The sequence below is a fragment of the Lepisosteus platostomus genome, chromosome 9 (genome assembly GCF_059453375.1).
Source record: "Lepisosteus platostomus isolate fLepPlt1 chromosome 9, fLepPlt1.hap1, whole genome shotgun sequence".
Classification (NCBI taxonomy): domain Eukaryota; kingdom Metazoa; phylum Chordata; class Actinopteri; order Semionotiformes; family Lepisosteidae; genus Lepisosteus; species Lepisosteus platostomus.
Window position 1 is genome coordinate 33739498 of NC_142619.1, and position 72089 is coordinate 33811586.

General features: G+C 34.5%; 1 protein-coding gene across 3 annotated transcripts; it reads left to right on the forward strand.

Annotated features, from left to right (window-relative positions):
- Window positions 1–15750: 15750 nt before the first annotated feature.
- Window positions 15751–59936, forward strand: LOC148654880 (sodium-coupled neutral amino acid transporter 4-like). 3 transcript variants are annotated; one of them, XM_088644779.1, is made up of 16 exons: window positions 15751–15890; window positions 35707–35936; window positions 36522–36612; window positions 36721–36836; window positions 41307–41380; window positions 41507–41599; window positions 42444–42525; window positions 45180–45262; window positions 45356–45414; window positions 45681–45953; window positions 46050–46129; window positions 46726–46826; window positions 47080–47204; window positions 54606–54750; window positions 55808–55905; window positions 56410–59936. In XM_088644779.1, exons 2-16 carry the CDS (start codon window positions 35824–35826, stop codon window positions 56509–56511), a joined length of 1635 nt encoding a protein of 544 aa, XP_088500905.1. In that variant the 5' UTR covers window positions 15751–15890; window positions 35707–35823; the 3' UTR covers window positions 56512–59936. The 3 variants fall into 3 exon arrangements, with proteins under 3 accessions (XP_088500905.1, XP_088500907.1, XP_088500904.1); XM_088644781.1 differs by lacking the exon at window positions 15751–15890 and adding an exon at window positions 30969–30988; XM_088644778.1 differs by lacking the exon at window positions 15751–15890 and adding an exon at window positions 31878–32025.
- The last annotated feature ends 12153 nt before the right edge of the window (window positions 59937–72089 follow it).

Here is a 72089-nt window from a genome sequence, read left to right on the forward strand (position 1 = left end):
TCTTTGCCTTGTTTATTACAAAAGTGTGCTATTCACCAGGGAGAACAAAGGGAGAGAGAGAGACTGGAACAACATGTGTAGGGGCATAATTAAACTGATTTCCACTGCTAATCAACATACTGAAAAGAGCAATAAAGTATTGGCTACATCTAAAGAGCAGTGACCCAGACTCCTACCACTACAAGGCTCTGCTAATTCAAGAGCTGAGCCCAAAGATGAGGCCCCTGAGCCAGCAGGCCCTGAAGCTCACTGCCCCAAGCCACACCGACACCAGCTAGCCTCAGGACAGTACTGCCAGAGCACCCCAAATCAGAGTCAACATAATCACAGCACAGATCAAACAACAATATCCCACACACTGGGACATACACACATCCAAACACAACATGAACTTGTCACGAAGTGTAGATCGGGACCCTATGCAGACGGCAGAATCAGGAAGGGAGTGAAACAGACATGGGGAGGAGACGACTAGGAACTGGGCAGGTTGATGAACAGGGGGGCATGATGATTGTGCACTTGTGCTCAGGGGGGGTCCAGGCGTACAAAGAAGTCCAAAGGAGTTTGAAGGGTAAGAGTCCAGAGCCGGGTGATCCATCCAGGACAGACAAGACAAGGTTTAAAAACCAGAGCGGGATCCTGTGCAGGGACGGGGAATAAAAGTGGGTTAACGGGGCCGGGCACTCCCAGCCCTGGACCCAGATGGTCAGGACGCCATGGTGAAGCCTATGCCGTTGGGTCTCTCCTGGACCCGCAGGTAGGCGGGCTTCCGGGCGTCCATCTTCCAAAGCTGAGCCCAGAATGGTAGGAGCATCTGGCTTATATAGGGAGAGGCTGGATAGGAGGCAGATGCACAAAATCAACTAAAACAGAAAAAGCCAGAGCACCCTTAAGAGGAGGGACTTACAATCGTGACAGAACTGGAATGTTACAGAACCCTAAATGAACAATGCACACTAGCTAAATATTTGACCAGCATAAGAAACAGCAAAGAGAAATAGACTTACAGGCTTAGTGACCACAATAATATGTATATGTAATAATGTGTTGTATATTCTATGTAAAGAGGAAGAGAGCTATTAGTGCCCCCCTTTTCTAGGGTGCAGTGGGGGAGAAGGAACTGCTGAAGAGAAGGTTTGAGGGGAATGGCACAGTCCAAGAGCCCAAGGGATAACTGAATGTTACAGTGCATTACTATAATATGGCCAATTTTATAAAACATACACAATAACTGTTAGATTAGCATATACTGATTAGCATACACACCCACCTGAATGGTTTGAGAGAATCTAGAACCATGTAAGGAGGGTTCTTTAATGTAGAGGACTGAGAGGAGCTGGATAGGAATAGAGAACATTGTGCTGAAGGAGAGTTGGGGAAGCTACAACATAGAAAGTTGTGTTATATCTAGTTTATGGTCATGTTTATATTTTTCTTTCTTTTCTTTATTGTCAAAACATTTTTATAAGATCTGGTTCATTACATATATACTGTACATTGCACCTGGAGTTTTGGAAATGAGCTGTTTGCCATCATTAGATTGAGTTTTTGTTTCTGTGCCTCTTGAGCAGTGATACTCTCACTGAAGAAGGCAATGAGACAAGTGTTTACATCAAACATGCTGTATACTGTGCCTAACCATCAAAGACAGTTGTCAGTCAACCAATCCAATCGTTTTGTTCCTCCAAATTAAAGAGCTTCAATAATGTCATTTTGTTTAAATTAACCAAGAGGGTTGAACTGAATGGACATTTTAAAATGTTATTTTATTCTTGAGAAATAATGAATTATATTTTTTTCAATTGATTGAATGCAGTTCTTGAAGCATTTTTTACATTTTGGAAAGACTTAAATCAATGCATCAAACTCTGTCATTTAATCATTTATGTGTGTTTTCAAACATAAATACAAAAAAATCACATTTTTGGAAGGAAATGAATACAATTTGCTACATTTTCAGCATGAAGAAAGTGTTAATTTATACCACACAAAACAGTAAATAATGATAAGATTACTAGATTGATCAGCAATCAGTCCTAAATTAGACATAAAGGTGGTGCCCAGTGATTTGGTGTTGGTTAGAAATGGTGCACAAGGGAGTGAAAGGACAGAGCCACTGCCAATGTGCTGGATCAATGTGAGGGAAACATCACAATGACATCTTTGAGAACAGTGTTATTGCCCTCAGCCTCATAGTATTTTTGAGGCAAAGTATGGCAGGGTATTGCCCCAAGAAGAGGCATAAGTAAGACTTAACCTACATGAATGAATACAAGTGCAAAGTTACATTGTGATTTTGCTGTTCATTTTGGGTTTCTTTGCATTTCTAGAGGAATTTGTCCATTTTGTATCTTTTGTTAACTTTATTCAATATGTTTACCCAATTTACATTATGAGTGAGTTATTTTGTATCTGTACTGTAAATATTAAAGTCTAATAATTAAATTTAATGTTAATTTGTTTTAATAAAATTAATTTGGTTGAAGTCAACTAAGTAAAACTTAATATGGTATCAGTCTCAATGTGACACATCATATATACAGGTGGATTTTAACATGCATGCCTTTCACCTGCTGCACCTCCTACAGTGCCAGGAGACCAGCTACAGGGTCTTCAGCCAGGGGACCACCATTCATCGATGTTTTGCTGCCTGCCAATGTACATTTCTATCTTCCACTCCACTCCTGGTGTGAGGATCTTGGATGTTACCCTCCGTATGCATTCTCCCACCTCCTGACCTTGCCTGACAAACACAACCTTCTGTGCAGTTGATGGAAGACTATTTCCCTTCACCTTGGTCTCCGGCACTTCTGTCAACATCCTGAGGACCTGGTTGTGTCACCACCTATATCAGTCCTGTGAGAGAGCCATCTTGCAGCCTGTCAATATCTGCTGGAGGCTTGTATTGAAGGTGCCGCAAAGACAGCAGGCCTCCACCATCCCTCCATTTTCCATATGTCCCTCCAGCTGATTTTCCTGTTTACCACACTCTCCCACTTAGTCCAGCTCCCCTGTTGTCCTTGTGACACTGCTTTCACCCTTCATCTGTGCTCTTCTATCTTTGTCACCTCAATGACCACCATCTTGTTCTGTTCCTTCTTGTTGGCTTTGGACCACAGGCAAAGTGCCTGTCCCCATCCTAGTCCTGTTTGACGTGTTTGGATTGAGCCACTCACCTCCAGGTGTTGCAGTCTGTTCATCGCCTTCTACACTTCATCCTGTGCCCTCTAACTTCTTCCAGTTCCTGAGTATTAGCACCTCTGATTGTCTGGTCGCTGGACTCTCTCAGTTACACAATTAGCCACAATTACAATTTGCTTTGCTCCTGCTCATAGCCTAGGGCTATAGGGTTATGGATTTTATAGGAAGCTGGAAAGTGTTCTTCTTGAAGAGTCCTGTCTCTGAGAGACATTGTGGGCGGTCTAGGCAGTTTCCAATGTAAGTGTTGGCGTTTAGTCCATCTTTTTGACTGTTATTGAAGTGATTTCACGCATCTTCGGTAGCCATCTTTCTGTCTGACATCTCTGCTGTATAATATATGTCAAGACTCCAGATGGGTAGCTCTGTAATCAGGAGGATGCTCTCTCCACCTTTGGAAAAGGAGATGCAATACTCCTGAATTGGCTGATCTCCTTGAAGTTTTGTTCCTTTTGAATGTAAACTGCCGTGGAATGCATTATTTTACTGTACTGTTGTACTGTAAATACTAAAGATAACTTCAAAACTAACAAATTTGTTTTAGCGAAACATTTTCTATTGAAGTCAACTGAACAAAAAAGAATAAGGTCATAATACAGTAGTTACAGTGATTACACCATCAAGTGGATGGTAGAAAAGGGGAGACCTTGATGGAGATGACCATGTCATATCGAAGGTAATAGCTAGTTCAGAGAGCCATTGTATTAGCAGTGAAAAATAACTTATTATATTATAACACCTGACATTTATTATAACACCTAAAATCTTTTTTGATTTTGCTACACAGAATGTGTTTTGAGAAACAGAACATTTTACTAATGATATGTGTTATAGCTGTCATAAAAAAGTAGCTTGTGGTACAGGCATAATAATATTATTTCAGCAGAATAAAAGAGTACATTTTATATTCGTTTATTATTTCTTTGTGTGTTACTATAGCTAATAGTCCATAAAAAGTCATATAATAATCCATTGGATACAGATACAATTTTAATGGTGTTTGTTTTTATATCCCGTGCCTATAAAATAATATAATTATATATATATAAAATATATAATTATATAACCATATATAATAATATTATTATATTATATCAAAATAATACAATAATGTCTCCTCTGACATATAGTCACTGAGTGACTGCTAGATTGGAATTTCCAGACCTTTAATTGAGACGATGCAAACTTGCTAGAGGTTTGTGATATTAAAACATGCCGATTTATTGAATTGAAGATTTATGCTAGAGGTGCAATCTTATTTCTTTCTTGTGTTTAAAGTACCATCTACATTGTACTTCAATGAATATTAGATTCCTGTCTATGTGAGCTCACACTTCATATAATACAGATTGGTTCTTTTGAATGTGATTACCAGGAGATTGCAAGAAGCAAGTTAAAATTATGAACAAACTATGAACTCTGAAGCAGTTTATGATTTATTTCTCTTTCCCTTGGAAATATTTTGTCAAAACCAGGCAGATATCCAACAGCAACTACTCAAGGACTTTCACAAAGATTTCACCTGACCCCTGACTATCAACAATGGCCTTTTATATATCCTATAAAACATGCTAGATTCTTTATAATTTAAAAGGAATACAAACATTATTTGATATCATACTTTTCTTATACTGTACAAATACAAAGGAAATTCTGAATATGTTTTATTTTTAAAAGATTGATTATAAAGCAATAAAACAAATATTTTGTTCTGAATGTTATGTTCAGGAAAGTCAACTTCTAATGCCAAGAGAACTAAATAGGAGGTGTTTGATATATTGTTGCAACCAGGAGGTTATGGAGCTATAGAATAACAAAAATACTAGGCGGAATAATCAATAACTAAAACAAATAATTATAACCCCCAAATTGTAAAGGTATGCCAAGAATGGAATTGTCAAGATTTGCCAAGAATTGAACTGTAAAGACGTGTACAAGAATGTTTGGATCAGTTTGGTGTAATTATAAGCACTTGAGATCTTTGTTCTCTGGGACAGCTTTGGCAAAAAGTGTAATATTTTGCTCATTGGGTTAAACACTTATCAACATTGACAATGACACACACTAAACGACACACAGCATAAACACACAACACACAAGTTTGTCTTTTTTACGAACAAGACATCTTAAGAGAGCTAAACCGGCTTTCTAAACCAAACAGAATATGACCCTCACTTATACTTATACTTATATCTCCCTATTTTAAAAATGCATCCACTTACAAAGAGAGGCCATTTTTAACCTAAGGATTCTCTATACAGGAAATCAGAGTGTCATAAAAACAAGAGAATGGCAAGCTCTCTTAACATGGTTCAAATACTGAACTTGAAATCTGGTCTTAAAGGATGACCGGAACAATAGCCTCCTGTCTGGCATTGTCTCTTCTCTCTCCTTGTGTTTTTCTGACCGTCTGTTCTCTGTCAAATTAATTCAAGAAGCTTTATTGGCATGACCAATGAATTTCAGTGTTGCAAATACAATTAACACAACATCTACAGATATGTATAGACATTTACAATACAGATACATCATAATACATTTATATACAAACTTATGGAGCATTATTGAGAGTCAGGCTGTGACAGGAGTTTCCTCCCCCCTCTCCCAGTAGGATTGAGAGATGTTCTGATTCTGGCTGGTGTGGGAATTCTGGGATACGATTTGTTAGTTTGGGGAAGAATGTTTGTCTAATCCTGGAAAATTTGTCACAGTGCAGTAGGATCTCTGTCTCTGTTTATGCCCGCTGGTAGTGGGAGCACAGCCTGTCCTCTCTGGGCAGCCAGGTCTGTCTGTGTTGCCTAGTTTCTACAGCCAGGCTGTGGTCACTGAGCCTGTACTGAGCTTGTCTTCCTCTTTTTCTCCCCTCTCTTTTTCTCTTCAGTTCCTGGACTGTTGATAACTCCTAATGATTTACCAAGAACGTAATTAAGGTAAACCAGACGATTCCTTTGATCAGTGATTCTCAGACCCAAAACAACTCAGAAAGCACCTTAGTTGATTTCTTGCTTTGAATCTTCTGAGAACTGGAAGTGTTGACCCTAGCTAGATGTTGTCCACTCCTATCTAGCTGTAAAAATATACAGTATCTAACCATTAATTATCTAATCACTCCTTCCAGTTCAGGGTTGCTCAGGAGCTGGAGCCTATCCCAGAAAGCAACAAGCACAACACAGGGTACACACTGGACAGAACTCAGGTCACACACAGACACATTCATACTGGGCCAATTTTGCCAGAAGCCAATTAACCTACCAGTGTTCTTTGAGCTGTGGGAGGAAACTGGAGCACCTAAAAGAAAGCCAAAGAACATGGAGAGGACATATAAACTCCATGAAAACTCCACGAAAATAACACCCCAGGTCCAGAGCTGATATCAGTGTTTTCAGAGCACATGACCAAAAAACAAAACAAAAATATCTCTCTTTAAAACAACAATGGACAAAATACAAAACACATAGCATATTTTTCCTACATATTTTGCAATGAGGGTGAGTATCTGTACCCACCCTCCCTACAGAACAAAAATTCAGCCACCAGAGTTTCTCAGTGATTGACACAATTTAATTGAGATATATTTTCAGTAAAAGAAAGGTAAAATAAGGTAAAATATTATAAATTAAACATCCATATCCTTGACAAAACTGTTCTTTATGCTGCTGTTAGACAGGAGTGAACCTTTCTTCCTATACCAAATACAGCAACAAAATCCCACAAAAGTTTTCTCTTGACTGGTGGATACCACACAAATAAAAAAATTCAATATAGGAACATAGTCATCTTCTTCAAATTTTGAGTCAGTCAATTTTGATCTTGTCTTCTAATGCTGCTATGTCATCTTTTTATCTTAGATGATCCTATTAATTTGAATGGCATGCAGTTAAAACATAAACATGATTATTTTTAATCATCATTCAGCATCTGACAATATAAAATAAACAGTAAGAGATCTGACTGTGTTGTTTAATTAAAGTTTCCCAAAAGAGATTTTTATCATTATATTTCTCAATCAAAAAAGATTTTACTGTCTGTATTCCCCATAGGAGTTGAACCTACGACATATGTTTTCATATTGAGCAGCAGATGTCACTACTGACTACAACTCATCCTTTTTTAAAAAAAAAAGCAAAAATGCACAGCTATATTGTACTGAATCTGAAAAAAAGCATTTTAATTCCAATACAGGATCTTGTAAATTTCTGTCTTGTAAAGAAAGATTAAATATACACATTTATTTTATTCTGTCTTGGATACATATATCTATAAATAATTGGATACACAGAGTTTTGTAATTTCTCTTCGTTTTCTTTAGATTTTCATATATGTAATATCCTATTACTAGGTCCTATTCATTAAGACTTTCTAAATGACGATTTTATATACAATGCATATGAGGTGGCTCATAACTGGCTGTTAAAACTGTTCCCACTTCAGACCTGGAGTGAGGTGCCTTGTACTCTATGTCAGTTACCCCAGTCCACCCTGCTATATATGTGGGGACCTGGGGGGTATTTCTTGCATTGTCTATTGTCTTATCCTGGGGAAGTCACATGCTCTATGAAACCAGGAGCGGCTCTGGTCTCATGAACCAAAGTGGTTGTAGTATAAACTTTAGATTTACATAGACTGTAAATGTACATTTATAGTGTATATACTATACATACAGTATTATGTATGCTTAATATTTTACTGGTATTTAAAGCTAAAGTATATGGCAGAGCAAACACGATATAGTGATTGTATATTATAATGAATTTCTTTTGTGTTTATTGAGTTTGTCATAATTGAAATCACATTAACAGTGTTTGACACACACAATGAACTCTTTACGTTCCATATTGAGTATAACCTCAAACTTGATTTACAATATGAAAAAAAATCCAAATTAATCCCTTCTCATGAATTGTGTCTACACCATCTTGGAATGTTTTTCTAGTCTCCTACAATGATTTGAAGAAAGACTTTGTTCAAAAGTCATGTAGCTATATTATTCATCCGCAATAGGATAAATGAAACTATGTATATGTGCAATTGTTGATTGATACAAACATTGGCCATAGCTTAAGGTCAGATTATCTGTGTGACATATTTTCAAATGAAAATATCAAATGCATTTTTTTATTTCTACATTTTCTTCCATTGTCTATCATTCTAATGAACAGCTTTCAAATAAAATTATGATTGTTTTTATAAGCATTTGGGAAACGTATTATGTTTTTAGAAAAGATATTGAAAAAATATCAGAAGTAAGAAGAAATGTACTTATGTTTCTTGATGGTCAAATATGTGTCTTATTCAGCATGAACCAGTTCCCCATTCTCAGTCTTAAATTTTAAAGTTGTTTTTATTTTATAAATGCACTGAACATCCAATGTTCAATGTTGAAATTCCCCAAGGGAACATTGTATTTTTGTGGACAAAATATAATAATTCATACAGTACTTTAATTTTTTAAATGGATGTACAATGCTGACACCGTTTACACTGCAGTATTCTCTGAAAGGCAGAACACAATTTCCCCATGGGAGAAAACTGGTGTATTGCCAGTCTAATTCAATAAAATAGTAACTATGTGGTATAATATAAGAAGAACATACACAAGGTACAAAGTGATAAAGGTATTATTTCAGTTATAATACTAATTTATTTCAAATTCAGTTAAATTCCATTATTAACATCTATATTATAAATTCATTCGTAATAGCTCATTTAGAGCACTTTAATTTTGATCGCCATGTTTATATACAGTATTGCTGCCTTGTAAAAAGTTCAAATACAAGTGACAAGAATAATTTAAACATGTTTCAAACTCAGGCTGCTCAGAATAATTGAGTAGCTTTAAAACTAAACAGCAGAGACTGATGTGGGGGTAGGGTTTGATTCAAGTATTCAAAATCCCAAGAATAAGTAATGAAATCAACATGATTTGGGGTTCGTAGTCAACATGGAAGTGAGGAGCTGGCAGTCACGTGCATAAATGAATTTTGAGACCCATTCAGGACTGAAAATATTTTTAATTTTCTTATTAGATATTGTAAATTACACATTTGTTTCTACATTATATTTTAGTTGAGACTCATTTGCATTACCTTTTTAAAAGTAAACTTTTAAATTCCCTGGTGAAAATCTAATTTAGATGTTTTATCGTCTGTTCTTGACTTCCATTTTTGCATATTCAACATTTCAGAATACACCATGCTGACTGTAGAACAAGACTGAGGGTCACTTTCATTCCAGTGAAACTAAACACCTTCTTAGTATGACAGGGAGCTGCTGGGGTCAAGGGAAAGGCATTGATTCCATCAAGATATTTGATCTGCTCTAAAAGGGAATGCTCTGATTGGGGACGTTTTGGATTGGGGACAGGAAGTTGAAAAGGGTCTCTACTGTAAGAAGAAATCAAGACCAACACTTAACTGAGCACAATAGCACAATTGATCAAATGGATACACACTGTTATTACATAAACTAAAATACTACCTACAGTCAGTGTTGAAAGTTTATCAGCCCCAGGATTTTGTAATGCAACTTTCTGCCCATTAGTCAAGGTCAATACAAGACTATCTTACATTCTGAGAATACTGCTGATAATCTACTATTGAATTTTCAGACTTTCAAGTCTATTAAAAACACAAATGAGGGGACATAAATAATTAAACAATTAATCACGTAACATTATAATACCTTTTCAAGTAAGGTAAACGGGAAAAATAATGTAAATTGTATAAACATTTTAAGTTCATTACCCATTTTTATATGAAATGCATGGTTCATCCTTGGTCCACAGGCGCTATACTAATAATTTCAAGTTTGCAGCGAGCCACCCGGCCTCCTCTAAATTCTGAACTTTATATGTTCTTATGGTATCCATGTAACAAACAAATAATCAGCAAAATGTCCAAGCCACCTTCTGTGCTATCAGCTACATTCTGAGGATGTTATGCTAAGATAAGTACATTCAGACAAACCCATTTATGTAACACATGTGGAGTGCGTCAGCAATGAACTGTGCCTACTGACCCTTACAATGACCATGACTTACTGTTCTGTCTCTTCTGGCTTCTACTGACACTATATTTATATAAGCTAAGTAGGTCACCAGCTCCTATGTCCCCCATCAGTGTTTCGGATATTATAAAAATAAAGATGTTATTAAAAAAAACTGTATCAATTTACTTAGACTTCTCCAATACTCAGGAAAAAATGCTAGCAAAACTTTTATTATTGCACTTTTCTTGAAATGTTCTTAGAAACTTAAAATAATTATTGAATGGACAAAAAGCAAAACTTTTATGAGTAGGAATCATATGACTGCATTTAAAACCTTTTATCATGAAGTAAAATTTAACACATGAAGTTTTAAATTATTTGGTTTAATCTTTGTCAGTTTTAGGTTTTAGAGTTTGTATTCATGCAAATTTAATCCACACCACCATCCCTGAAAATGTTAGTGCCATAGTTTTTCTAATGAGCAAATCAAGTCAAAAATTTATTGATAACTAATCCATCACTTAACTACAATTTTCTTCTTGTTATAATTGTATTTTTTAACCAACGTAAAGCCACAATTAGTCAATGATATATAATTTGACTTTTATGGTATATGAACAAATAAAGTAAATGGTACTGTATGTTCTTCTGGATTGGTGGAAGACATTATATCTTCAATATCTTATTTAATTTGGTAAACAATTAGATATGTAATTTAGATTTTTTTGAAGATTACAATTAGAGGAATGAAACATTTTTTTTCGTGCACCCTTTCTTTTAATTAAAGTTAAAAAACACAATTTTGAATTACAAATTGTCAACTATGTTCCTTTGGATTAAAGGCAGTCAGAATTGTTGATCACATATTTGAACTAATTGACATCAGCAAACCAGCTTACTTCCATTTCTTTGTTTTCTTTTATTTAACTTTCCCTTGAAAATGGCAAATCTTAAATTAAACACTACTCTGTCAAGAATAATTGAGAATCATCATTTTCATGTTTCCCTATGTGAAATATATTTTAGTTGTAGAAATATGTTGTACTAGTTATAGCAATATATCCAGAAATAGGTATTTCTATCTAAAGTAATTCAAGTCAAACAGATGAAAAGTTTTATGAAGGGATCAGTACAAATCCCCTCATAATGTGTGCAGCTTTATGACTAATGCCACTATGGCTCTATTTGGGATCTAGATTCCTTGTCAAACACTTCATGAATGTTCTGATAAAATCATCTAAAAAAAGAAAGATTACTTCACTATCTTTCTCTTTTCTAGACATGAAGTAAACATCTAACCTTAAAATTAAATCAATTATAGAATTTATGGAGGCAGACATTACATGCAGAACGTATTTTGCAAGATTATGGTATAAAAATAAATAATAAACTAACATTAAGAATTGTGTCTAAATTTCAACTGGGCAAGCCATTGTAGTGCACAGATACTGTAAAGGTTCACCGATAAAAGAAAATTAATCTGTGAAAAAATGTTATGTAGCCATGCATGGTTTTAACTGGAAATCTGATTATCAATTTCACTTGCTAATATAGAACATAATAAAGATTAACTCTACAGCTTGAACCCCAGGTACAGTATAAGAAAAAAAATCTGTTTTGTTTGGTCCAAATTCCTTTTCTTTTGTCAAACTCTTCCTTTATGGTTCATTTAGTATACAATACATACTAATTAAGAACCTTTTTTGTAATTAACTTCCCCTTTATTTGATACCTGGATGAAACAATATGCTGACTCTCATACATACTGTACAACATTTATTAAGAGCACATTAAATACAAGAACAAAATACAGGTATGCTTGCAGCAGTGGAAATGTAGCTTGGGAGTCTCTATTATTGGACCTTGGGCCTTACAGGCTTTGCAACAAGCACCTGGAGACACAGACACGCCAAAGGCATAGCTGGTCATTAGCTGACTCCTTTAAGGAAAGTGGTTGAAGTGACAACATGGGCTTGTGTTGTCCCAAAATCCTGTTCTGGTAACCTATGTCAGTTGTGGGACCTGGAGGACAGCACAAATGGGAAAGTATGATGTAGTGATGTTGGGTGGAGTGACAGGGGTCTCAAAGAATACACTACATCTTGACCTTGCAGAAAACAAGTCTCCAGGCTGAAGCGGTGGAGATAAAAATAAAAAAGCAGTTCCCATTACCAAGCAGTATTCTGAGGTGAGGGCTGCTAAACATGTATGTAACTGGTTGCATCAGAGTTGGGCCTTGAGCTTTATTTCATGCTTGCTATCTAATGTACCACAAGATAATTATACAGGGAAGTTAAACACTTTGCCATCTCCAAGGACAAGAAATGACATACCTGGGTAAGAGACTAAAATAGTTTAGTTTATTGCCACCAGTTTTGTGTTTTCATGATGAGGTTTTGCACATAGGCTACTGGACAGGAAGAAGAGATAGTGTTTGTCTTTAAACTGTGTGGATGTACAATATATAGGACTGTTTGAAATGAAATAATATATTGCTTTATTTTCATCTTTCTTAATCTCTGAACACTTTTAATTGGAGTTCTCCTTCCGTTTTTTAAAAGAGGGTAATTCATCAGTCAGCGAAGAATGATTTAAAACCTTTTTGTTACCAGTTTAGTGGTGGTCACATCCAGGTTAGTCTATGTAAGAAGAAAGTTGAGTTGAGTTAGGTAGAGAAGAAACAAAATGAAAGAAAGGTCTGTATTGTATCTGCAATAAAAGTAAAAGCTCTCTCATGCTTCCTCCTTCTTGCAATGATCGCTGGTCTGTTTTATGTTTTATTTTTTAACTTAATTTTAGACAACAGTCTAATGTTTTTATGCACATGTTTTTATTAATTTAATATACAATTGTGGTAATGGTTTGATACAGTTCCTTTTTTAAAAAGCTTTTGTTTTTAAGTAATTATTGTATTATACATACAGTTGCTTACACTGATCATTGCTCCTCTAGATGTATATATAAGATTGCTCCTCTAATGTATGGAGAAAAAAAAACACTACACAGAAAACGTTTCACAGCACTCCTCAAGAGTCCTGAGGAATTGTATTTTGAAATGATAACAAAAGCTATTGAATTTAAGTAAACACTATCTTATAGTTACAGTACCTTGCAATTTGGTCTCGTTCTTAAAGGTCAATTAAGGCTTGAGGTGTGAGTATCCTTGCACAAATGTACATATAAAATTGATTGCTGTCTTACTGAAAACTGTTTTGCTGCAATTATCATAGCAATAACCTTTGTAAAAACATCTGTAATCTTTAATCGGTAACATCTGATCTGTAATGTTTCAATAAAATTAATTGATTTGACTTGACAGGACAAAATAAAAATGATTTTATACAGTATATAACAGGGTCACTTGAGTAGTATGTCCTCTCAAAGGCTCTATCCAAATACCTGGTGATTTCTAGCTTGTACCCGAGCTATGCCATTGTGCTAGTAAGGAATTGTGGATGTCTAAAGGTTCTGCTTATGTCCAGAGTACTTTCTTTAGAAACTCTTTCTTATCTTCCACCGACATGTAAACTGAACCTTTTCCAATGTTCCAAAGCTTTTCACAACGTGAAAAATAAACAGTCAGATTGATGACAGATCTAAAAGGATGAATGCATTTCTCTTCTGAGTTTACAACATCAAAAGACAGTTGACTAGAAAATTATTCATTAAAAGATATTTGCTATTAAGTCAGAACATTTTGAAGGTAGAAATCAGAGACTTACCTTCTGAAATTTTTTTGAGAGTGCACTCGGTACTGCTGCTGCATGCAGAACCATCTTTAAATAAAATGAATAGTCTGTTTAGTAATAGGAGTGTATTTAAATGTGTGTATCAAAAATATGAGTGTATCAAAAACAGTGTAAACTTAGGCGGCACAGTGGTGCAGTGCAGTGGTTAGCATTGCTGCTTTGCCATTGCTGCATTACATCTGTGTGGAGTTTGTATGTTCTCCTTGTGCTTGTGTGGGTTTCCTCTGGGTGCTCTGGTTTTCTCCAACAGCTGAAAAACATACTGTATTGGCACGTTACTTGGCTTCTGGGAAAATTGGTCCTGTGTCTGTGTGTTTCCTGCAGTGGAATGGTGACCCGTCCAGGAAGTACCCTGCCTACCCGGCCACTGGGTTAATCTCCAGTTCCTCTGCGATCCTGAATTGGGTGAAGTGGTTAGAAAATGGATGGATTCACGAATGGATGGTTTAAACTCTTTGTTAGTAAGATATTTCGGGAAACACACTGAAACATCTTACATACTGGATCAGTTAGGTGCAAAGAGATAAGCAAGCTGCACTGACCTAACAATCCCGTTGATTAAGCTCTCGATCATCCTGAAAATGACAGGCATGCCATTGTCTGATTTTCAATCTAACATCAAACTACCTAGGATAAATGCACATAAGAAAAGGATGGGAAAGTGGTTCAGACAGAGGAAGAGAAATTTTGTTTTAGGAATTTTTGTGCATTTTTCCTCATTTAAGTCTATAATTTTATCATGCTTATCTGGTATTTTCTACCTAGGTTTGTCATTTACCCATGTTCTTTTATACAAAAACTCTATTTTAATACTTTTCTTAGGTTTTTGAATAAAATTACTACTCCATTACACCATTTTAAAGCAGATATTTCAAAACCAAAATAATACTTGAGATCTGGGGAATCTTTGGGAACTTGGAAGTTTTAAAACTTCAAGTAAGCAGAACCTTTCAAACTCCACAGTTTCAAATTTCAGTTTTTCAAAGGTATGTACTGATAAAATAATTTAGTATATTTTTAAATGTAGTAATTTCACATTGAAAAATTCGTTTTCATTTGTTATTGTTTTTTGCAATTTGGTGTCCTGACTGTGGGTTATTTTTGTAGAAGTATGATTCTTTAAATGTTATAATAACACTTTCAAAAATATTCAAATCTGCTCTATTTTATTTGGTTTGTTAAAGGAAACGGTTCAGAGGTATTTTATGTTTTTAACAAAACGAAATATTATTCTGCTACAGTATGACCATTCTCATTTTCAGTTTTCTGCAGAAATCAAGCGAATGGAGCTAGTTAACTCCAAACTGTACGCTAAAATTAAAAAAAGGGATCTATTAAAATTTGTGTTAAATAATTGTGCGATTATGTGTGAACGCTGTGTCCCGTTTCATCTTTAAGCATTAGAAATATGCTCAAATTGTTTATTTTGCGTTTCTGTTTAGAAATCAGTCCGTGTGTGTCGTGAAACTGTCTACTTCGTTTATACAGTACATAACACGAAATGTACTAGAGTTGGTCACGCACGGAGAACCAGAGCTGTCAGGTAAACAAAACAGCAAGGTAAAAATTAAATAATAAATTATGACACTAATTGTAAAATTCGTAATATCATCATATCTGAACACAGGTACAACTTAATTTTGAGTTCACCTCAGACTTCTCTTTCCCAGGGAACCGTATTTAGAAACTGTATACACTATTTCAGACAGATTTTTGTGGTACATCCGTGAATGAAGAATGCAGTTGCAGCTTTGGGGTTCCTAAGTTATTTCTCCAATTCCGATTGGTTGCCCATCTGAGGGATGAAACTCGATGCTCTTAGGAGGGTAGTCGTCACATGGTGGAAATTTCCACTGTATCTCCATGCTGTTAAATGGGAAGGGTCTTGTTCAGCTATTCACAAATCTTATTCGCCCTTGCTTCAGCTGTGAATCAACAGAACTGTAAAGCAATAAGGTGCGTTTACACATTATCTTCTTTACTGGAGTTAATCAATGTGCTTAATAATTGTAGGAACGTGGGCTAGTATTTACCCCTGTAATCAAAGGGGAACGTTTACATTTGATACATGGTCAAAAAAAACTTGACAAAATGACAAGCTTAGTAGATAGAATGGGGAACAGTGGTCAGTGCTCTGGCGGTTTTTATGAAAATGGTTTAAAAAAAGTATTTTTGATATAATCGAGAAAATGTGGGTGTCTTAAAACTTGTTGAAAAGGCGTTTAAACATACCACCGGTGGCTACAGTAATGTTAAGTGTGCATGTGGTTGGCGTTTGTTTTGAACAGACTTGCTTACTGTGCGGCTTAGTAACATAGCTTGAGCTAGTGTAAAAATAGTTAAATTAAGAAAAAAGAACGTGAGAGGGTTTTAAATGGTCTTGAACTGCGCGTTGTTATGTGTTAATTGAATTTGACAGTGGAAAATGCAGATGTATTTAAAGGTCTGTTCAATTATGCATTTTCCCTGAAACTGAGATAACTTGTAGCAAGTAAATGTTTTTTGTGTTTGAAAGATTTTAATGACTGCAGGAAAGTTATTTTTTGACATAACGCAGCAGTACAATTGAAGGTATAGTTTTAATTAATGACAAGCATTTATTGTCCAATTATCTAAAGTTGATAATTTTCTTATGATATATTTGGATATAGTGAGGACTATGAATTGGAAGGATCTTTAATCCAACGGGGGAAAAAACATGTTGAAGGGGCAGTATCTGAAGAGCTCCAGTAGATAAATTGCTGTGTATATAGTTTTGTCCTGTTTATAAACAGCTTAGCGTTAGCGTGAATTGTTAAAGCATTGAATCCACGTAACGTTTAGCTTATGTTTTAACTGTCAGCTTTGTGCACATTTTAAAACTAAATAATTTTAAATGCAGACGGGTAGGACAAGTTTTATTGGGCCCTTTCTCTGCCTTTGATTGTTGTATTTATCAATATTATTTGTCAATATTGCAGGAACGTTTGTCATTATTGCAAAATTGCAATATATGCCTGTAGTTTTCAGGTTGGGCTACCAGCTCAAGCTCCGCCTAGCCTTGTGCTTTGGTTAGGGGGGTTATTCTGGAAGATTCTTTCGGGGTTAAGTCATTGTATTTCGGGCTAGGTCTTACTAGTCTTTGGTAAAGGTATTTTGGATTAATAGCTTCAGGAATACTATAAACTTTCTGTACTTAAAATTCATTACATGCAGTTTCATGCAAGGTTTTGCGATTTCAAGTACTTGTAATTCAAAAGTGTGCCTTTTTTTGTATTTATATATTCTATATATTTGTACAAATGTATAGATGTTCAAGCTCAGATTTGCGATAAATAAGTAGCACTGAACGACGCATAGTGAAGAAGTGTGTAGTAATCAGAGTTTTGTGATTCAAATAATGGCAAGAAACATATTCTTGAATGTTTGTGCTAATCATTATTAAAAAGTGTATATTTTAATGGTATAGATAATGCTGCTAATATCGGAGTATCAGAACGCATGCGCACTTTGGTGTTTTAATGTTGCTGTGGCACTAGGCAGAAATGTAGAGAGGAAGCCACACGTTGAAACCATGAACCAGGTGTTTCACAGACTCTGATTGGCACTTATTTTGGACTACTGGATGTTGGTTTAGGTAAACAAATACAGGGCTATTTCTGACCATGGAGTGTGAAATTAGCCTCAATGTTAAGGCTACACAAATCCAAATGGGGCTACACAGTGTAAAGTGGATCGGATCACAATGGGTGTTGAAACTCATGTATTTTCACAAGGTTTGTGTTCACAACAAAGGGTTGTGGGTGTCTCAAGTTGGCTAACCAACAAAGTTGTTGAAGCCGATACCATCGCTGTTTTTTAATAAAGGGCTGGCTGAAATCATCGGATCAATAAGCTTCTAGTAACCAAGCAAGCTAGATGAGCTGAATGGATTCAGATTTTCTTCACAAACCGTTTTAGGATTATTTATCGAGATGTCAGTTTATGATAACAACAATTGATATTTGATTAGCTTATGGTTAATGCTTTCAAACGTGCATTATTGCTTCATAACTAACAGATTTGCTGAATGAAGCATGAACACAACTGCACCAAAAAATGACTGTTTACACGTGATAATGTAAAAATATTTTACTTCTTCTTTAAAAGAAAAGTTGAAAGTTGAATGTATCAGCATCTATTGCCTTTGTTTTATACTGTTAGAAGCAGGATAAAAAAAAAAGTTTTCAAAGCTACCCAGTGGTGCTTTTAATAAGGTTGGCTCCCATACGTCCTGTGAAATAATGGGCATCTGCCAAGAACAGTGTCATTAAAGAACACCCATTGTGTTCTCATTTCCTCTCATTTGAAACTCATTAGTTGTTGCATTCCAAATTTATTAACTGGAATGGTGCTGAAAGTGTAATGTTATTATTGGTTAATAAGATGTAAAATATTCTGTTTTGCAATAGGAAGAAATAAGAAGAGAATAAGGGGTTTGATTAGATTAAGCAATGCAAATTAAACAGAGAAATGTGATATTACAACAGTATGTATAACATTATACTTTTATATTGTAGTGTTAGAAGTTTCAGTCAAAATTCTTTAAGAAATATTTAAAAAATAAGTGATCCTTTGTTAACTATCCAGAGAACTTTCTAAAAACTATATTAAATCAAAACTGTGACCTAAATGCCAAGCACGAATTCTGTCTCAGCCAACTTGTTGGCAGCATTTCTTTAGATGGACACAAAAAGCCTCTGGCAGACAGAAAGCTGCCATCATCTGATGCATTTGGAATGCACTTGTAGCTTGTAGTTGAAGGATTTTTTAAGTCCATGTCTTGGTGGTATAATTGTGTTTATTATTGGTCTTAAGCAGCAAAGTACTTGAAGACACCAAAACTTAGATTTTCTTTCTTATTTACTGTTTTAACTTGGGGTATATAGCAGGCACTTTTAAATGCATGTACTGTTTGAAGATTAGGATCATTGTGTTATAGACCAGAAAATTAACAAATTAACTCTCTGTTCCCCATCATTCCTGCTTTTTAATCCTATATTCAATTATAAATATGCTGGATTTTAAATTCTCCAATAAAATGTTATGATACTCTTTTTTTCTAAGACATTTTGATAATTTATAACAAAGTCCTTGCATATCATTTGAGATTTATGTAGATGTCTGAGTAGTATTAATATAATTGAGTTTTATTCAAGATTTTAAAGATTAACTCATACTTACAGTAATATCCGGAATTTTGATCTGTTTACAATTGTGCCCCACTTTTATGAAAGTTAAACAAAATGTGGAAAAGAAGTCATTAAAGTTTGCTTTTTCATCTTATTAACTTTACAATTATGTATTTTATTTGTAGAAACTTGTGTTTAACGCCCAAGAACCTTTTCTAATATTCTAAATAGTCAAAAACCCCGCATAATTTATAAAAAGTTTAAACTAGGTAATGCTAAAACTAAGAAAACTCCAAAGATTCTACTATTTTGTATACATTTATAAACCTTGGCTTCATTAATAGAAACTTTCTTTAGCCAATGTTTTTATCGGTAGTCCTCTAATTCACACTTAAAGTGTCTTTCATTTATTTAGAATGTGGCCAGTATAGTGAAGTAATATGAAATTTCCTTTGTAATTGTGATTTATAGCCATTTTTGGTTGATTTGAATAGAATAGCACTGATATGTGCTACATATTGTTTAAATTCACAAACCACTCTCTTGTGACAACTTTTTTTAGGATTTTAGTTCAGGATTCATAATTCTTGAAAAAGTGGTCTTGCATGTGGAATATGGAAGCCTACTGTTGTCTCATCTTTAACAAATCATGAGTTCTTTGTCAGATACTGCAGTTTTCTTTTAAATGCATGATGTCTGTGATCAACCAATGTACCTTGTATTTTACTTAAGGTGAAAGAATACTGAAAGAATACAATTCTAGAGCAATCTGGGTAATCTATGATGTGTCATAAGAAGATGTATACACAAATCAGTGTTTTCTAGTTCAATTCTAAGCTTTACTTAACCAGATCAGATCAACCAGAACAACATGTTTACGTTCATTCTGTTCTCTCAGTGTTAAGATGGCACAAGAAGGGGAGGTTTTTGTTTTATGCAGTCTACAGTTCTTCCATGTCAATGAACAGCTTAAATGCCTATCCCACTACTGCTGGATTCACATGTTGTTCTGAGGATGGTACAGTATACATACAGGACTTGCGACATTCATCTTGGGTTTTGTCTACTGTTGGAGAAGCCAGTAGTAGCACTTCCGGTTCTGATCTTACTGTGGAGTGTAAATTCATGTGTTAAACCCGAGAGTTACACTGCCCTAAACCTACTGTATTTTTATTTAATAATACCTACTGTATTATATCTACAGATAGAATAATCACCTACTGTGTGTTTTTTGAATCATACCCTAACATTTGTCAAATTAAATTTTTTAGACTTCATCAATTTCACCACTTGGTGAATGTCATCTACTGCTAGTTGGTTTCTGTACTATTCATTAAGATAACTGTCTTTTTGTGGTAATTCTGTGCTTCATCGGTGAATAATTTTCTGGCTATCCAGTTAAGATTGGCAGGAGTGATTGGTAGCAGCAGGAGTCCTAAGTGAAAATGGTGAATATGCCAGAACCTTATTTATTTTCATCAAGTAATACTTTCAAGTGTTTGGCGGTTTCATTCTGGAAACACCCTGTAGAACATAGCATCTGTAAAATCTTTAACTGTCAAGATAACACACATTTATTTACCACAGTTCTGGAGACAAAGTTACTTATTTGGTTTTGCGATATAGATAATATTCTAAACAAAAGCTGACCTTGTCTCATCTCTACAAATTCCATGGGTTTTTGCTTGGTGCTTGGTTTCCTCCTACTTTCTAATGACATGCTGGCTAGGTTAATTGGTGTCTCTAAATTGTCTCTGTGTGTGTGCTCATTCACTCTGCATTGAATTAGCATTATGTCCAGGGGGTAATCCCACCACGTGCCTTATTTGTCTGGGACAGGTTCTGGGTTGGCACAACACTTGCCATGAAGAAGTGGCTTTCTGAGAATCAATAATGACTGCTAGTACAACACAGATACCAATCACTATTCTTCACAGAACCTCTGTTGCCACAGTAGAGATTTGTGAGATGTCCCTGGTACTTATGAGCTCTGGCTTCTTCCTGTTTGGTCAGTGAAGCTGAGATAATGGGAATATGTTCTCTGCAAACATTGCACAGTTCCTTTGACTGTGCTAGAAGGTGGATTGCCATGTTTTTAATTTACTTTATTCCATTGTCACCTCATTTGTATTGTACATGTAGAAATGCTTTAATGTTCTAAAGCATAACACCCCAGAATATTTTAGAATTTCATAATATTTATAATATTTCAGAACATTAAAAGTTGAGTAATGAAAAACTAGTTTCATGGAGTTTTATGGCAACATCCATGAATGATATCATTTAGATTAAAGTTTTTTTCTTATTGATATGTTGTAAGAGCAAACAAAAGTTTCTGCAAAAAAAACTTTCAAAGGTGTAAATATCCCAAAAGAGGAACGACTCTCAAGTGAATTTCTGGATATGGGCACTCTTTGACACTAAATAGAGAGAAAAGCACCTAAATTAGCCAAAACATTGATAAATTTTAATACATTATTTACAGGCATAAAAGAGGATCAGCAGCTATCATAAGGTGTATGTAGATGAGGGGAAAACAGCCATGGCAAGCATTAAGTACATACAGGGGTCACACAGATTAACTCATTATACAATTAGTTAGTCTCAAGTGGCTGCAGAATGCACATTCAGACCAAAAAGAAATGACAGTAGGAAAACTGAAACTAAACATACTACATTTAAAACTGAAAAATGTATTGTAAATAATATACTGAGTACACACCTATTATTTAATTAATCGGATGAATAAATTGACATTAACAATTGTCCTTCCAATATCTTTTAGCATTTATAAACAAGAGTATTAACTTATGGTTGCTAAATAGTTTCCACATTTCCAAGTAATAAATCAATTTACATTGCCTTTGAATGTGATCTAGACTGCCCCTTTATGTATTGAATATATTTAATCCCACAATACCACAAAAAGTAAGATCCAAAATTCAGTGATTTGCAGTCTTGAATACCGGTCTGTTGAGGAGCTTTCATTGTTTCTCTGTATAGAGCTTTTGAGTTAATTAAGTCAGATATGACTTTCTTTGGTCTACTGTACATACTGTAACCCACAGCTTCTTTATTCAAAAATCTGACCTCCTCTAGATAAGCATGTTGTTGAGAATCTAGTATTCATTGCTTAGTTCATCCTCTGATAAAGAAAAAATGAGAAAAGACTTCTACTCACAATAAATATGCAATTTTGCTATAAATGCTGACCATATTGAGAATAGCCAGAATAATGCTAGGGATACCATCTTAGGTAACAGTGATGAAATCTCTTCTCTCTCAAATGTATTACAAGTGATCTCAAGTGAAAGTAATTAGACATTGTCTCACTTACAGAGTCTATACAAGATACAGTTTGTTTTCCCAGAGGGGAAAACTTTCAGAAGAATATAAAGTACTAGTTTCCAAGACAACTTGTTATTCAAACAGTTATGTTCATGCTTTGGGATGTCCTCAGACAGAAATGTAGTGTCCAAAAAAGTATTCGTGGAATCATGTTGTAACTTGCAAAAAATAGTTACAGAAGCAAATTACTTTTTATTTCTAGATCATATATTAGTATTGGCATTATAAGACTATCATGCTTTTTGTTAGCCAGTTTGATTATTGTTAACTAGTACTTATGCTGTGCATAATGGAACATTAAATTACAGAGACATATTTCCACCTATACAGTTAATGTACAAGGTACAAATGAAAGTTCTTTGTTCAAAATCCAATATTCCATGTCATTTTACAGTCTATTAGTTAAACTTAATAGAAGATAACAATTTATAGTGTTTTTGTGATGTTTTACAGTGTTTTCTTTCTCTGCTTGGTTATCATTTACTGTACATCATTTAAAGTTGATGAAGCTATACTCCATTCTTGATCCAAATGTCCGCATCTTAGTACTCTTGTGTATCGGAAGTAATTGGTCATGAAAAGGATCTTTTGATTGTGAAGAATATGGACCAATCTCTTGGCAGTTCGATTAGATTTTTTATTGGACAACCAAATCTGAATTTGGCCATCGTGTTATTACAATATGTCTCTTGTAATCGTTTTTTGAAATATGTATTTATACATAATAAATATGATTATAACAAGTTGCTTTCTGACATACTTTATGAACTTATTTTATGGCCAATAGTTTCATCTGCTTTTTTTAACCGACCTGCTGCATTCTCTCTATTCAAGTCATACAGTGTTTACGTCAACATAGTCATTTGAGGAATGAAGCATAAGATTTTGTGCTTATATCATGTCTTCTTGATTGACAATAATAAATTCCCATATTTGTGACATGCTGTGCTATGATGTTGGTAGATGTACTGGAGTCTTTATAAGTCTATCAGTGCTCCAAAAAGTGTCACCCTTTCCACTGTGAGTAACATTAGGATTCTTGAGACAGCTCTTCATAAATGTGTTTTTTTTTTGGTTATTTAGTATGATAAAAATATTGTTAGGCATATTGTATGTCTGAAATAGCATACAATTTGTCCTGCAGGATTGTGCACTGTTTCTGTAATAACAATTGAATATAGCATAATGTATATTTGTTCTTCTAAGTTCACACATGCTAAGCATATTCATTGTATGCACAGCACAGACTACACTTTTTTAAATATTTCAGATATTATTCTTAAATGTGTTGAGAAAAAAATATAATTTATGCAGCTGCACAGCTAACTGTGTATCCCAATCATTTTCTTTATTTAATCAGATCATTATTATGCCAGTAGTGTTGAAAACATAGCATATTTCAAGAGTATTTTTTAATTCTGCCCAAATGGGAACGGATTTTTGTTTTCACTGAACTCTTAATACATGTCTAGATTTTAACCTTAAAATCATTCCTTTGTGTCTGATTTCCAAACTTGACTTGACTTATAAAGACCTGTATATTTTTTACTCATCTGTTATACTTTGTCTTTTATGTGCTGCACATGCCTTGTCCGTGTACCCAGAGCCATCTCATGGGGGGGGTTCTTGTGTGTAGTTTTGGCGGCAGGGAGCAGCATTCAGGTGATGAAATAGCTACCTAACCGGCCTGCGCAAACAGACATACAGGACCGAACATAACTACTCATCGCCGTTGTTTCTAATACTGTCGGTACCTTCAGGTGTCCAAATGCTAGCATCCTAGTCGTCGTCGAGATCTGCGTCCGTGTCCGTTTCGTCTGCACTCCTGCTTTTTACAACGAACCCTTCCAAAGACCCTTTAAGTGCCACATTTGCATACTCCCTTTTTCTTTTCTCGCACCCCCTGTAGTGTTTTAGAAATTTGTCCCTATCTCTGTTTGTGCTCGCCATTTTTACCAACGGCTAACTTTTTTTCCAAGCTTATTTAGTTCTGCCGCAATCCCTTTTAGCTGGCAACCGATGGCCTATGTGTAGTTAGTGCCTCCAGTTCTGAATAAAGCATCTGCTTTCCCACTAACTTTAGATTTCATCTTGAGTTAAAATATGAGTTTCATGTGTCGCTTTATTAAAATATTTAAAGATGTTATGTATTTATATTTTTATGTGTGTGTGAAGCGGGACTGGGGCTGGCCAGCGCTGGGCCCTGGGCAGCCGCCCCCTTCTCCTCCCCCTTGAAACAGCCTTGCACGTACCGTTGTTTGGATGGCTGTTAAGTCCTCTTTTTTACAACACTTGTTTTTTACAAGTTCAAATGGTCATTAAATTTGGAATCAACTGTTTTTAAGAGAGAGGGCTAACCAAATAAGTTAAATTTCCATCATTTGTAGTAAAAAAGTTGGGAGTGCTTAATAGCCATTCTTTTTTCAAGGCATTTTCTACATTTCATGGATTTAATTGATTTGGTGAAAATGAAAAACTATCTTTGTCATATCTCATTTGCAAAATTTACATATTATTCTGAATATATTTACTCTACACCTGTATGCTTTTTGTGTAACCTGTAACAATTGCATATATCAACCAAAGGTAAATGGGCACTTTAATTACTGTCTTGTGCATGTTTGTGTGTGGGGCTGTACACATGTGAGCAGATTATGTGCTGATAAGGCTGATACTGACCAGAATGGTTTTACAGTGGTCTCTGGGCACAAGGGTAGGTGCACTTCTGTGATTCTGTGTTAATTACAAAACATCTTAGACCACTTTCACTTTTATGTTAAGATCACTTAATTGGGCAGACAACAAATTTCTTGTATTAGGAATTTGTCATTTTTGCATACCCCAACTTGCTCTCCATCAGACACATAGACAGGGAGAGAGAAGCTTGGGGTCAGAGCACAGGGTCAGCCATTTATATGGTGCCCCTGGAGCAGTTGGGGTTAAGGGCCTTGTTCAGGGGCCCAACGGCAGCAATGTGCACAGTCTTTGCACAAACAAGACTGCAGGAGCTTTTTCAAGTCTTTGTTTCCCAATTTGCTCCTGATTTTCTAAATGCCACTCTCCAACTTTGACTAAAGTGCCTCAAGGGGTTCAGAACAGTTGGCTGAAAACTACCAGAGCTGGGCATGGTTTGTTAGCTTGACACATACCAATTCCAGTATTAGGATGTAGGAAGTATGTCAGTGCTCTGTTCAGTGCCCACACTGTGCTTTTACGATGTGAAGAGAAGCTAATAGCCTGACGGAGCACATTTCAGAGAAAACATGCATATTGTCTTCATCTCTCCAGTGCTGGTAGTTCAGCTTTGCAGTATGCTGCACATTTCTGTCAAAACACTATTCACTGGTAATGCCATAAAGGGTAATTGATTTTTTGTTTAATATAGAAAAACATAAAAGTAATTTAAAAGATTTTACTTTGTCTTTTCTTTCGAAATGTAAAACTCGATGGTGGTGAACTCTAAAATTGGTATGCTGACCAGTGCATTCAAACGCCCTTTCAAAATTTTCTTGACAACCACTCCATTAATTGACAGTTGCCAGATTCCATCAACAGCTAAAAGTGCTTATTATTACCAGACCAGGTCATCAACTGCTTGGTGAAACATTGCTGTGATACAAACTGCTCTTATTGACACTGATCAAATTGCAGCATATGTTTTTGAGTGAATTGTACAAAAACTGTTCATTCAGTTTAGTCCAAACCTGATACATATCATGCTTGATAAAATGCCATTACCAAAGTATACATTGGTGCTCCTGTGTAAACCAATATGCTAACTTGACTACCACTGGCTATTTCTGCAGTTGTGTTCTGAGCATTAAAACTGTTCATGGTCAAATGGCATGTAACTAACTGATCAACATAAAAAATAGCAGGCATCATCCTGGGCTCTAACATATTGACAAATGTCAGTAATATAGATGCCTGACTACCAGAGTGCTTTCCAGCAATATTTCATAACATGGACTTTTGTCTGTGCAATCATGGTTCTCGTGTTAGTGATTTTCATATATTGTTTCTTTACTAATATTTACTCCATAACACCATAACCACATTACTTTCTTATAGTAGTTCATGATAATAGTGTGTGCTGGGTTTAATATTTTATTAGGTCTTTAATTGGGCTATATTGATCCTGTAGAGAGAGATGTGTTTACAGCTCTCAAATTTATTGCAATACCATGGATCTGAGTAAGTAGAGGACCTCCCAGTTGCCTATTAAAAACCTTAAAATATAATCTGAACAGGTGAATTGTTAGCAAACTGTCCATTTAATGAATATACAATGAATCAGCTAATTTGTCTATATAAAATTAAGATTACTGTTGTTGTCCAGAAAAGTAAGAATCAAAATATGGTTCCTATTCCCCATAGGCAAACTTAAATAACATGCTGTATTGAAAATAAACATTTCCTGTTTTCTGTTTTTAAATCACCACACCTTTTTTTATTTATTTGCTCTTGTTATTTGGTTACATTCAGATGTGTAAATGGCAAACATATTCGTTTTTTGGTATCAGAAGTTCACAATTTTACTCCAGCAGGTTCACAAAAACAAAATAACATCAGTGTTATATGTTTTCACTCACTGTTGGCTTTAGTGGTGTTGAGTAAAGTTCACAGAAAGGCACATTTTTCCTGACGGTTCTTTGGAATATTTTTTTCCAATGCCCTCTTTTGGCCTAGTAAACAATAAGCAGAACAATATTTGGTCATTGAGGACATTAATTTTTAATCTCTAACTTCACAATAAGGAAGGTTGGTGGTAGATGTAAAGTGTAATTGGAATCTGGTCATTTACACTGTAGAAGAACTTCATTTTAAATGAGCTCTCTACTGAATCTAACCAATGTATTGTTAATAGTTCTAAATCTGTACATTTATTTATTTTTTATTAACATAATCATCAGACAGCCTGCAACCAATCAGAATGTTACTAATGTGTTTGGAAAACAGAAATACACCGTTTCTTTGCAAACTGAGAATTTTTGTTTTTATAAGACCTAAATTATCCTATACTTCTGTCTAGATTTCACTTATTTGCTTTTCCTCTTTGGAGTAGTAATATTCAGTAGAATTCATCCGAACATTGTCTAATGAAAGATCAACCTATCAGTTAACTGTAATCTTGATAGTATCTGATGTATCCATTACATATCTATTTCTGTTTTGTATTTGTTCTTGTTTGCTCTGACTTTTCCCAAAATGCAATGAAGAAGCTTTTCTTCATGATTTTTCTAAGCTTCAAATGAAATGGCAGAATCCTTTTCAGTATCACAGAACAGCAAACATTGCTAAAATTAAACGTTCTGTTTATTTATGACAATGTCTGATTGGGACTTGTGAGTGACGTAAAGCACATTATTTACAGTGTAGTGTAGAATCAGAGTTAAATGTAGAGTTGCTGTAGGGCTCCTGAGTGGCTCAACAGGTAAAGTTTTTCACTTTGACTTGTGAATTTAATTCTGGGTCACAAACCAACTGTGACCGGAATTCTTAATTGCACAAAACTGGTTCAGTGGCATTGTAGGTGGGGCTGGAGTTGGTGGGGGGGGGGGGGTAAATCAGATACCAGTGAAACAGTGTCTTTTGCAGCTTCGCAGTCACAAGCTTGCACCAATGTCAGTGGGGGCCATGTCTCATCTCCAACTGGGACTGAGCCTGTTATAGGTCACTTTGGAGTTTGTATCGTTTTAATAAATGAATAACTTGGATGGGTGGGCTGAAGGAGACTGTCTGCAATTTATGTTGATAACAGAGTAGTAGCTGTGATCCAAGATAAAAGGACACAATTTGCAATTCTAAACTGGGTGGGTATATATCAGAAGATAACTGGTGATTTTAAACTTTAAGAAAGCATGTGAAGTTAACTATTTTGTACCTGGTTAAAACTGTGCATTGATCAAGCATTTTTGTAATTTTGTTAATAGCACAGTTAAAACAATATGTAAGTGGCACTGTGTACAATGTAACTTGTTTTGTGTGGCCTCTATGTATATTATTGTATAGTGACTGTAATACACTATGGTACATCTGGTAATAAACTGCTAAGTCAGAAGAATGTGTTTCATTTGAAAATATTAATCTTTATGTTCTAGTTAATTTGTTCTCTTCTGTTTGGCACTTCTGTAACAATTACTCTACACAAAAAACAACCTCACTTAAACCTGTTATAATTTTAAGTGTTAGGGTCTTGACACATGAAGTCAGAATGTCTGGTATTTATCATAACATTGCTAGAAAAAAACTCCTTGTCAGTTATGTTGTCTTCTTTTTGTTATACAGTCCTCTTCAATAAGATGCTCGGGTTTCAGAGTTTCAAATAAACTTGATATTATATCTTAACTCTGAGAAACTAGTTACTGATAATACTGTATCTCACAAACCTGTGTACAGAATACAGTAAAGGGGAAATTCTAGAGGAATCTGTTTTCTAGGATTTCTCTTGTTTTCACCAGCCCTGTTTTTTAACTTTTGGGCTATGCAGACTTGTGCGTATTCATACATTCATGTTTAGACACATTTTTTACAAAAGAGTAGTTAATATAGGAATTAGAAATACAGCATGCATACTATGTAATCTAAGTAAAATAATTTATTCCTCATAATTTAAAAGAATATATTCAGGGTCAAAAGAAAGACAGAACTAAATAGAATACAATTAAAATGTCATATAACATCTGTATGTTCCAATGCTTAATTAAGCTTCATAACCAAGAGATACAGTACAGGCACTAAAAATATCAGTGATAAAAACTACAAAACAATTGACAGAGCTAAAACAAATACTTTTAATTGCTAAAAGACTACACTTCTTAAAATATTTACAGATATTTTGTTTTTGTGCAGCAAAAACATAAAAAGTGTGTGTCATAGGAACAGTTTCCAGTAAAAATCTGGTTTATGATGCATGAATACTGGACTGTGCTGAACTGCATTTGTGGAAGGTGTGCCTATGAACTCGCTGAACTGTTTATTAGGTGAAGTACAGTCATCGAGTCACATTCTCCTGCGATGGGTTTGCATATCATGAAGGAATTGAAACAATCTTTTTAGCTGCCCAGCTTTTCTGTTGCTGCCTGCTCCAGCCATACTAACTCAAAACTGTCAAATGATCAAAACAGGAACAAATTGCCATTTGTGAAAACTGCAAACTACAGAAATTCCAAGAAGTCCTTCCTTCCGTTTATTGCTAAACTTTTAAATTTAATTTGCTTTTCAGAAGAAGACTTCTGAGAGGCAGATTTATTAGCCACAAATACCCTTCAGCAACAAATAATCATCTGTACAAAATAGTTTCAACTAATCTACTGTGAAATAAAGTTAAGAACTTACACAGTGTAGTGTATACATAGATAAGACTTAAATAAGCAGCATGGAGCCACAGTGTTAAGCATTGCTACCTCACAGCGCTGGGGCCCAGGTTTCATTTCCGCACCTTGGATGCTACAGTATCTGCGTGGCTTGTATTTTCCCCCAGTGTTTGTGAGGTAGATTATTTGGCTTCCAGGAACATTCCAGACCTTGGTGTGAGTGTGTACATGTCTGTTTATGTCTGCCCTGCAGTGGCTAAGGTGTACCCTGCCTTGCGCCTGTCGCTTGCCAGGATCGGCTCTGGTGCCACCGCAACAGTAAATTGAATAAATCAGCTGGACAATGGATGGATGGTAATGCCTGCTGCTCTTGCTGTTGGTCCAAATGTTAGATGGGATACCTGGTTGTATTCTTGACCAAGGTACTTCACTCAAATTGCTCCTGTTAATGTGCATATCTACTGTATATATTTATATAAGAGTTATTCTCCAGGTCATCATTGTAAATGTTCATTGCAAATGACTTAACTGGTCAAGTAAAGAGTTAAAAACAAAAAATAATAGATACTGTATGTGTATGTGTATTATTTAGTATTAAAAAGATATCTTAATCACTGTTACTGTGCTGTTTTCTGAATTGTAATGTAAATTATTTCTGTTAAAGGGGCTGGATGGGCTGAATGGTCTCGTCTGGTTTGTAACCTTTCTTTAGTCCCATTTTAGTCAGGAACAGATACGCAACGTGTCCTGATGACATCCTGTTTTAGATTGCAATGTTAATATTTAATATTTCTTCGGGTGAAATATGTCTTTTGAAGCATGACTGTATGTAGATTCTACTCGGTAATGATTTTCTCAAGTGGTTTTCATTTTACAAAAAGTTTAATAACACAAAGGAAATATTGTTTAAAACAATGGTTTGGTCAAAAAAAAAAAAACCTGTAACGATTAAATTCTTTAGTTTACAAAATGATTAGTGCAGATCTGATAAGGGTATGGAAAAGTCCCCATCAGATAACAGCTTTGTTTCCTAGGATACAGATTCTCCATCAGCAGGAGGTTAAGAGTAGAGCTTAATGGTCCAAAGGTTATGCATTTGTGATAGTCTTGGGGAACAGTTGATTGGTCCAAAGATGTTCACAGGTGTTAAATATAAGCAGTGCACTTGTGGATGATGAGCAGATTGAAGAGTAAGCTAAATGCACTGGATGACAGGCCGAACAGGAGCTTTTATGACATGGTCAGTATGTGTGATTTCATTGGGTGATTTGGATGGAGTAATAATTTGAACGCTGCTACAAAATGGGAATTATTGATACAAGATGTTCGTATTTGTACCAATTTTTTTTTTTTACAGCAAATCTATAACTTAAAGAGTAATCCAATACTGCATGTTGGTTTTTTGTTGTTTTTTTTCTTTGAATATTAATGAGAAGATTAAATGTGACCTTTTTCATTTTCTAAAGGAATACATCTGAACTCAACAGTTTTACAAGATTTTATTAATTGGTGCAATTTGTTTATTGTATTTCAGTGTAGTTTTTCATACCATATTTTTATCTTTTTTAATCTATAAGAAAATATTTTTCAAAATCTTTATTGCTTTTTGTTATTTCATTACTGCATTTGGTGTCAGAGGGAAAAGAGTGTGATTAAATTATAGAATTTACGTTTTTGCTACACATTTATTACTACTATTACAATTGTAAAAGATGAAGTTTGAGCAAGAATGAAACATTATTTTTTTTAATTCTCTAGTAAAAAAATGTAAAAAATTAAGTTATTCTATCCAGTGACAAATAGAGTAGTAGAATCTGATTGGAGACTTGTGTCACAGCCCTCAGAAACACCCATTTGCCCCTGAGAGAATTAGAGTAAATATGGTTTATTGAATCGATTCCAATAACAGCAACAGCTGGCTGCCGTGTCTGCCAATGGCACTGACTGCTAGAAGGCACTGTAGAGAAACACAGGTTTTTGGCCCTCCAACCCCACAAAGCAAACAGCAGCCGGTGCAATCCTGATGTTTAATCTCTGATGGAGTTTTGAAATGGATGTGATTTCTCTATTGGTGACGCAAATGAAGGGTTACAAATTTGGACGCATCTATGATTGGTCCATAGGGTGCCCTCCCACTTGTGTTTAAAGAATGTCCCTTCACATGTCTGGATTAAATGAATTAGCTTTCCTTTGCTGTCAGTGAAGAGTCAATTTGGTCGTTCCAAATCCACATTTCAGAGTACCTACGGGAAAATTTGCCGAGGATACCTTTATGAGGTATATTTATTGCATATTCCAAGCAAATGTTATTTGTATGTTGAGGTTTCGTGCTTTAATTTGATAATTTGATACTTTTCTGATTTTCTCTTGCTATATGTTATATTTAGAAATTAATCTAACATTCTGGGAATTTGTAAGTTACTTAACCGATTTGATTACACTTTGTTTTTTATGTGATAGGAAAATTGCTCGTTAAATTAAGTGGTTTAGCAGATATTATGCTTTGCTTACTCAAGATCGCGCTTATTTTTACAGTTTTAGCAGTAAACGGTGTTGCCCTGTTACCTTTTAATTTCCTAAAAGTTTTAGATCGACAAAATGTTTTTGTTATTCCTTGATTAAGATCTTACAGTTTTCTCTAGTACTTATAAAGGAAGTTGTAGTTACAAAAAAGCGGAGTATGAAAACAACAAAAGGTTGTTGTATTACGTATGTGTTGTCAATTCGTCGCATGGCGCGTGAATTTAGAGAAAATCAATATATTTTAATATAAAATCAATATGTCACAAATATTAGAACATAACAGCTGCGGAGAACATTGCACATTACGTCCGGTGTCTATTTGGTGCCGGCAATTTGATAAAAATAGATATCCGTGAATACCCGTCGTTATGAAAATAGCAACGCCATATTATTATTATTATTATTATTATTATTATTATTATTATTATTATTATTATTATTATTAGAAATTCAATTATAAAGTGAAATTCATTTTCAGTTCCATTGGGGTGGGATAAGACCCGGGGCATATACTTTGGGCTTATATTTTAATCAAGTTAAACATATATATTAAAGTTTGAAGTCTCTGCATGGACTAATTTGACAGGTGCAAATTGTATTTTTGTATAATTGTAGTCAATATTATAATACCATCAATATTATAATAAAGAAAAAGAAATGTGAAATATGTTTAAAATGCAAACGTACAGTGTACAGGCAATTAATGAAACTTGAATCAGACAAAACAGTTAAATTCGATTAGTTGCTTTCGATACGTGAAAAAGGTGAACTTGATAAGTGGCTTAAAATTATGTTGCTTATTAAGAAATATACCTTTCTTAGCCTGATCAGATTTAATTATTGTGGTCTTAAAATTTTATTTTTTGCCACCCAATTGCACGCTTTGTAAAGTGCAGAATATTACTGGAGCATTATTTTTATTCAAATTTTAAAATTAACATAATTGTTTTTTAACAGGAGGTCATGATCGTAACACAGTTGGGATTTTTTTTTAATTGTCACTTCATTACTAAAGCTGTCATAACTGGGCTATACTGCGAGCTAGATACAGATGTCTTTGGTTTTGTGGCTGATGTTATTTTATTGAACAGCACTGAAAAAAAAACCCAAAAAACAGTATGATGCAATTCATCTCAGTCTAATCCACCACTGCCTAAAGAGAATTGAGTTGTTCCTTAGTGACGTGCAAGTGTGTTGCAACTCAATGTGCAAAAGCAAATTAGTTGTGGTTTACGACGTTTGTTTCTAGCTTCCATATTGATTATTATTGATCTGTTGTGATTAGGCTCTATATCAAATCTAAGAGAACTGGTACACAGTTGTTTTGTTTTCCTCTTTCAGGTGCTACACAGTAGACACATCTGTGTAAAAAATGTTAGTAATATTATATTTATCCTGCATTGCGATATAAATGGTTGGATTTCAGAATGACTATAAGAAGTACCTTGTTGCGTAAGATATAATGCATAACATATAGAATCATTTTGTTTCCCATTTTAATAAAGGCACATGTTTTGGTTAAAACATTTATTAAAAATGTTCTTTTAAAGAAGGGAGAGAAACGATTAATCATGCGGTAATTGCATTACGTTAATAGCTTAAGCTAACAAGTATACAAGTTTTTTTAGTTTTTTTAAATCGACGAATCATTATATTTACACTTCTTACGATGGCAAAAAAAAACACAAACCCCCGCAGTGGTGGAAGTATATACGTTTAAACAACTGCACACTGTGTATTTTCTATTATCTTTAACTTCAATTTTAATTATCAAAACCACACTTGGTCGTTTTCCACTTTTTGCGACCTTTTGGTAGCAAACGCCAAGCTAGCCTGTCAAACGAGCTCCCTCTAGCGGCGAATCTGCTCTATGAGTGAAGAGTATAATGTATCTTAAATTACTTTATCCCGTTGTCTCTGTAATTGGATCATTAATGTATTTTCCGTTACACATTGAAATCGTGGTGGAAGTGGAATATTCGTAAATACCTAAAGAAAACAAATATATTCGGACGTTTTTAATTGCTTTTTGCTCCAAATATTTAACCAGGTGTTAAAACTGTTAGGGTTGTTTTTCTGCTCACCTCTGATAAGATTGTCCTTCATCTCACGTTTGTGTCATTGATATTTTTAAATACCTGCTTAAACAGTTAAAATGCATATGTGTTCTGTGCTGATTGCCTAGCAGTAAAGGGTGAAAATGAATGCACTTGTCAGTTGAATTGTCATATTAGTTATTAATTTGCTTAAAATAATATTTCAAAAGTGGTTTGTTAGGTTAGAAAAAGAAACTTGAATGAATATTAAAATCCAATGTGCAGAAAGTGTATAAAGAAAACTATGTACCAAACATTTTGAAATTACAATATGTAAATTGTACAGCCCCACATTAGATTAGTCTTTGTGCAGCTCATGAGATGTTTACCGAGAAACTAAAAAGGACCAAGACCAAGAAGGCTGCTGAAACATCTGTTTCATTGGATGTGTAGAAAAAGTTGCAGTGCTTATGTTTGATGTGATTAAAAAAGTAGGACTCTCTATCCACTGTCTGTGGTGTACCCTCAAATACCCTTGGTCCAGTTCAGTCATCTCTGATTTGAACTGATTAAAAAAGTTAAGTGGGTTATGAAATTGTTGTATCTTGATTGGCTGCAGTTGGTTGCAATATGCAACCTGATTACTGTAAAGTTAATGGATAATACCAAATCCCTATATGTAAAACTTACTGTTAACACATAATATTGCTCTGGATGTGTTTGCTCCCAAAGAATGAAGGCACCATACTGTTTGGTATTGGAATTAGTCTGGTACAACCAACATGTTCTCATGTCTTCTATAAACTAATACTTATTTCAGTAAATTAACAAGAACTTGAACAATTTAACCTGTCCCAGATGTCATTATTGTTTCTGTTGTGTCATAAACCTTATATTTTTCTTAATCACACCAGAAAACATTTATTTAGTTTAGTCAATAGTAATGTTGCTAAGTAAGCAAGTGACCTTATATTACAAAGGAAAATAATGCTATAGCGTTTTGGGATTGAATTTGTATCTGTGCCATATGGTTGAGTAGTTTTAAAACTAATTTCATATGATATAAAACATTCTTTGTAAGCATTGTCTAATTTATCTGTCGGGTTTAATTTATTATGAAGCTACTTATAGATAACATTTGTTGTACCACCTATTCATGTAAATGAAAACAAAAGAAAATAAGTAAAATCTGACTGAAAGTAAAGTCTGTGTAGAACGGAAGAAATTCCATCTGTTCAATCAATACATCATCTTCACAATAGGTTATTGTATCCAGTTTGTACAGGGCTAGGTCCTGGTGGTTATGGCTTCCATCACTAGTTCCTTTATTGAGAATCTGCACCATTATTCCAGCCCTTAGAATACGTTCTGATACTTTTTGTTTGGCTTTTTTTCACAGAAAGCTGTCTCCTGATATTCTTACAACTTGAGGAGCTAAAAAACAGCAAAGCAGAAGAACATCGTGTATTTGTCCCCGATTTTAAATAAGCAGCATTCAGCTGACGTTTTTGGTGACATGGACCGAATGGAACTTAAGAAAGTCAGCACTGAGCATGATGATGACAGTGCGGATAGCCTAGATGACCGATTTACCGAGCCTATTGATTCAGAGAAGGTAACAATTAATAGGTAAGTCACACCAATGTCTGACGTCACATTTCTAATTGTATAGAATTTAAAAACAGACACCATGGAGTTATAAGTCCTTTATCAGTTTTATTTAAATTGGAATTTATCGGGGTTTCAGCTATGATGTGGATATATTATTCCCTGTTTTTCTGTGCATGAATACACATTGCTATATATTAAAGAATGAATTCTAGTACTTGTTTATAAAGTAGTTTCAAATTAATGCATATCTAATATCTATATACAGTATGTCTATCATTGTTGTTGCACTTATCACAGGGAAAGGAATTAAAAACGTATTAATTAATGTCAATTCTTTGATTAGTTAAAAGTTGTTCAGTAGGTCTTCTGAATTTGCCACACTAATTCCTAATTTTCCTATGTCAGTTAGAAAACCAAAGATTCCAGTAAAGTAAATCTATCAGTTTAGTGTAGTGGATTAAAGGAAATGTTTCTGTTATTTTGGATCTGCCAGGTTTTAAGGGATTCGCACCAACATCTTTACCTTTGTTAATACTATTCCTTTTCCTTATGTAGGTCCTCCTCTTTAGCTTATCAGTAAATTTTATTTTTTATCCTTCTTAGCCAATACTGTGATGAAGACGATGCTGAAAGTCAGAAGTTTCTTACAAATGGAATGCTGAAGAAGAATTATGAAGAGTGCCATGATGAATATGTAATAATATTTGTATTTTTCTACATAAATTCATATACTTTTTGTATAATGGCTATCAAATTGACTCCAACTGCTTATCATTCTTATCCATTTTATTGCTGCTTACAGCACCCAGGGACTACCTCCTTTGGGATGTCAGTATTTAACTTGAGCAATGCCATTATGGGGAGTGGCATCCTTGGTCTGTCATACGCCATGGCCAACACTGGAATTCTGCTGTTTGTGTAAGTCCCATTCTCGTGATCTTTTGTATTAAGTATATATATTCACACAACATAAAGTTTTGCACATAAGGTGGTAACATGGGAGAGAGGTTAGTGTTTCAAGGCACTGTAGAGAAGCGTTCTAATACAATTAGCAGTGTATTAAACGTTTTCTGCATTCATGTCTGCATATTAAAAGTTATGTGATTGGAAATATTAGTAATGTTGAAGATTAAAGAAGACTGAATAACCTATTAACTTATCTGTAGCTAATTCATCTGACCTGCTCATCTAACTGATACTGAAGACAGAGCATCAGATTCAATGTCATGGCTTCTCCTGACCTTGTTCCACCTCTCAAATTCCTTTCTGTAAAAAGTTCCTCCTTTGCTCCATTTTAAATGTACTTCCATTTAGTTTCCATTTGTGTCCTCTAGTTTCATTGTTGATTCTGAAGAAGTCCTTTGGGTTGACTTTGTACCTTTTGCATACTGCAGTAATAGTGCTATTTAGTTATTTCAGGTCTCTTTGTAGTATTCTCTGTTCAAGCTGAAAAAGATTCTGCCTTTCCGGCTATCAGAGTAGAGCAGTCTTTTAAACCTAGGAATGTATGTGGTTGCTCTTCATTGGACAGATTCCGGAGCAGCAACACAGCTTTTGTAAAAGGATGACCAAAATTGTAGACAATATTCTAAAATGAGGTCTAAAAGATGCATGGTACAATTTTAACATTTTATCACTTAATTGAATCTCTTAATTGTTAAGTATGTAGCCTAAAAACATATAATTATTGAGTCTAGATGTGTTGTTATTTTTATGTTAGGACACTACATTGTATGTTTTCCAGTCGGTGTAAATTACCACTGTCTTCAGTGATTTGAAAGATATTTGTTAATGGCCTATGAATAATAATATGCCTTGTGTTTTTAAGTATAATGGGTGGAATACCAGGGAGTGGATGTTGTGCATCAATTAATTGTACATAAGGTACATATTTAAAACAATAAAAGCAGGTTAATTTTATATTGTGGACTGTGCAAATACCTTTATTATCTTTCCACCGAGGCATCTATACTTTCCAATTTCCCAGAAGGACTTCCTGCATAGTGTTAGTTCTATATGTACAGTGGTTTGTATACCCAACTGGTGAGCTATTTATATCTTTGAGGGAGGCACAAAACATATACACGTTAAGATGAAATTGCCCATTGTGAATGTTAAAATAATTTAATTGTGTTATACTTCTTAGTTATCTTAGTTCTTTATGTGGAGGCCTGAGCAATAATTGACAAAGTATAAAAATGATACATCTCTTAAATGCCCTTGCATGGTTGAGTTTCATCTTTCTCTTTAATAGTTTAATAGGCAATGTCTGTTTCCTTTTCATTTTATTTCCAGACTTATCTGTTCAGCCAGAAGGAAATAGTTGTCCAGAAAAGTTTATTAACATGTCCCCTGTCATATAGACAGTACAGTTTTCAATAAATATTGATCTGTGAACAAGTTGAAATCCAGTTTGAAGGTTGGCAATATAGCTCATCCGTGGGGGTGCAGACTCGACAGTTTAACATAATTTTGAAAGAAACTTTGCTTGGTTCTTTTTCTACTTTCACTGTCAAATATTTAGGATGAATTTTTATTCTCTCTTGCAGCTGTCTTTGCATATTAGATTAGAAAATGGAAGGTTAGTGTTTGTGTGGGTGGAAAATGAACTCAATAGAAGCCTTTTGCCGAACAGCTTTCCTTAAATTTGTCATTTTAAAGGAAAGTAATGTAATGTGGCTAAAACAAAGTTTCTCTGGGATGACTTTGTAAATGGTTACTCATTGTTAGACTGCTTTGAATGCAAAATTGCAATCATAAATATATGTTTGTAAAAAAAACAAAGTAAGAGAATAGAGAACTGCAAAAATACAGAAGTTGTTTTAGATTTCTCACAGAACTTGTCTTGTAACAATTTAATGTATATCATTTACAACATAGCCATTGACTTGCCCTTGTGGGCTATTCATAAATGTGTTTCAGTTCCAGGGATATGTAGTTGGATATTAATGCAGTTGAAAATGTATACTGTATATAAGATGCACAAAAACACATAAGCACATAAGGTGCACTGAAAAGGATAAATAAATAGAAAAATAAAAAAAGATGTTCCTCACATATTAAAAGCCTCCAAGAATAACCCTGCAACACTGAAACAGAAGCTGGTATATTTCCACTCGGCTGTAATAGACCATCAGCAGACTAGCTTCTCTGCTGATGTGGCTGCTATAATGGTATATTGCTAGAGACTGCAAGCATTACTAGTAATTTATGGAACATACTGCAGAGCTGTATGTAGCCAGTGCTTCTAAAAATGTGAGAGATTAGCACTTGCTTATTACACCCATTGCATACTTTGGGTGTTAGTAGTGCTGAGTGATCCACTGGAACTGTTGAGGGTGATTGTGTGTCACAGTGTATGGCAGACACTCTCCTGATTGAGAGGAGCAGGTGAGAGTGAATTCTAGGCTTCTGTGAGGCCCATTACACTGCCTAAAATGTAAAAACCAGAGCTGTGGAGTTTGGCCTTGTTTTCAAAGACATGAAAACTTAAGACTGTTATATAAAGAAGAGTTTTTGGCGATTAAACAAATTTTCATGTAAGTTAAAGGGGGGCATTTGCAAGCTTTATAAGATATTTTATTGCGGAAGTCCACCTATCAGTCAATTGGTACTTCAACATCTATTATTAATACATCCTTAGGTATCTGTATAAGGCTCATTCTCGCATACCTCACAAACCCAACCTCTGAAACCAACTTCTATTTTAGATTGTCTAATAATCAAAAATATCATGTAGCCATTGACATTTTTTCAGACAATACTGTTGCTGAATTTCTGTCACTCAGTGTTAATCCTCAGGAATTCAAAACTGGTTTGGTAAGTACTGAAGGCATATCATGTATTTCATGGCTAAATAGCTTATTAAATAATGGGAAACAGAAGAACAGTTGGTAAAAAGTCAGTAAAACCATATAGCCAGACAATCTTTGTTGTTCATGCTGAAAGTAGAAAAAAAGTCTTATATTCTCTTTTGTACATTAATCCTTGCACAACTATATCTCCAGAAGGTGCATAGTCCCATTAATAAATCTGGTAATGTTTTAAAGTGAGAGTTCCATTTATTCATAATTGGCTTTCTGAGTATTTTCTAAATTTCCTGTTCATTACAGAAGTGAAGGGGAACAGGGAAATGTAGGACATCCCATGGGAATATTAGACTGTATGTGACAAGTTCTTGAACTAGTGAACAACTGAAATTTGTCATCAGACTTTAGTCCAGGAAAAGAGAAACTCTATAGGTGAAAAGGGCCACATGTCATGAACCCTCTCTATCAAATACTGTTCATCATATTATGTTCTCTGGGGTGAGTTTGACAGAGTTACAAGATCAACACCTACCAACTCTGGCAGGATCTCCCAAAAATAAAGTCATTAGTCTAAAGGCCCCCCCCCCGTGTCATCATGAAAACATAATGCCAAACCCTTTTATCCAGAGTTTCCTTTCCTGATATAATCCATTAAGAATTCATTACAAATAGGGATTTGATCAATTAATTTCCCTAGATGGAATTTTTCAACAAGAAAAGTTAAATAACAGTCTCAAAAATAATTTCAGACTACAGTGTAGTGATTTATCATCTGCAGCGTTTTTGACACTTTACTTTTGCCGTTACTAAAGCAGCTGTTCACTGCTCCTGCCACCTGTCATCTCAAGTGAACAAGATCTGTGTTACATTTTGATTGGAAGAACCATGCAATATTAAGGTGATATATTATCAGCAAATGGTGAATATTTACTGTATAACCACAAAAATTAAGATTAAGTACAAACTAAACGAGAAAACATTTGCCTTTCCTTTGCTGTTATTGATTAAAGGATCCATCTACAGTACCATTTAGTTTGTTCATTATACATATATTATCATTTCACTTTAGTAGAGATCTGTACTGTTTCAAAGTGTTCGAGAGATTATACTATAAATAACAGATAAAAATGTATTTTCTGTCAGGAATATGCAGGTAACTAACCTAATCTTAGAGCTACAATATAATAATTGATAATGTGGTTGTAAACAAAATTGACACTTTCATTTCTTATACAAGAGCCAACATTGAGACATAAATTAGTGGACACAAGTGGAAACTAGATGGAAGTGTGTTTAAAACTAAGAACAGGAGGCCGTGCTTTGGATAAAGTGTTGTGAGAGTATGGTACAAGCTTCACCACCTTTTAAATAAAGTTATCCTTAATTTTTGTAGAAACAAATGTGCTATTAACACAGACAAAGAAAAAAGATAAGGTTGTTGAAACAAGTTTCAAGCTCATTGAAACTGTAAACAAAAACAACAAATTCTATAGCAAAGGTTGTACAAATGAGTTTATACAATGTGCGTGAAAAATTAGCAATTTTGGGTTTTTTTTTAATGACGTTTTCTTTGTTATAGAGTTCTTCTGCTGGGAGTAGCAATATTATCATTGTATTCTGTGCATCTTTTACTGCAGACATCAAAAGGAGGAGGTATGTTTCTCACATTTAATAGACAAGTATGTGGTAATGTTCTCTGTTCTAATGGTCCTGTGTTCTCAGGTTCTATTTGATGTGTTATTAGTGATTCATTACAACATTTTTTAATTGTCTCTGCAGGCTCTTTAATATATGAGAAACTAGGAGAAAAGGCTTTTGGATGGCCAGGAAAAATTGCTGCTTTTGGATCTATAACGCTCCAGAATATTGGCGGTAAGGGGCATCTTTAAAGTACCTTTCTAATCCATTACCAAAACTAGCATTACTACACTATTTTATTGTTCAGTGGAGCCCTAATTAAAGTTATGATTTGATCACATTGTTTAATTTTACAAAGTTTGAAGTTTTAATACAGATAATAAGATCAATTTCCAAAGGATAATTGATGAGCAGAGTTTGAGAGGATGCAATTCCCGGTCAGGTTTTTCTCTTACAAAATACTTTGTCATGCATTATATTACAGTGTCATGCTTATATTAAAATGTTAAAATCTTAGAAAATTAGGGATAGCAATTAATCATTACAAAAACATAAGTTCTAAAACCAATATAATTCCACATGACAAAATATAAAATGAAGTTGTTTAACAGCTTCACACAAAAATATAAAGCTTTAAATCTGGCTTTAAGAAAGATCCACCATACTTTCTAAGTATTTTCTCAACACAGTTCTTTACATTTGTCATATTTATTAGCTATTTAATGGGGAAAATGCAAATAACATTTAACACATTTAAAAGGCCATATACCAAATGATAAATTTAAACTTAAATTTAAATCATAGCAAAAGGTCTGATAATTTCAGCCATCTAAAGATGGTTTGTATCTATTGAAACATTTTAGCTAAGTCATAAAACTCCCCTTTTCTCTATTCTTAAAATATAATGTAATTGGATTATTTTTGGATTATTTTTCACTTTAGGTAGAAGTGACATACTGGAATATAAACATAATACAGTTTATACAGAAATCTCCACTATTACAGCCAGCCTGTGCATTGCATAGAACATATTTAATTTATTACGTTCACATTGAAATGGAGTGTTTCTGTTTCGTAGCGATGTCAAGCTACCTCTTCATTGTAAAGTATGAGCTTCCTGAAGTCATTCGGGCATTTATGGGACTTGAGGAAAATTCTGGGTAAGTATGCATTGAAATCCCTGAAAATAATTTTATATTCATGGACAGATTAGTTTTGTGTTCATTATCCAGGTGATTCAAATTCGTGTCACAGCATAGCACTTCTTATCTGCTAGATACTGTAGGTTTATTCATTTTACCCTTTTAATGAAATGGCTTTTACAATTAGTAATTCTCCACTGCATGCTTTAAAATATAAAAAGAAATATGGTTTACCATGGAATAGCTGTGTTACAAAAAGTGCCTAGAGTTTACTCAAGGTGCTGATAATTAGGTTTATTGTCAGGGCTGTCTTAACCCCATGTTTATTAAATCAAAGTTTTGTACCAGTTGAGCTCTTTGCTTTATTGAAGCATTAATTGAAGTAACATTTTTTCTATTTTAAAACTTTAAATTTGACTTGAGGTTACTTTTGAAATGCAGTAGTTAAAAGGCAAAGATAACAGTTCAAGTAATCTTATTATTATGTAATTAATGGTTCAACTATGCAACTGAGAGCTCAGCTGAAACATAAACCAACAGCATGTGTGTTCCCTGGACAAGGATTGGGAGTCTCTGACCTACAGTATGTAAAAATGTCAACAAAAGAGGCATTTAAATATTCATCAGTGCGGGTGAAACAATTCTTATAAAAACATAGTGGAGGTGCATTACCATACTTTTCCTTTTTTGTGTGTGTTAATAGAATTAAATGCTTCAGACTTTTCATATTCAGTATGCGTTTAACATTTGTGATACTGACAACCATATTATCTGCTCATTTCATATATGGCTAAACTCTTAGCTTTGACCAGTTATATTGTCATATTTTTATTACAAATTTTAAGTTGGAGTTTAGTAAAAGTCATCAGTGCCACATGCAGTAATACACTTCATCTGTGGCTTTGACCTGGACGGTATGGATGGCCCTCACATGTCGAAATTCAGATTGCAGGAAACTTGCTAAAGAAATTATATTTTGTGAACAAAATGATTGGGCATACTTCCATTCCAGTCTTGAAGAGAAAAACCTAAGGACCAGGTGACAATGATAAAATAGAAGAAAAAATGAAAAAGATAAAAAATATACCAGATTCTGTGGAATCAGCGCCCATGGGGTGAAGAGTTGGCGTCAGGCCAAGAGGGGGGTGAGCATTGACTTGCACAGTTATCTAGATTGAAGGAACCGTTACTGTGGCATTTTCACACAAACACACACTGCAGGTGACTTAACATGCAAAAGAGAGGAGAGGGAAGTAAAGGAAGACTACCATACATCTCTTCATTATTGTACCCTGTAGCTGAATGAGATAAATGAATACTATAATTAAATCTCTTGGTGTCACTTTTTTATGTGCCAAATGCATTTATAGTACTCATGTAACAAAAGGAGGCAACATTATGCTCAATGTGACCGACCTGCCAAAATAGGTTAAAAATGTAAAACGAATTTAATTAATACTAAAATATCAATTACTTAATTTACTCGGAAATAAATTGGTGGAGCTGCTGCCTCACAACTCTTAGGTCCTATGCTCAATTCTGGCCTGAGGCACCTTCTATGTGGGGTTTTTCATGTCCTCCCCATATTTCTGTTGGTTTTCTCCAGGTACTCAGATTTCTTTCTACCCGTCGAAGGCATGGTGACCAGGCTAATTGGTGTCTCTAAATTGCCCCTTTGTCCTTTGTGCCCTGCAATGACCTGGCATCCCGTTCAGGTTATATTTCTGTCTTGCTCTCTGTCCTTCCGGGATAGGCTCCGGGATACTGCAACTTTTAACAGGAATAAACAGCTCTCTGATAATGAATGGGTGGATGTAAAAATTGTGACTTTTTCCTAAACTCTGATTTTGAAAATATAACGAAGGGGCATTGTATAAAAAGCCGTGGGGTGTGTTTCTGCACTTTTAGTACTACAGAAAACAAAAGTGAAAGTAAAGACTAAGATCCACAAAGCTGTGGTCTTACAGAAATACATTTTTAAGGCCTGTAAATAACTTAATTAACAGCAAGAAAAAGGAATAGTGAATAGAATTGCTTGGGGGTAAATGTTAAAACTAAGGTGTGTGTTACATTCATGCCCAGACAAGTATTTGCACTGTTACGTGGCTTCTAACACTGTAAATGCATGAAAGATTGTGGAAAAGTTTGAATATTTAAAACTTGGAGTCCTAGATTTAATTAAATATAGTGCTTGCCAGCAGCAGCTTGTAGTTTTCATGCTTAAATCAAAGACTTTTAGAGTAAATGAGGAGACATCTCAGACACTGCAGAGACATGAAAAGCACAATTATTGATTAAAAGTGGATTCACGTTATCTTGAAATAAACATTTCTAACAGTTTTAAAAGGAGTTTCTTGATGAAAAGAATTTTTGAGCTCAGGATAAATTAATTTCCTGATGCTATGAGTATCATTATGGGTGTCCCTTTTGAAACCTTTCATAAGGCAGTGTTGGAAAATGCACACTTTCCCAACAATCAAATAGAATAACTATTTTTGCTTCTGATCCTTTTGCAGGATTTAATCACACACATGCTGGTAAAATTCTCTGTGATTAAGAAAAAACAAACCAAAATGAACCCTTTTCTCAAACTCAAACTATTAATTTATGTCATTTTAAAGTGTTACTTTACCTACACATTTATCTCTTCTGCTTTTTTCTATGTTTCTTAGTGAGTGGTACCTAAATGGAAACTACCTGGTGATTTTTGTGTCATTTGGCATTATCCTTCCACTTTCTCTACTCAAAAATCTTGGTAAGTAGCAGTGATTATATTATACAGTATCTGATTTATTTAGTTTGTTTGATGTATCTGTGCTTTAATATTACCTATGTGTCTCCTGAATAGGCTACCTTGGATATACCAGTGGCTTTTCTTTGACGTGTATGGTGTTCTTCTTGGTAGTTGTAAGTAGCATATTTTGCATATTAACATAGTTAATGATATAAGCATTTATGAAAAATATAGTAAACTATATTGAATTTCTCATAATATTCTGTCTCATTATATATAATACTTAGTGAAATGCAGTATTAAAGTTACATTAAAAATCTATTTATGTAGTATAAGGGCAAGTTTGAAATTACTGAATGTTCTTGACTATCATATATGATTATGTGTAAATATTTATTTGTGCATTCTTTGTCTTTTGTGCTATTATTCTGGTTTCTAGCTGATCTACAAAAAATCTCAGATCCCTTGCCCACTACCTTTATTGGACCACCATTATGCAAACCAAACCTTTAATGTATCTGTGGCAATGCCTTCATACATGCTACTCAATGGAACGGTCAGTCAGGATGCCGGTGATGTGGAGTTCTCTCATGGGGACACAAGTGTTCATGTAGATCAGTATTCTGAGGGTGCAGTACCTGCCAATGGAGTACACTTTGAACCTCACAAGGAAGACATGTGCAAGCCAAAATACTTTGTGTTCAATTCACAGGTATGTAGGCCACCCAAGACTCTATTTAAAGACTCTTCTGGTCATAGCTGCATACCTGGTTACTAAGTATGTGTTGCCATTCCCCTTTTTTTCCAGACTGCTTATACGGTACCCATCTTGGCATTTGCATTTGTGTGTCACCCAGAGGTCTTGCCAATCTACAGTGAACTCAAAGAGTAAGAACATCTACCTTTCCTTCAAACATAGCCATTATTCTCTCACACATTAGACAAGTCATTAAAACATCAGCAGCTGAAATTTTTTTTTTTACTTCAATTCTTAATCAAGCAAAGAATTGTTAATTATAATAGCTAAACTATATATGTAATGTTTCCTCTAAAAATGAATTTACAGTGTTCAAATACAGGGAATTAAAATACTCATTAAGGATACTGAATGTTTTTTCTATTAGTTTCAGACGTTGTATCTTAAATAATCTTATGAATAGTTCTGTGATGGATAAAATCCTAAATAATGTACGGTATTGAAAAACAATAAGATTAAATTTTGTATTTATTGCTTTAACAAATCCCGAAAGAATTGTAATCTAATTTAATAACTAGATTTTTATCTAAGTGCATGTTCATTTTCAATGATATCCCTCTATAGACAATATTCTCTGTGTATTCAGATATTCACTGTAATACAAATGACTTACAAATATTTGATTAATTACTTTTCAAAGTACTGTAATAGATTGACAGTATTTTCATATGTACAGTACGTCTTCTAAATCAATAACTGCGTTCTGTTTTTCTCTCTCATTCTGTAGTCGTTCACGGAAAAAGATGCAGAATGTTTCCAACCTGTCTATAGCTGCAATGCTCATCATGTACCTATTGTCAGCCCTTTTTGGATACCTTACATTCTATGGTAAGCCATTGTCAATAGGCCCACTCCTGGTGCTCTCTGAATCCCATTTGACATTCATTTTTTGTAAGCTTTGAATTTAAGAAATACTTAAAAAATGCATTTATTTGAGAACACCTTTTTTTAGTGTTGGTTATAATCTTTGAGCTGGATTTTTGTTTCTAGGATGTTGTGAGATGTTTTTAATAGTGCCATCTTGAGTGTCCTTTACCAAGTGTTGCTTTTGCATTGCGGACTTATTTTCCTTTTCTTGTAGATAATGTGGAGGCAGAATTGCTTCACACATTCACCAAAGTGTACAAGTTCGATACTCTGCTTCTGCTGGTCCGCCTGGCAGTGCTGACAGCTGTGACGCTCACTGTCCCCATTGTGCTCTTTCCAGTAAGTGTTTACTTCATTCATGCACACACAGTGCCCCTGTGTACCTGGGTTAATCATTATGCACAGTGTATGCTCACGAAGATGTACTATAACTTATTAAATCTTCAATTATGACTATCATTCTATCTGTATTGTGCATTACATTTTATCAGTTATGAAATACCGAAAATTTTGTTTGAAGAAATTATATCGTATATATTGATCTATGGCTTTTAAAAAACAGTTGAGTTTTCTTTTTTCAGCTTAAACGGTTTTTCTGGTCTAATGCTTTCAAAACATATTGCTCTACCTCATTTCACAGCTTTTGTTTTGTGAACATTTTATTGGCATGTATAAATAACACAGCCTATGTCAGTGCAGATTTAAAAACTTTAATGGCAGGGTACTGTAACCATCGCTGCTAGACAGATTTGTTATTCTCTGAGCTTTAAACAAACAAATGGTCATGGACATATTTGAAAGTTTCCTCACTTGGTATAGCAAATGAAAAGTAGATTTTGAGCCACGTAAATCTACCCTTCCTGGTGATGTCAACACCTCAGGCAATGATTTGATTTTAAATGGGCCTGTGCAATTATGTGCTCATTTTGTGTAGAGAAAAATGGCTAGCGAATCAACTGTGTTAGATTTAATGCATTGAAATGTGGGTACTGTGCAGCAAGGATAATGGAATGGAATCATGCATTAAGCCCTTTCCCAAAAGCTATACTAATTTTGGACACGGAAAGCAACATATAAAGTTTGTGACATTTTAATAATAGTATCCTTTTCATATATATGATTTATTTTACTTGTTTTTCTGAGGTAAATTGAACTGCAGTATATATAAAGGAAAGTGTGTATTTGAAGTGTTATATTGTGCTAATGTCATTTGTTTTCAGTAGACTGCCTGTCTTACCATATTTGGGTCTGATCTATATTTGGATATTAAGATTGACATGAAAAAGCAATAAACAGCTGTGAGAATCCTGTAAGAGCTCCTCAGCTTATAGCTCATTGCTTTGTATCATGTCATTAAATGTTTTCTCAACATACATGAGCTTTGTATTTTATATGAAGCCATTAAAAGTTAGCAGGATATTGATTAAACTTATGCCAGCACATGATGAAATTCTGATTTAAATGGACCAAATCACTGATGAGGTGATCAGTAATTCAGGATATGGTAATGCTTTAAAGATATTTTAAAAATTGTGATAGATTGCCTAAAAAGAATAAAGTTTGGACTGTGAAATGTGGTGATAATAACATAATTCTAGGACTGTATCATCCTAAAATAAAGGACATGCCAGGAAATGACCAGCAGGTGGAGTATGTTAACCATCAATGAAGTAGAAGTAGATCTGATACCAATCACCTTGATATATTGTATAGTATATCTAGGTGTTACTGCTGTTTTCCAACTAACTGTGCAAAAATAAGGATCATGCTATTCCATTCCCTCATCACGTTTCATTAAGTGTGATGTAAATGTGCAAATTAGTTTTTTTACACTACATCAAAGACTTATTTTAAGAAACAATGTTAAATCTCTATGAATGCCAATACCTAAATGTTCGCAAAGCCTTAAATTTCTAAAGGATCAAGAATTGCTTATAGTTTGTTAATTAAGTATAAATTTTAAGTCAAAGCTAATCAGAAGCCCCAAAATATGTGTACATATTTTCAGATATTACCACCATTTTTGTGCACTGAAATGTATGAAAAATAAGTAAATTAACGAACATATTTATACACACTTATTGGTGAGAAACAATTAAAACTTTTTATCCAATGCAGTAATAATTTACAAATCCAATAAAGCCTTTGTGTCACCTGTGTATTGCTGTTTACTAAACTGGCTTAATGTTGTGGATTACATGTTCATATTTTTGCATCTCTGAACAACTACCAAAGTCACTGTATTCTGTCTAGGTATCTTTCAGGATTTCTTGGAATTTCAGACATTAAATTTTTTTGCAGTCTTTTGTATTTCTTATAGTGTTTATTTTGTCCTGGAGTAATGTTTGAAGTGGAGGATATGTACAGTGCAACAGGGTCAATAATGTTGTTCTTGAGCATAATTCCTTCGATATTTAGTAAGTTAATGTCACTGAGACTAAATATCTGCAATTAAAAATGTTGTTAGCTTTATGTGGGTTATAAGGAAGTATTATTATGTTCTGTAGACAGGTTGACACCAAGTTGGTTGTTGACCATTACAGTGTGATAGGAGTATTTGAGGAGTGTTTAGTTGTTTGCCCATTGTAATGTTTGAAATATATTGTGAATGCTAAATTTTAGCCTTTCATGTACACTGCCCGTAAATTTATGTTTTCATTTTTAGTTTTTCCCCAGTTTCTTCAGTTTTTACAGTTTTTCTGAGCCGTGAAAAGTTGGTTTGTACTTTTGCCATGTTTAATTTATAGGTTCTTAATATTATATAAAAAGAAACTCATTTATATAGAATAATTAGTAAATTAAGATAATATGCATCATAAACATTATAAAACTAATCTTTAATGTATTTATAAATAGCAGAAATGTTTGATCTGGAATTGGCCGTTTAATCCCAGTCCTTGAAATGTGTGCATAGACATTGGATCAGCTCTCTTTATCTTAGCTACCAATCATTTTAACTTAAAGAGATAAAACATCACAGCGTGCTTTTGATGTGGAATTCATGGTGCATTCAAGCAAAACCAAATGACCTGAGTTTATTAAGACCTTTTTTACAACATTATGGTGCATCAGCTTTTTATTGCATGTGGTAAAATACTTAAGACACCAAAAATGTATTTGCAGAAGGTATCCTCATTTAGAGTGATTTATTTTACTCGCCTGTCTAATTCAAAAACCTTAATAGGTCTGCGTGGCTTTCTTCCAGAGCTGCCACTTATTTCAGAAATATCAGACAAAAGCAGAGGAGTGGCTAGAACAAGCTCCATGTGCTTTCCCGCTTTAGAAGACCTTTCTGTATCTGTTGTAACCTAAATGGCTTTGTAACAGGACCTGCATGATCTGAAAAAATGTATACCATGAGTGAGATATTCTTGAGGGGCATGTGAGATTTGGCATTTAGGGATGATTTTTAGATAGTCCATATAGCACTGATGTTGGAAATTTGTTTTGGCCTGTGCTCAGACTCCATATTAGCTCTTTTAAAAACTCAGGATTTATCAAATTGTGCATTATATTTAACTATTCATTCTCGATACAAATCACAATACATTTCAGAACAGTTTAATCACAGTGTATTTTTTCTTGTTCTTAATTAAGCTGCTTAACATTTTTCTTTCCGGAATCTTTTTCTACATTACCTCAGATGGGAATGAAAGACTTGAGATGGATCTTTCTAAGTACATCCTGGTTAAAGTAAACCAGGATGTACTTAGAAAGATCAAATAGCAAAATAAATTGGATCTTTTAGCTGTTAGTAATCATATGAGCAAGATGTGCAGAATGGCTCTGCCTCTTTCTTACATTCTTATGTAAATTATTGAAGCAGCATTTTCCAAGGCACATGAGTAACTGGACAGGATTCCTTCCAGACCTCACATATTATGTGGCAAACTGTATTTCAGTAGTTCAATCAGATTCTAATAAATGTGATATAGAGATTAAAGGAATTAGAGGTTGTTTTCTGTATCTCACCTAACTGAAGGAATGGATGCCTAAATGTAATAATGAAGCTGACTGAACACCCACCTCGCTTTTGCAAGGAATGAGCAAGGGAGCTTCTGTAAGCTGTGAAGACAAGGTGGTTGGAGGGGTGTGAGAAAAATGTACAAAGGGAAGCTCATGAAGTGAGATATACAGTGTACACATAAGAAAACAGAAGTAGGCAAGATAGGAGAGATCCAGTTTTCTTCCTAAATTTGTGTTATAAACTCCATTTGCTTGACACTCTAGAGTTACCTTAGTAGGAAGATGTTTTTGCAGCAATATATCATTGGATGATCAGTTACGTTAAGCACCAAAATTCTGTTGCCTCAGTTTGTCTGCAAATGCTACTCTCTTTCATGCAATTCTGTTTCTTTTATATATGTTTTTTATAATCAGAGGTTTCCATCTCCGGGCCTCAAGGTCTGGAATCCAGCAGATTTGATGTGTCTCCTTCAGTTAAAAACCTTGATTCAATTAAACCTTATCTTGTTTAGTTTATGCCATTTCCATAGCCTTCAGCTGTTGACAGTTTATGGAAATGTGTCCTGCTGAACACCAACCCTTGTACTGGGCAGCAAGGGAGAGAGAGGGGTGTTTTCTGGGTGCTCCAATTTCCTCCCAGTCCAAAGACTTGCTCTTTCTTGGTTAATTTCTCTTTACATTTTTCCCAGTATACATATGTGTGCCCAGTGATGGGTTGAGATGTATATGCATGCCCTGTGATTGACTGATGTGTATGTGATGGACTGCTGGGCGTGCATGGGCCTGTGATGGACTGGTATACTATCCAGGTGTATCCTGTCTTGCAACTACTGTCTGTTGACTTAGTCCAATGAGGCTTTCATGAAGTTGAAGCCTAAGTTGTTATTTAAAGTGGATGGGTGATCCTTAAATTACTTACTGACACATGTCTTGAATCTATGCTAGCTTATTTCAGTAGTGGGTTGGCCTTTCTGTTCCCTTTTATTTCAACACAGCTATTTTATTGCTTTTATCAGGAGGCCAGGTGACTACGTAAAGGTCAAATTGTAACTACGAAAATACTGGATCCTGCTCAAGTACACAGAATACCCTATTACAACCTCAGCCTGACTTTTTCATTCATAAGAAGTTTCAGATAATGGGTTGAAATTTGTTAGAACTTCCGGTACTTCTGTAGTCACAAATGCTGTGGGCATCAATGCTTGTTTTATATAAGTTAGTGTTTTTTTTTTATTTCTTGGAATTTCTTTAATGATTGAAATTTTTTATTTAATCTCAGGAGGGTTAGCTCTTAAAACATACCTAGTTCTATATGTGAAGGTTACTTCCATGCTGAAAACGAGAAAGAGTGAAACACTTTTTTTAGCTTTGGAACATTTAGGTTTGGTCTGAACACTTCAGTTTAGTTTTACTCTTTCTTCCTAATTTTCAGCCTGGAATTAACCTCTTATTGTTAAATTGTTTAAGTTATGCTTCCTTAATTTTTTTTGCAATAAATATATTCTTAACTTAAAAGCAGTTGTAGTTACAAAATTTAGAATATTTATATTATTTATATTCCATTATTTAGAATATTTTTAGAGTTTACAGTGTATTATTTATTAGTCTAGAGTTTCCAGAGTTCCAAGAGCTTGCTAAATTGTTTTTGAAATGTGTTAAATTATGGCACAGAGATAAGGTGCCATTACAGTGCTCTTTGGTTAGTGTTAAGTGAATTATGGCATGATGTTATTTAGTAATCACACCTCCTGGCTGATGCAAACCTCCTTTGCTGTTGCTCATCTCTCTGTTTAAGTTCACCTTTAACTGTTAAGCCTTTTAGAATCCACCCATGTTTTCAACAGCCAATCATTACACAAGTGGAGCTCAATGATATACTCTATTTGAAACTTGTGAACTTTTACCTACTTAGGATCTGAACACAAGAGCCACATCCCTGTGTCTCATGCATATCCTCCTACTACAATATTCACGAATGTCTTTACCTGAAAGTGTTACATACTGTACACTCAGATATGTTTTATGACCTCATCTGTCAGCAAAGGCAGAATGTGTTTTATTGACTGTATTTAGCTATTTCAATGGATTACACTATTAAATTGCCACTAAAGATAAATAACATGGAAGTGTTATGCTTTCCCATTGCACTACAGCAGGAATTTCTTCTAAAATGTTTGAGTAAAATTCAAAGGCATATTAGCACCTTTCACAATGGAATAATCAAGTAGTTGTTTATGTAGTGAGTAATTTGACTCAAGCGACAAATTTTGATTATATGCAAATGATAGATTGAGCAACAGTTTTTCAGTTAAATCTAAAATAAATAAATTCATATACCGGGCAGGTAACCTAACAGTTAAAGGACTAAGATAATGGGGGAACTGTTTACATTAACATTATTATTATTATGTACTACAGATTCAGCACTATTGTAAATGTAAAAACCATTCATTATATCCTTTTCTCACAGTGCCTTCCAACAGTATTCAGAATCTGCAAAGATTCTGTGTTGTACCACACGGAATGTGAAGTGTGAAGTGGTTTAACTTCACTTTAGGTTAAATGCATTGGTCCCTTGAGTTTCCTTTAGGTAGATACTGAATTTCATGCTACAACTCATATAGACTACTCAACCCTTGAAAACTAAGCAGATTTTACAATACGTCAAGGATAAAGAGTTAGAGAGGTGCAGATCAGGAGAGGGTTACTTATCCCTTTACTTACAGTGAAGTCGGTCATTAAGAAGTGGACTATTATTTCCCCAAACACTCAATGCTTAGATCAGGCAGCCACACTGAACAGAAGAAAAAGGACAAGCAAGAAACTAGTTAAGGATAACACAGTAAAGACAACAGTGATCAGAGTCACTGTTGATGTATTGGCAGTATCCAGGTCCCTACACAAACCTGGACTGTATGGGTGAAAGAAAATATTACTAAAAAAAACTCATCTTAAAGTTCCTTTGGCATATACTGCTGACTTGTAGCAGAAGGCTTTATTGTTAGAAGAGATAAAAATTGAACTTTTTGGTCTAAATGCAAAGTGTTACATCTGATGCACACCCAACACATCAACCTAGGCTACTTAAACCCATCCTTCAAGCGTGGTACTGACGACATCAGAATGCTTCTTATCAGCAGGGACTGAGTGATGATTAAGCAAACTGTAGGTGAATCCTAGAGGAAAACTTGCTTAAGTCACCCAAAAATATAAAACCATACCATAGTGGTTTAGCAAGAAGAGTGGGAATTTGCATTAGCAGCTCACTTGAAGTCCTGACGTGAATCTATAGTACATTTTTGGAAGAAATTGAAGATTGCAGTCCATCAATAATTGTCAATGTACTAATTAGTCATAGCTGATTGAATTTTGCCGAAAAGTTATCAGCAAAGGTTACATCATCCTACTGTGCAAAGCTGGTAAACACCTATCCAAAAAGGCTTAGAGCAGTAAATGATGCTTTTATCAAATATTGACTCAATCATCTGAATATTTATATAATCGGTAAATCATAGCTGTTTTGCAGGTTCTGCTGATATTAAGCCACCTTCACCTTTAACAGTATTCAATTTCACCTGTACAGTGCTCAAAAACATTTTATTAGAAATACCTAATTAATCAAAATGTGATGTTATTGGTAGGGCTGAGTACCCTTTCAAGACACAGCAGATAGGCCATAATTCAACTTTTCTTTAGGTGGAATGTTCAATGACTTTTATCTGTTCATCATCTTGGAGGGCTTCTGTTGTAAAATAAATCATCTTTGTTTTTCAGATCAGATCTTCAATCACAACACTCTTGTTTGCTGGTAGAGAGTTCAGCTGGATTCGACATTTCCTAATTGCTGCAGCCTTGCTATTCTTCAACAATCTCTTAGTCATATTTGTACCAACCATTAGAGATATTTTTGGTGTCATTGGTAAGTTTCAATTAATACATTTTTAACTTTATTGTGTGTCTCATCATAAAATATGGAAGTTCACGCCTGGCCGCACTGAGTTTCAGCACTCCAAATCAGACTGCCTCTTCACTTACTGTCTTTCACTGATTAAACATTTTCCAACAACAGAACCTGATAAATCCTCCCTATCTATATATCAATATAGCAGCGCACATATAACTCTTAAGTACATAAATATCTCAGCTGGCAACATGAAAAACTGATAATCAAATTATTTGGATAATCTTTAGATATCTCTTAAATTGCTAGGGGATAAATAATACTGTAATAATGATTTTTAAAATTTAGACTGTTTGGAATGCCAGGTGTGACATTGTCGCTTTGTCGCTTGTCTTTTGACAAGCTTCAGAGTCAATTACAGGAGGTTCATCACCACATGAAGGATAGGTGCCTCCCTCATGACATCACTGCAAGTCAGCAGACCCATGGAGCCTCTCTGTTTCACCAGGAGCTGATAGAGCCCAACCCTTTGTCCCAGTGATGCTAAACCAATCATGTATTTGCACTTAGGGAGTCGCAGTCACAGTTAGCTAGTGATTTAATTCTCTAACTCGTAAAATCTGGAAAACAGAGTTCCAGAGTTTTTTTTTCATGTTATAATAGAAATCAATAACCTTTTCCCTATCGGTCTCATGTAATGTTAAAAAAGCGTTATGGGTATCTTGTATATGTTACATATGTTAGGATGAGAACCTTGGATCACTTAAGTACTAGCAAGTTACTTAACACACTATATGGGCGAAATCTTTTTTAAACTACTGTATATGTTAATTAAATAATAACATTACCCTGTTTTATTCAGCTTTACAAAGCCATTTCTGATTGTATTTATAAAATTAATACTTTTATGTGAAGTAAAGATTTAATTTGGCCTTAAGAACTTGCAAAGAATAATGCAAAAACCTACAGTACTACTTTAAGGAGGGGAAGTTTTTTACTTTCTTCCCTGTGATCACACATTGTCAAAGTGTGTTCTGAAAAAGCATATCAATGTAGTTGCTTCTGTTTATTTCAGGTGCGTCTGCTGCAACTATGCTCATCTTTATTCTCCCAGCTGCATTCTATCTTCGACTGGTAAAGAATGTTCCCCTGCTGTCGGCTCAAAAGATTGGGGTAGGTTTTAGTGTTTTCAAAAATCAGGCTATGGGAAAAAAAACAGGTGACCTACATAATATAGAATGTGTATTTTAGTGGAGTGAAATTTAAACCACCTTCCTAAAATTAATCTGAATGAAAACAATGATAGTTTTCCTAAATATAAATCCTTTAATATTTTAATGAAAATAAAAGCAAAAAATAAATGTAGCTAAGCAAAGTGCTGTAATCTAAACGAGTTTTTTGGATTAAATTGTCCTTTCAAAAATACTTAGGAGTAGGAATAATACATTAGTGTCTTTTATTTATAGTGATTTATCTAGATAGTGGTTGGTTTCCTCCACGTGAAATATGTTAAATGTCACTAAATGTAGTTTGTACAACACACGGGTAGACAAGGTTACATTATGTAATTTTCTAATACCAGTAGTAATTCTTCTGTGAAAGGTCACATTTTTAGAAACAGAGTAATGTACCTCATATTGCAATACAGGCTTTTATAATCCTTTCCTCTACCAATAGGCACTTGTGTTCCTCATCGTTGGAATTATTTTCATGATTGGGAGCATGACCCTCATTGTTCTTGACTGGATTCATCACCCACCTGGCTCAGGTGGCCACTAGTGTTCTGAAGCTGGAAGATTATGCACTGATACTTGGAAGTGTCATTCTCCTGGGAGAAATACGCTAATAAAGTGAGCCCGTTCCATTTGAGGAGATGCCATTCCACACTGGTGTTAAAATGATCCAGAGACTGAGTATTAGTGTTTTACTAGGATCTTTAAAAAAAAACAACATGATACCCGCCCAGATTGTTTCTTATTTATATGTTAAAAATATGGATTATTTGAGGGTTCCTTTAAAGATGTTTTGCTGTGTATTTTTGTTTTTTAGACATTTCTAGAGCAGTAACAGTATAGCTGGTCATTATGGACAGCAAAAAATTCTTTTTATTGATTATTGAGTGTACCTGATAGTCATATACTGGTGAAAAATGTTGCCAAAATGTGGTTGCACACATGCCTTTCTGCTATTGCCATGTGTGTGCAGCCTTAGTGAGGACTGATATTTGCAGGTCAAAGCCAATAATCACCTTAAGTGTAATTTTACTACTGTTTTCTGGGGGGAGAAAGGCGAACCTGACCAAAATAGCTGCATTTCTTCAGCTCAGTTTTGGATATTGGAGGTACTGACCATTGTGTTTTTAAGGGCCACAGTACCTATGCACTTACCAATAAGGGAAATGTTTAGCTTAGAAGAACAGCAGTTTTAACTCCTTATGTCTTCAGATATACATTTTATTTATGTGCAAACACACATACGCTCTTCCTCTAAATTCGTCAAATTCCCCCTATGCTGGCTGTCTTTGTTTTGTTTGTAGTACACTTGAAAGGATTTCACTTACTTCACTTAAGTCACAGAACAACTATAGACCTTGTGTTTAATTATTTTGAAGAAAGTAAACAACCTACAGTATATATATAAATATTTTTTTTAATTATCAACTATATTAATATCATTTTTTTTCCTTTGTGGAGACTGTGAGTTTGTGTTTTAGTATTTTTATCACATTTGCTAGTAGCATTCTTTTTTATTTGAAATTTCATTTTAAAAGTTTAATCAGCTTCTGTATTGCAAAGGTTTTGTTTTGAATTACAACTGTACTAGTGTCTGGGCTTTTGTAACATTAAGCATTATGTAAAGTTTTGAATGTAAATGTTAAGGTGTTTTGAGGTCATGATGGGGACTTGCTTTAATGTCTGTTACAGAAATTTCTTAAGAGATGACAAGATGCAGAATATACACAGAACACTGTGTATTTAGAAAATGGAACTATTCATGGTTCTTTTAACTACAACTAAGTTAACTACTCATCACAGCTAAATAATGTACTGTATCAGCATTTTATCTAGTAAAACTAAGCAAAGGGACTTTTTCTGATAACATTCTGGTTTTAAGTGGTTTAAGTAATTTAAAACGATTCTGCAAAGTTAATATTCCTTTTAATTGTGTGTCATGTTTAAGGTTGAATTTTTTTCTAAATCATGACAAATGAAGTAAGGAATTGGTTGTCCCCACAATTGAATATGTTGTTTGTATTTGTGTTTTTTACCTAGAATACTCTAGCAATAATGGTTATTACAAATAATTTGCTTTAATGCTTTAGTATAATTTTATGTTAAATGATGTATACATCATTTAAATACCTCCATTTCCTTGTGTTACAACTATAGCAGAATCTTTCAATAACTCATTTTTTATAACAATTAGAGCAAGATTAAAAACTATATTTTCAAAAGCTTAATAAGATTAATAAAGGTTTTGTAAAGCAAATAGTTTACAGAAAGTAGTGCCATCCATCAACTCTTTACACATATTTATCTGATTAATAGGAACCCTCACACTCTGTAATAATTGTACATGTGCCTATACATGTACAATACAATGAATTATGGTACAGCAATGTTGCCTTTTCTCAGCTGATGTATATATACTTGTAGTTTACATTTGATAAGGAAAATCACATCTAGCATAGAATGTGTTTAAACACAACCGAACAGAAGTGTGTGTTAAATCTAGCAAGCCAAAGTGGACAATATTTATAGATCTTTTTTAGGTCGCCATATACAAGAAATGTTGATATTTCAAATGAAATGGCTTAACATTATGTGCATGTTTTAGATTACATACATGGTCTTTTTTGACGATTGTATATGTACTGTAAATAATCTGTTATATGGTACACGTTTTATATAATCAAGTGAAAGTTATAAGGGATTGTGCCATGAGTTTCTCCAAGCCAACAGTCTAGTTTTTCATTTTCTTTGGAAGTGTTAGTTTTTTTTAAAAAGCTCATAGTAAATGTAGGTTTTAAAGAACAATAAATCCTCAGAATGCACATTTCAACTGTTAGCAGTACATACATTTTGTACACATTACTTATGCTGAATGTCTTATTGTGAATTTGGCAAATGTGGGTTACATTAATGTATTTGACTGCTAAATGTCACTTACCATTACTATTGAAAATAAGCAGAGTATTTTCAGTTTTAAAACGTGTTCTAACATTTTCCATGTTTTCAGCTAAAGCATAGAATGTACAGTGTTTAATTATTTCATATCTCTTTCTCTGTGAAATTTCACTAATTTAACTTGAAAATTCTAACACGGATGCATAGAAGACATATGATAAGGGCTCAGCACTGTAACTCCTATAATGCCTTTCACATGTATTTTCTTTGTAAAAATGTATATATTTTGCCCATTTAGGACTTTTACACATTATATTATAGCATGAATGCCCACATGGTGCTTGTGTTCTTGAATAATTTTCATATCACAAGAACATTTACATGTTGAGAGTTATATTAAATGTAAACCTCAATATTTAAGAATTTATATATCCCCAAAATAACTTTAGTTGACTGTGGATAATTTACTGCTTACCAGAGAGATTGACTTTTATTATGGGATGACTAGAAGACAGTGGTCCTTAACCTTCTTAACTTAAATTGAACAGAATATTTTAGAATATTTCTGATACTTCATAAATTAAACATTTCAAATTTGTTACTTTCTGTGATGCATATTTGGGATATCACCTTGGGATAAAACCCTACAGATACTTTAGAGTTCTGTCAGTTGTGCAGGACAGAATTGAACCTAAAGTTAGAAGACACAAAATACCTGTATTATTGATTTTTCCAGAGCAATTTAAAATGTTACATATCATAAATGCAAATCATAGACTTGTTCTTAAATGTTATTCTGTCATTTTAAAGCAAATCAGGAACATCTCAAGAGGCCTTATAACTGTTTCCTAGTTCATCCTCATTTTAGAAGACATTGTCGGGTTTTGAAAACACATGATGGCCCTGTGCTGCTGTTGTAAAAGTTCAAAAGGCATGTTGAGTTCCAGTTTTAGTTTTCTTTTTATGAGGTACAACTAAAACTCAATTGTATATTTGCTGGAACAGAGACTGTTTTTGTTTTGTATAAGAAAAAAATTCAATACTATGTAACATGCACAATAAAAAAAAATAAATGTATCCACTTTGTCTTAGTTTTAATATGGATACAGATTGATGCTTCACATGACGAAAAAACATTAGTTTATTCACTAATGCTTTATTAAATAAGGTGTGGTAAACTATACTGATTTTTCAGTCATGCCAATTTCAGGTTTCCTGGACATTCATTATAAGATGTGGCTTAAAAGTACTATAGTGAAGTATTTACTTAAGTATAAAATTAAACTTTAAATTAACCCCCTAGGGATGAGTAATGTATTTTAAATTGAATTGAGCCATATGAACCCAATATGTAAAATGTTCATACAGTATACATATCAATATAATATTTAATACCTGTTGTTAATTGTCAGGATACTTAATGAATTACTATGATTTCATCTTTACCCAAAATGGTTTCTGGAATACAATTTTAAAGATCTATTAATGGATACCACCTGTAATATATTTTATAATGAAAATAACATAATTTTGCTTAATCATACATAATATTGCATAATAATCTGTTACTACTGGTTACAAATAAATTATAGATAATAATAATAGGGTTTAGTCTTAAAGAGGTTTTGTTTTCATATAATCAAAAGAACAGGACAGTTAAGCATCCTCATCACCTGAAAAGTGGAAAGGATTACAAAAGAGATGATTTAGTTTAATTATATGAATTAATGGAATTACTAAATTAACATACAGTAACATAAATGACTATATTTTCTCCCTGTAGGCAAATTCTGTAATCAGACTTTGCCTGTTAAGACCTCATACACTATTAGCAGAAATGTGACAACAACCGCAAGAGCAACAACTTTTCCTCTCATATTTTGCATCATATACAGTATGGACTTCTATTTTACTCTCTACACTGTAGAAACACTGTAGAAATTACCTTTGTTCTAAATCTCACCTTTCAGATGAAGGACAGAAATTCTGATGATGAATACTTCAGTCGTCCCACTTATCAGATCTCCAGTAAAGAAATGATATAACTGACCTATATACTGATGTCTTGCTAGGATAGAGATAACTACTGAGGAATGTCAACTGATTTTGTCACAAGTGATTGATTCTCAAGACTCTGTGAAAAGGGAAGTGTGATATACAGAATCTATGTAAATATGTACTATACTAGAAGAGAGACCCAGAGGCACCCGCAAAATGTCTTTCACATCTTGATAAAATTTGATTCACATGCTTTATATCAGACAAGCAAAATATTTTCCAAAAACAACTTAAAGGGAGAATTGATTTTTCTGCAAAGGTCTTAACCACTTTCATCTGTTTTTCAATGTTAAAATCCTTATTTCTTACATTTAGGTCCCAGTTAGGTTCCATGTGACACACAGGACTGACTACTACTACTACGACTACTACTACTACTATTGTATCCCTATTATTAAAAATGACAATGATCCCATGTTTTGTGCAAACTATCGGCCCATCTCAACAATAGATTGGATGCCAAGCTGCTTGCTTGGACAAGATTGCACCGACTGGATGCCAAGCTGCTTCCTAAGGTGCTATCATGCCATTTGTGGGTCTATAAAACCAAATTCCAGAACTGCAATCAGGAAGGCTTTTTTGAAGGGCATCTGGCCTTTGATCTTGCTATCTTCTTCTTACTATACACGCAGCTCCAACCACAGCGACCATAATTATCTTCAACTGTGTCATTCTTTCATTAGAAGCAGCAACGACCTCTGATCAGCTTGAGTAAGTAATGGCTTATATGGGCTTGGAATCAGGATTCATCAATTTAGCCAGCATTTTATACACTTACCTTTCAGCAATGTTGTTAAAAAAAATGCAGTGATGTTTTTCTCTCACTTTCTACTCCTATTATCATTAATAACACTCAACTTTATATCACTTTATATCATTCGTATATCACTTTGTATATCATATACATATATGCATATCAATCTGTGCTTGTGCAAATTTATGATGTCTGAGCTTTATCAGTGTGTAAATTAATTTTGCAATACTGTCATCAAACTCTATATTTGAGAAAGCTAGCCTTTTACTAACCATGCTGCTGAACAAACACTTAAGATACTGTAATGTCAATGTTTACTCTTCTTCAAATGCTATTACATTAAAATGTTTAATGTTTTTAAAGACGTAGATGGCCACTTAAACAGATCACCTTAATTCTCTCGTTTTCTTCTAGCTCACACCTCCATAATAATAATTGGTGTTTCATTGCTTATGTTTTTCCATTTTACACAGTTTAGCTATTAACATTACATTCTAATGTTCAAATCACATGCAGAAAAGGAAGGGAAGAATGTATTAAATATTTATCATCTTTAATATGAAAAATAAAGCAGGTTGGGCTTATTCTACTTATGCCTTTTGATTACAGATTTATACAAGCAGTTACACTTGGAATAGGTATTTCACTGTTGCCTAAAACAGAAAGAGGCCATTTCTTGGAACAATATCATGTAAAATTCAAATTTTGCCTCTACAAACACTAACCATAGAAAGGTCCACCTTCAGTTTCTTTCATGGAGTGTATCTGACACCCTGTACACAGAATCATATAAAGCTGATTCCTAGGTCTCTGTGTAAGCTGTATCCAGTGGGCACTGTGGGCACCATCTTTAAACGTGCTTTGCGAATGTCTGGGGCTTAACTTGTAGAAAGCAGTTCTATTTTTCCATTTTTCTATATAGTGATATTCCTATTCAAATTTAGTATTTTTCCTAATGTTCATGACTGAACGTGCTGATCTGCCAGCAGCCAAAAGGTTGTCGGCTCTGAATTAGAAGCCTCCACATCCACATCCTGGCCTGTCTTGATGTTATTTACTACATGGTACTTGGTAACTGATAAAATCAATGATGCCTGTGAGGGGATTATGAAGACTTGGATTGCTGCTGTTTATGTGATCAAAGCCTTGTTGCATTGTAGCACTTTGTCAATATTTCAGGGCTCCTTAGGGAGAAACCACTCTGGGAGGGAGATACTACTTAGAAGGATAGATGAGGGAGTGTCTGAGGGTGGGAAGTGATTATTGTATTTTGAATTTTATTGCACTACATTTGGGAAAATTAAAGCAATATCCACAAAACAATTAAGGCTTCTTCTTATTTACACACCTCAATGCACATTATAGTGAATGCAGCTGACCTTTACAAAACAGTGGCATTTTTAAATGAAAAGCTTGTAAACTCTAAGTAATTTAATGTGTGTCTTTTTACACACCCTTTACCATTATTGTACAAATATTTGTCTTTATCTATGAAAAATATTTGCTGTATAACTTTGTTAATTCACATTACTACCTTATCACTTTTAGATATCTTCTTCATTTAGACTTTGTGCTAAATGACCATATTACTCGTCAATTTGGACTTTTCAGTCCCTGCAATTCTTTTGTAGCTTAAATGTGTTCAATTGTTTTGATAAGGTGTACACCCTTCCATATTATGGAAGTAAGTCATGTTTATAAACATTAACAAATGAAAGTGGAAGCCATTTCTGATTTACTTTTTGAGCTCTAGTATCCAGTATCTGGTAAACTGGGTATCCAGAGTGCCAAAACACACATATCAGCTACAGCTAAAGTACTTGCCTATTTAAGGGGGTTTTAAATACACACTATATATCAAACAGCATCATGAAATGTTAACTTGACCACATCTGATACTCATGTTTCTTTCTGGACCTTAATTTACTTCAAAGAGGCCACTTTGGTATGTTCAAAAAGCTTAACCTTGTATAGCAATGTCTCATTTATATATAATGCTGTGAACGTACAATTAATTAAAAAAACAAGGATATCATTTACTGCATGTTCTTGAGAAGTATCCTAGTTTCTTGCATTGCTGGATATTCCATCTGACACCAGATGGAGCCATAAACATCAGCTATAGCAGATACTGACCCTGAACAAAAAAAGCTCTGCACAGATCTTTGAGTTGCTTTTTCCTTGCTATGGAAATAACTTTGCTTTGTATTCATTTAGTTCTGTTTTGATAATATTGATACACGATGCCTCAAATAAATACAAACTGTGATTTTATATAGTACATTCAGATCACTGTTGAAATTGCCAACATGTTTACATGGAATTTTAGATTTTTCTGATGTGTGCTCTAAAATAAAGTAGTATAATATAAAAAATAATATACAGAGCAATTATTTCAAAAGACTTGGCTGCCCAAGAATTTGTAGTGTTTCATCGAACATAGAACAGTAGAAATTGTTTCTAGGATAGCCTCCAGATAAACTGTTTTCTGATTACGAAGTCCTAGACTGTATGATCAATGGGAATAAAACTAGTTGATGATTACTTGTGTTTAATATTTAAGCATATTCATATGAATTAATATGTTTATCCAGTGGCCTCCATTTTTTTAAATATTCCTAATGAAGTATTCCTAGTTAAATAACAATAAAAATACAGATTGAATAATGTTAATGCTTTAATTTTGGTACACACACGAAGAAGGCTTCATAGTCGAAACATTGTGTTTCCTTTCTTTTCTTTCAACATGGAATAAACTTTTACTTATTCCTATGTATTAATATGTCATCTTAAAATTATTGCTTAGAGCAAACACATATTTGACATTCACAAATGCTCAATTGTATTAAGGACTGGAGATGGAATTGGATAGTTGAGAAAAAATATTTTGTATGCAGTTAAACATCACTCTGTCAGTTAGGATGTATGTTTAGGATCATTGTTATCAAAAAATGTAAGAATATCAATTTTCAGCCAAACCTGAGCTTCTTTTCAGAAAGAACCAGATGCCTGACATACTGGCCTGATACAGTATATTTTGTGATTTCCCTTATCTTCACGATGGCTCCAGGACTCAAAGATGCAAAATAACCTTTAAAGCATAATAAACCCACCACAATATTACATAGTCCACATTACTATTTTCTCAACATAAGTTTCATCTTATTTGCTGTACACCAGACATATATGTATGAATAAATCTGGAAGACAGTGTGATATAGTCAAAAAGTACTGAAAGAGTTATGCAAATGTGTGTGCCTGCCCTTTTAAAAGACTTTGTCATTTCAATTTAATTAGTTATCAGTAGTGCGATTCCCAATGAATACTATAGAAGGGCAAAATATCTATTAGAGTACTGTATGTCGCATGACTAGCCTAGATGAGAAATGGCAGCCTAGCTGTGAGGATAGGCTACACAAACCCCCTTCACTGTTGCTAGATGTGAGCTAGAGAGCTGCTGCAAGGGTGTACATGGGGTGGCAGGAGCACTGTGAGAAAGACAGGTGAAGAGAACTCCTTGGTGCAAGACATGTAGGTGAGCACTAACTCTCCTGTAAGGCAATGTGGAGCTTGAATAACTGTCATGGGTGGATGATTCAGTGGAGCTTGTCTGCTATTCTCATTCTCCTCATGCAGATCAAGATCAATTTTTTACAGTGCATATTTACTGGCAATGGAGTGTCTTTACCCAAAACACAGTCTTATAGATTTAACCTAATCTGTTCTTGACTGATGTACAGTAAACAGGGAACAACTCTTCATTCCCTAACAAAAGAGTTTTATTCTTTTGTACATTTCAATACTTTGGTGGAAGTCACAGGTAACTGTTAATCAAATAAAAACATAAAATATTTTTTATGTGCCTTAAATGAAGTTTGCAGACAATCTTTAAAAATAGATTGTATAATTAAGAAAGAAACTAATACATCTTATATTAATCTCATATATAGTTTACTATGGAGATTTCTTTAAACCACTTTGACTGACATAGTACAAAAATGCACTTCATAATCTGTTGTCTTGATCCATGTTCTAGTTTACTGTTTTTATTTTGTAACATTTTTAGCTCTTTGCCGTTTTAATATAAATATTGATGAACTGCTGTGGTTTTTTATTATCACTCAGACATGTAGCTTTTACTCTCTTGAAACGTACTGTTTAAAAAATCTGGATCCTATAATCCTGCATAATTACAGGCAAATTTGAGAAGTTTTTTAGCCAAAGCTCTAGTGTGTATGGTAATTTAAAAACTGTAAGATAATTGAATAAGAAATTAGTTATTTGTTGGTTATTATTACCCTTTCAGTCAGGTCTCAGAAAATTTCATAGTGATAAAAAACTCTAGCAAAGCTGACTAATGATTTCCAATGTTTCAGGCACACTGTCATTGTTAATTGAACCTCAATGGGGCATTTAACACTATTAACTGTATGATCATCCTAAATGGATTAGAGACCTATGTTGGTATTTCTGTGGTTACTCTTAATATTTTTGTCTCTTATCTTTTCATGTAGGGATGGCCCACATTAGAGAAAGGTTATTTGTGGACTCTGAACACAGACACACCCCACACACAAGACTTAAAGTGGAAAATAAGGTGTTTATTACCTAAACTTTATACTACTGCCTTGTTAGTAGTAGTATTAAACTAACTGCTGTAAATGTTGTCTGCATTCTGGGAAGAAAAACAGCCCGGCACTGCGGCAAAAATGGGCTAGTTCCAGCTATATGCTGCAGAGAAAATTAACAGCCCTGAGCTGTGGCAGAAAACGTTCTTCCAGCTACTAGAATACAACCTGAACTGGGGAAAAATAATAGTAGCAAAGCTGCTGTTCAGCCAGAGCAGAGAGAAAAATAATTATCAGCCTTCTACTATGGCAGGATCTTCTAGCTGTCAAACCAGTAAATAAGCTGCTGTTGCTTCAGCAGGGCAATGGTTTTGCACTCTCTATGGTTCTCCAACTAGAAAACATAAGCATCCTTCAGCTGGGTGATGGATTCAACCTGTCCAGGGTAGAGTACGAGGTGATCCAGCAGAGTTTTCCTTGGCTCTTTTCTTTTATTGTCTTCTTTTCTGCTCGGCACTCCATTTATCCTGTCTGGAGCAGGATGCTCAGCTGATTCTGTTCCAGGGATTGCTGATATGCTGTCAATCCTCCTGTGATCTGCACGCTGCCATCGGTTGTTGCTGTTCTTGATTTGAATTTGGCTTAGAACCCACACAATGGTAATCTCAGGTTTATTGTGGTTCTTTTGTTCTCTGATTGTGTGGTTGACATCAGTACCTTTAAGAGGTTGAACACAGACATTTCCTAACCTGAAAACTGATCAATCTTAATATATTAATTTACCAATAAGCTCTATATAACAAATTGATGATTTTAAGAACTATCATCAAAACATATATTAGGTTAACATGAAACATTGTTGCAACACTGGTTTTCTCAACAGGACAAAGATGCATGCACGGCTCATTGTCTAAGGCTGTAAAATTGTATCTGCCAGTGTACCGTTCCTGTTGACCCGGTTTTCTAGGTAACCTTAATTTCTCTATGAATAACGGCATGGAAACAACAGACCAGTTAAGTGAAGGATTGATTCAAAAATAATTATTGAGAGTCTGAGTGGAATGAAATCCAAAAGACACAGCAGCAATTTGGGGCCAAAAGTCAATATCAGTGCCTTATATCCAACCACCTTGCAAATTATTTTGAAATTTGTGTTATTGTAAATATCAAGATCCCAATAATTACAAAACCTTTTCAATTCTTCTTCTTATGTTTTATTAATCAATACAATCAGATCAAAATAATATTTTTTAAAATGTTTGTGTCTCCTCTTTCTATCAGTTGAGAGAGAAAAACTACTGTTCCTATTATTGTATCTTTTCAGAAATTTGTCTTACTATTTTATTAAGGCAGCAAGTGTGGCTTGCTTTTCCAAGAGATGCTTCTGTTCTTTTGGTCTGTTTGTTCAAAACTGATACGTACATTTGAGCAGATTACTAAACTGAGGCTAATGACCTGATAGCTGGTGATAGCTTAACCCGGATGTTAGGCCAGTGTGTGTGAGCCTCACAGTAATCCCAAAGAAGCAGGTCACATTCCCTAGCATGATTATGTGTAGATTTCAGTTATATAAGATAGCAGTTGCTAGGGTGTGGAACTGATGAAGGCCACATGCTGATTGACATGATTTCATGTCCAACTGTCAAAAGGCAGCTTTTCTAGAATTTGAAATGAGGCTACAGTTTTAAATGATCCCAAGATTCTAGTTCACACCTTGAATTAATGGCTTCTGTCGCCATATTGTCTGTGTACTGTGACCGCTTTGAATCAATTGAGCTGTTGGGTATCAAGGCAGCAGCTTGGAGTCTATCCAATCTACTATAGTACACTTTGTTCATTGCCTCATTTTTTAGCAGATGGCATGAAGTTTTCTGCCAGATTTGCAAAGCATCTACTTTAGCAACTGATACGCACATATTTGCACAAAAATGTAGATAAAGATCCATGTAAAAAATCTCAGGTAAAACAAGGACTATGTATTTTAGGTTATAAGCCTTCAGTACAACATGCTTAACAAATCATATACTGTACAGAGTGCTGAAATGCAAATAAAGGAGAGGTATATAATCCTAACCACGTATTTTTCATGCTCTCAGTTATGCAGTGTTAACTGCAACAAGTCTCCACACCAAGCATACTGTATTTGTTATATAAAACTATGGCAAGGGCACACTTTAAACTGTGATTACCTTTGCAACTGCTCTCTCCCACACACTCGCTAACCTTGACTGCCTCGTCCTCATGGACAAAGGGAAGAATAAATGTCTGATAGATACCTCTGGCAAGCATTCTGGTCAGAATGAAAGCCAAATCTAAAGGTAATAAAGGGACAGATATTTGGAAAACTTGGCATTGAAAAATAGTAAGCTTACCAATATAAACAACGGCTCTGACAACTATATTACTAGCAAAATCCTTTACAAATGTACAGTAATTGTTTTAACTTAACTTTATAATGTTGGTTTAATTGTAGATTTCAAGTGAGCTTTATTTATATTACTTTGGTAACATATAACAGATGTCATAGCTGCAGGTTTTGTGTAAAATCAAAATTACACTGAATCAATGAAACTAATAACTTTTAAACAAGCCCTTTAATTGTTTTCTCTGCAGGTCAATACAGGTTTTATCTTTACTTTTTTCTTTCTCGAATGGAATAATATAGTGTGGTATATTAATACATATATTATGGTATAGGTAAGAGATATGATAGGAAGGTATACAATAGGATTTTTCTTGTATCATCCCCATATTAGAAAAAAGAAACAATTAAGTCCATTACATTTTTCCTCTCTCCCTCGGGGCAGGCTTTTGAAAGATTAGCTGTCCTGTGTAGGTTCATTCCAGGAAAACACTGAACATTCTAATAAAAATCGCATTTGCCACATATTGTTTGCAAATCCAACTAGATGTTGGATGTCATGAGCAGTGGGTGGTCTGGATTTACTTCTTAAAAGCGAGTGAACTTTGCTATAACAGTTCTTATTGAGCCCTTAACAAGTCTGGGTATGAGCAGGTATGAGAAAGCCTTAATGAGTGGGTATAAAGACCAGGCAGCCACAATGCTGGCTTTCTGCTGCCTCATGTGATTGTGGACTCATACTGTACATCTTTAAGATCATGTCAGCACAGTCGTTGCTCAGATACAGGAGCTCTGGAAACATTGTGAGAGCACTGACATCTGCACGTCCTCAAAAACAGGACTCTCGTCATGTTTTAAATTGCATTCCAACTTTGGGATCCAAAATGGCTCACATTAGCATGTCCCTGCCCTACAACCTGCTAAGCTGTTTTAGCAGAATTATTGCTGATGTGCGTTTAAGCATCCAGTTGGTTTCCCTGCAGATGAGAGGGAGCCTTCATGAGGCACTGACGTCAGCATCAGAGACATGTGAGCGCTGCTGCATGGGGAGACGTGCTGCAGTGCAGGCACTCCTCCCTGCACCATGGAGGGGAGCTCTGGGAGAGCGCAGCAGCAGAGGGGAGGGGGAGGAAGGAGAAGATGGAAGACGGATGGAGCTGCTCAGTGAACAAGTGACTGCCATTCAGGATACATACAGTATTTAACTGGGCAAATGCTCAGCACTACAGCTGTTTCTGAGAAGGACACCTGCAGGAATTCCTTGAGCTAAAAAAGGAAAAGGTGATCGTGAGAGGGAGCTGTGGTTGTAAGACATATGCTTGTACTGTATGAGCACCGAAATTATTTTGTTTGTTTTTGTAGGGAAGAACAGGGGAGCATGGAGGTAGATATGGCAGCAACTACAATTTGGACCTTCTACAGAAATAAATATATTGTGATATGGATTTTTCTAAGCAACACGACCAGTGGGTTCTGTATGTGTGAGCTGTATCATGCCCCCCCCCAAACAACTATATGGTTTCTTAAAAGAACATTTTTGTGGCTTTTCAAAACACACAAGAAAGGGGCAAAGATGAAAAGAGAAAATGAAAATAATAAAAAAACAGTAGCACAAATGTAAAAAAAATGGAAATAGAAGTCCATTTATATAGGATTTATAAGCACATTGATCATAAGGGGCAATAGCATGCAGGAAAACCGTACTCAAAGTGCTGACAGCCTTTGATATTGCTATTGAACAGGAGTTACCCTCTGCTCTCAGCAGAAAAACTTTAATTGTGCATTATACCATGTGGGGCATATTTGTTGGAAGGAGTAGTGACATTTCATCTCAGTTCAAAGCCATTACATTCAAGTGAATAATATTTTTTCCATCTCCAAAATAAGATGCTTCAGGATAGGAAAATAATCAGATTATATCAATTTCCTAAAGCATTTTTTTCATAGGGCAAATGGTGTTTCAGTTTTATATCTATATAAATCACTTAAAATACATGCACATAAATACATCCAGCTGCATCAATGAATTGTTTAAAAGATTATTTAATTTTAATAGGGTTAGTAATTTCTTAAATTTCTAATCTAATTAGTGATCTAAATTTGAAAGTAGCTTGCTTACAGTACAAAGCCAGCCTTTCACCCCTTTAATTATGATAAAAGTATGAAACCCAGAAATACTGCAGAAAGGTCAGACACACAATCTTAATGTCTGCATATCATATATAATTGTAGTGTCAAATAATGTGAATACCATCTAAATCATTTAAACATTTCTAATGTAGTGCAGCTGCCAAGTTTCTAACAATGTTGATGAGATACATTTTTAAAACTTTCAGATGAAGTATGCATTTTTCCTTTCTCTATTGCTGTATGTGTTTCAGAAACACAACTAGCCTCTTATACAGTAAATGTTTAAGGTGCCTTTTCAAGTGTTGCATTTCAAAAATGATCCTTCTACTGTATCTAGGTTAGTCAGGTCTAAACCAGTATGACTACATTTATAAATGTGTTAAAGCATGGGGCAAATGATTGTCAAATCCAACTATTTATATTTGGTCTTGAGAGAAATCTCAGATGCCATCACAAATCCAGTTCATCCCTTACACATTAAAAATACATCCTCTATGTATGCACAGTGTTTTTGAAACTGTTAAAGTTCAGCCCTTGAGGTAAGGGTGATATAAAGCATGTAATGATTACTGATAGATTTGGTTCCTATTTATATTTTTTCTTGCAGGGAAATGCACACCACTGAGCTATGCAGACTGTAGATACAAACAACCATGGTCATACAGAAAACTACATACAGTATACTCTGTAGCAAAATAAATCAGGCATATGACATACATGTACTGTAGCAAGACATTTTTCTTTGTGATTCATATTAACGTAATGCTACTACGTCAATGTTTTAACAAGTGATTTGATTCATAATTTCAGTTTCAAATTAAACAGAATCTTTTCTGTCTGAACATGTCTCACCTACTGTAGATGAAAATTAGATGAAGTCATGTGCAAAAGTTATTGTCAGTACTGAGTATGTCTACCCCTTGCAGAAACAAAGTGTTAACTCAGTGACTCAATGACTTAATCAGAGCTTGAGTCTGACCTTGAGGAAATGTTTGAAGCTGCCTACAGAGATCATGAAAATGAAAATCAAAGATTTTCTAGAGGTGACTAATGGAATACATTAGGTAAAAAAAGCATAGGGGCACCTTTGAATTTGATTTTAATAGACACAACAGTTATCTCATGAAACACGCTTCTGAAAAAAAGCAAAACATGACCATCGAGCAGGTCAAGAAGCATGGATTTCACTTTCACATAGATGTATCTGAGCATTTATTACTACATAGATATATCTGAACATCTATTTTTCCACTTCTCTCAGTATGTCCAGGGAGTTTTTCTGAGGCCTGATGAGTGCACAGGAAGCCAATGAAGAGATGTGTTTCTCTAGTTTCCTGGGCAAGTGTTACAGTATATTC

Excerpts from the sequence above, each read along its gene's own strand:
- LOC148654880 (XM_088644779.1), top strand. The coding sequence starts at position 35,824 with ATGGACCGAATGGAACTTAAGAAAGTCAGCACTGAGCATGATGATGAC. Across the intron at positions 36,837-41,306 it reads ACTGGAATTCTGCTGTTTGT|AGTTCTTCTGCTGGGAGTAG; the intron begins GTAAGTCCCATT and ends TCTTTGTTATAG. Across the intron at positions 42,526-45,179 it reads GGACTTGAGGAAAATTCTGG|TGAGTGGTACCTAAATGGAA; the intron begins GTAAGTATGCAT and ends TATGTTTCTTAG.